Raw genomic sequence first — 72,089 nt, 5'->3', positions numbered from 1 at the left:
ATAAAGGCTGTCGTTTTTGTAATCTGCTTCTTCTTATTGATTACTGACGTACCCGCACACGCGTTTATATACGTGTACTACAATGTCTGCAAATATGTCCAATAATACCCAAATTGAAATAAACAACAATTACTCTGAATCACTGTCATTATACATTTCAACATTCATCTTACTAAGCAAGTTACTCCTTACACTTAAACTAAAGGAAGATTCGTCCCTCTATAACTTTTAGAATGCAGTTAACCAATTCATGTTTTTGTTGATGACCTATTTGTACCATCTCCCGATTTGATTTCACTAACTTTGGACCAGAATTCCTCTACATTAACATCAGGTGAGAGATCCAAATAATCGTAGTTAATATTCCTAAGGATTCGCCTCTCTTTATTAAGATCATTTAGCAGTTTTGGAGAAAGGATAAGAGGAAATGATCTGGCTAAAAGTGCAATAGATGGAACACATCTCTTCATTACAATACCAGGAGCTATACAATAAACCAAGTGTTTGAAAATGAGGAGCTTTCTTAAATGGTCAAAAATCTGATATAGATTTGATTTACACTCTCAATCAGGAAATCCAAACACCGTTACTGAAAGATACCTAAACTTTGTTGTGACAAACCCTTTGCTACGGCTACTTTGGCCCGAAAGTAAATCTTACGAAGAAGCATACAATTCCTGGGCTCTTTATACTTAATAAATTGTATAGGGTTTTTTTTTATATACACTTCCTTTATACAGCAATCTATAAGTGTCTTGCAAACGCTGGAGACCGATTCATATATTAAATGTATCTGTGGCCTTTCAGACTGCATAATTTTATTGTCATTAAAAAGCTTATTGACAGAATCTCTCAACTTCTCTAAAATGACCTCCGTTGCCTAAATTCTGTCGGATAATAGCATTAAGCTGCCCAGTCACTAGTGATTTGATTGAGAAATCAGATCGTAGTGGGCGGGGCTTTGAAATTGTATAGGTGAACACTCACACTGCGATCAGTTCTCCATAAACTTGTCATTTCAGTTCTCCATAAACATGTAATTTCAGTCTCAGCAGTAGAGCTGTTGACACCCATGGTGGAACCTCTCCATAATAACGAGCTTTATTTTATACCATTGCCTTTTTGACCAGTAAATATGAGACTTAAGAAAAAGTACAGAAACAAAAAGAGGTTTTGGGCTAAAACGATGGTTAGAGAAAATAACTTTTCTCTCATTCGAATTTACTGGAGGAGTTGAAATTGCGCCTCGATGACTGGTACAATTATCTGCGCATGAATATGGTCACTTATTATGAATATCTAAATAGAATAGCACCTTATATAAAGAAGCAAAACACGCTCATGAGGACGGCCATAACACCTCATGAAAGACTGTCTGCTATACTGCGATATGTAGGCAACAGGACGATCATATGAAGATCTCAAATTCAGTGTGGCAATATCTCCTCAACTCTTAGGTCAAATTATTCCAGAAACCTGTCAAGCCATATTGACTTCACTAAAGAGAGAATACATGAAGGTAAACAACTAAGTTTTTATCTTTATTAAAGAAACATAATAGCAATATTCTCTCCAATAACATGGTATGAATATTTAAAGTCAAACTTCACTGTACTGTTTTATATCAGTGTAAATAAAGGGAAGCTTTCATCCTATTTAATTAAGATACACAGTAACCCCAACATTATTTCCACAGCTTGAATAATTATTAACCTTACAAAATTGATATATGAAACATTAGATATTGCTAGGATATTCGAAATGAGGAGAAATTAGAAATTGGCAATTTCGATTTAATGTTCCCAACTCTGCCTCGAAAAGTACATCATTTATAAATTTTTGTGCCAATATTCTTGTATTATGGGGTGTATTTCTTAATTTGTTGGCTGTAGTTTTACTAGCAGATATGGCAATGATAGCGTTGAAGTGGTGGTAGTGTCATTGTCTGGTAACAGTATCTGTAGAATGTAATTAAACAAAATTGATGTATCATTGTGGAAAATCTAACTACTGCTAAAATGCTATTGATATATTTAGCTGTTATTGAATTGTCTTACGTTATTCAATTACTACATTGTTTAAATATTCAATTATAATTATGAAATGTATATCACAGTTTTGTATTTAACATACTGATGTGTGAATTATGGATTCAGGGAATGCCACTACCACCACCTAGTAGTAGTAGTAAGAGGACGAAGACGAGGAGGAGGAGGAGGATAATGTTATGGATTATTTTTTATGACAATATTTTTATTTCTACTTTTCTGATACACACCAAGAATGGATTGCGATTGCCGATTATTTCCGTGAGATGTGGCAATTCCCGAATTATTTAGTTGTTGACGGGAAACATGTAGTCATCACGCCACCAAAATGCAGGCTCCTATTTTTATGATTATGAAGGGTATCATAGCTTAGTATTGCTGGCAGTCGTTATTGCAAAAGGTAAATTTATGATGTGTGATTTTGGTGAAAAATTTGCCAAAGGCAGTCTTTCAATACCCTATGCTGGCCCTCCCATCCATCCATCGTCGAACCTTTACCTTTTGTGTTTATAGGAGATGAAGTTTTTTCAATGGAAGAAAAATGTTTCAAACCTTATGCTCAAAACCAGCTTAATGAATTATAGATTGTGCAGAACTCGCAGAGTAATCGAGACTGCATTCGGAAGTGCTTGCGAGCAGTTTTTCGAATATTTTCAGCTGTAATTAATTTGAAATTAGAAAACATAGAAAAGTTTAAAATGACGTGCTCTTTGTTGCACAATTATATACAGCGTCATGCTAAAATAACTGATATGTCAGAGGATTTCCCCTCTGATTATTATGCATCATTATTACGTGATGGAAATGGATACGACACTCGAGATGCAGAAAAAAAGTTCTAGAAATGTTTTCTGAACTATTTCATTGGGAAGGTGCAGCACACTGGCAATCAGAAATGGTTTGCAATATATTTTGTATCTGAACATAAGAAGGATTGTGGTTTTCTGGTTTATGAATATTAGATATTAAATATTTCAGATAACTGTGTATAATTATATTTCATATTGGTATCGTCTTATAACGGTTGGTTTTATTAATATATAAATTGTCATGATTTCAATTAACCGTTTTCTGTTTAATATTAAATATAGTAATGCAGTGTATATTAATTTCGCCCTTACCTGTTGACACATTAGGCACAGAAGGACGTGGTGTTTCTGAATCCTTTATAAATGATAGAAGACATAATAACCATAGAAACGGTTCATATATCTCATCAGTTCCTGTACCGTGGCATCATCATTTTAGGTCTTTGTACAAAGGACTTATTGAAGCGAGAGATGCCACAGTTACTTACAGCCATTATGGAATACATTTGAAGTCTGGAACAAATATTTCATGTTAGAATTGCATAATTCACTTTACAGAAATAAATAATTTCAGTAATGAAAAACTAGCAATGTGTTTACGAGTGAAGCAAATCAAATGAAAAGTATATGGTACCTATGGCAATACTGGAGATAACTAGGCTCTCCCAAGATTGTTATTGTTATGCAGATCTTACTACTCTAAGCACAGAATCTGAATAGGAGATTTATGAAGAAACTCCTTTGGTTCCACGTGGTACTCGAACCCATGCAGGTTAGAGTACAGTGAGGCTGCCTCAACCACCAATACCACAATACCTTAATTTACCTGGGTTCGAATCCAACAGACAAAGTAGGAGTTTGTTCATAGATTTCTCGTTGGGATAAAAGGCTCACGGAAGGAACAAACGCATTCAGCAGTGTGAGGAAATCGAGTTATCGATAAGTTCATTGTATAAATGTAATTAAACAGTTTTCAGAAGATTTTTAGGATCCTATGTTGTCCATTTTATCAAAGACCCCTTTGTTGATGAGAATGTTAGTTGTCATTACATTGCAGAGAGTATTATTATTAAGAAGTTTCAAGGGTGCATCAGGCAGATTTAGCCTTCAGTATTATCAAAATACCAAAAGGCAAGGCTTTCTTGACCTCAATCCCACCCATCATCTGGTTCATTGGACGACCTAAATACAAGTCACCTCTACATTGAGTAACGTTGGGAGTTAGAAGTGTCTTGCAATGCTAGAGGTTGCCCATGGCTCAAAACTAGTATGCCCACACTTACACTGCCACTATAACAACGAATTGCTTAAGCAGGCTTATGCTGACACGCAGAAGGTGGGCAGATATCCAGTTCTGTTAACAGAGGCATTAACTTACCATGCTAGAGGTTGCTTATAGGTAGAAACTGGTATACCGACACTGAAGCTGGCATGAAACCACCAAGTTGCTTAAGCAGGCTTGTGCCGGCACACAAAAGGTGGGCAGAAATACAGTTCCATCACAGAGGCATTAACTTACCTGTTAGAGGTTGCTTATAGGTCGAAACTAGTATATCCACACTGAAGCTGGCATAACAACACCAAATTGTTTAAGCAGGCTTATGCCGCCACAAAAAAGGTGGGCAGAAATCCAGTTCTGTTAACAGAGGCATTAACTTACCATTATAGAGGTTGTGTACAGGTCGAAACTGGTATACCCACACTGAGGCTCCCATAACAACACCAAATTGCTGAAGCAGGCTTATGGTGGCACACAAAACGGGGGCAGAAATCCAGTTCCGATAACAGAGGCATAAACTTACCATGCTAGAGGTTGCCTATAGGTCAAAACTTATACCCACACTGAGCCTGACATGTCAATACAGAATTGATTATGAAAGCTTATGTTGGCACACAAAAGGTTGACAGAAATCCAGTTTCGATAATGCAGACATTAACGTATCGTGTTAGAGGTTGCTTATAGGTCGAAACTGGTATACCCACACTGAGCCTGGCATGACAATACCGAATTGTTTATGAAAGCTTATGTCGGCACACAAAAGGTTGGCAGAAATCCAGTTCCAATAACAGAGGCATTAACTTACCATACTAGAGGTTGCCTATAGGGTGAGACTGTTATACCCACACTGATCCTAGTATAACAATACCGAATTGTTTAAGGAAGCTTATGCTGGCACACAAAAGGTGAGCAGAGGCATTATCTTACCATACTAGAGGTTGCCTATAGGTCAAAATTGGTATACCCACACTGAGGCTAGCATGACAATTCCGAATTGCTTAAGGAAGCTTATGCTGGCACACAAAAGGTGGGGAGAAATCCAGTTTCGATAACAGAGGCATTACATTAACTTAGCATGCTAAAGGTTGCCTATAGGTCCAAACTGGTATACCCACAGTGAGGGTGGGATATCAATACCAAAATGCTTAAGCAGGCTTATACCAGCATACGAAAGGTGAGCAGTATTCCAGTTCTGATAATGGGTTATTAACTTATCATGTTAGAGGTTGCCTATTGTTTAAAACTGATATACCCACACTAAGGCTCCTATGACAATACTGAATTGCTTATGCAGGATTATGCCAACAATCAAAAGATGGGCAGAAATCTAGTTTTGATAACAGAGGCATTAACTTACCATGCTATAGATTCCCTATATGTCGAAACTGGTATACTCACATTGAGGCTAGCATGACAATACCGAATTGCTTAAGCAGGCTTATGTTGGCACCCAAAAGATGGGCAGAAATCTAATTCCGATAACAGAGGCATTTACTTACCATGGGAGAATTTGCCTATGGCATGAAACTGGTATACCCACACTGAGGCTGGCATGACAATAACGAATTGCTTTAGCAGGATTATGCCGGGACTCAAAAGATGGGCACAAATATAGTTTTGATAACAGAGGCATTAATTTACCGTGTTAGAGGTTGCCTTTGGCCTCAAATTGGTATACCCACAGCGTATTTCCCAAGTCTGGAAGCGTATAGGGATAGGGGAAAATTAGGACCAATCAAAGCCTGTTGAGGTGATCCATGACGTCACAAGCCACCCTTTTATCTCCTCGGTCTCATATCCATTACTGCCAGTCACGATGGCGAAGAAAAACTTCCCATTTCACAGTTTACGTCTTGTATGACGTATACATTTTTGTCGGATAAATCTAAACATAATGCAATGCTAGTTTAATATTGATTTTTACTTCTCATACATTGTGTACTCATACATTGTGTACAAATAAATAGAAATTGATAATATAATTTTGTGCCGAACATTTTTAGCAAGCCCTTACGTGAGTTTTGTTTAAAATTCATTGTGTACAAAGAAAACACCGATTATTTAATTTATTTAATATTTTTAGCAAAAAGTAATCAATATATAATACCTGTAAAACCAAAAATTATTCAACTTGAATAACTACGATATAAATGTATTGAAAGATATCTAGTTTTTTCAGTGTTCATCTGTACCTATTAAACATTATATTAATATTTTCAGTATGGTCTTTCAAGAATTTAAATAATAATATTTTACAATACCTTGCTCGAAGTACTGCTCAAACGCCACCTTTTGTACATACTCTCAGCTGGTTAAGGCCTTCCACAACTTTAGTTGAGTGGTTGTGTAGCCTATGGATCTCCACAGAACATGGGAAATTCGCAGTGTGTTCATGAGACTTCTTGTGAACAATGTTGATGGAGACATCCATTTTGACCATGCATCTTTAAACAGGGGTATAAAATAAATTGTTAATTACTGGTAGGTTCGTTCAATTACTGCAAAGATACCTATTAAGTATGTAACTCCATTAGTAAATTTATATATCTCATTTCATTATTAATGGTGGGAAAAAAAGTCTATTCCTAATGCTTCAGTGAGTGTTAAAGGCGGTCATCCATATTTTTTAGCAGTTGTCTCAAATGTAAGTTATTGGAAATAGACTTGGGTATGGTTCAGTAATTATATACATATTTCCATAATTGCATTGCAATTTTCAGTTTTTTTTTTTTAATAACTTGCTTAACTTGCTGTTCTTTTTAGACATAACATAATTAAAAATATTTTAAGTAATTCACTAATATACACATTTTGATCGCATTGGCAGTGCATCTGAAAATTCATATTTTTTCCTTGCAAACATTCCATTTGTTAAAGCATTGTGATTTTTACAGTTATTTTTATATTCCCATAAGTCGTATACTTTTTATGTACGTAAGCTTCCAAGAATGTGCTAAATATCACATAATTATTTTGATATAATTTTTATTTTTCTTCTTTTCATACTATCACTTTCTACACACGTAAGTAGGTATCATAAGCATTAGCCAGTAAAATATCAAAGGAAACAAGCAAGTACTAAAGTAAATCCCCAAAAATATGGATGATCCTCCCTTTAACACAATGTGGAGACATCAGCAATGTGCTCAAACCCCAACATGATGCACATGCCTAGTATAGGACTGTCGTGAAAGTAAAGCGAGGCTCATATAAATATTATCAAATGGCACAGTTTCTTCTTGAATAAAATCAGTCATAAATTTTTGCCTCACGCACCATGACCAGATATTTAGGCCCATGGTTTTCCATTAGAATCCAAGTATACTTAAGAAGTCCTATACGCTGTAGCTATAAATGCTATATACCTAATACTAAATATATTATATTTACCCTGTTGCAATTTTCTTTCATTCTTTGTGCTTTACACCGTAATGGCACAGCAAACTTTGGTGGAAAAATTTATAAGAATTAAAACTGCTTATTTTTTTACGCAAAAAAATGTCTTTCCACTGCTTGAATTCTTCTCTGCACTTGACATTGGTTCCAAGTTTTACACAGTCTTGTTCATATTTAATGTCAACATTTTTAAAGTCGTCACTTTCAAAGTCCAAGATTAAATTCATCTTGATGGAATTCAAAGTGCCACGAAGCTCTTGGCCTACTTTCTGTAGTCTGTAGTGCTAATTACACATCATATACCATCATTTATACCTTATTGTATATATTGTTTAATTCATCCCGTGAGTTATCGCAACACTATAAATGTCATTAAACATGCATTTTCAGATATATAATTTAGCAGCTCGCAATGAAAATATTATTTATGCAGTAAATAACGACTTGGCAAGCAGGAATTAACAGACACTGATCACTATTACCAGGAGGAAGAAGCCAATAACGGATAATATATTTCACGGTGTATCTCAGTTGAATAATATATTGTTATTTAATTAATGTTGTAATATGTTTAAATATATCTGACTAAAATGTATAGGTAATACAAGCTGTAAATTGTGAAATGGGGAAGTTTTTCTTCAGCATTGTGACTGGCAGTAATGGCTTTGAGACTGAGTAGCTAAAAGGCATGGCTTGTGATGTCATCGATCAGCTCCAATGTGCTTTGATTGGTCATAATCAAATAAAATTAGGAACAAGTAGCATATAAAAAATAACCATCCGAAAAAGACTTCCATAGAGATATGCTAAAATAGAAATCTGTGATAAATCATTTAATAAGAAGGTAACAGATGCACAATTAAGGAGTGAATTTCTGTCACACCAGGAAAATCATAAACGGGACATTAGTATTTATGCAGATGGTTCCAAGTCGAAGGAGGTTGTAGGCTATGCTGGTTATGCTTAGTAAAAAAAAATACAAATAAAGGAAAAACTTCCAAAAAAAGTGCTCGATATTCACTGCAGAGATAAGTGCTATATTTGAGGCTATAAAAAATACCTTTATGGTGGGCAGTGCAAACAATACCTTTGTAATATACACGGATTCTTATAGTGCTTTAGAGGTGCTAAAACATACACAATTTCTCATCCTGTAATTGAAGAAATAAGGGAGTGGATAAATATTATGGTAAAACGGAAATCTATAAATATAAAACTATGTTGGGTCCCTTCCCATTTGGGCATAAAAGGTAATGCGGAGACGGATAATAAGGCTAAAAAGACAGTAAAAAGGGAATCTATCAATCTACCAAAAGATACAAATACCTTACAATGACATTAAAACAACTATAAATGAATAATGTTAATCAAAATGGGAAAAAGAATGGCTAGGATTAAATCATAAATTAAAGCATATAAAATGTTTTGTAAAATCTTGGAATAGACAACAATGTCAGGGAAGGGAGGATGTCATGTTAACAAGATTAAGAATGGGCATACATACTTTACATGGGCATACATACTTTACACTTAAATACTTGATGTTGCAAAGCGAGGAAAGACAAACCCCTTACTGTGACCATTGCCGTCATCTGCTAACGGAATGCCACGAATTCGAAAGTAAATGAAGATACAACAACATTTATAATATATACTACTTAAAGAACTATTGGGAGAAAAAGCCCCACTTCAGAATATAGTAAATTATCTCAAAGAAATAAACCTTTTTTTTATATGATGTAACACATCTTATAATTTCATAAAGTTATACAGTAAGCGCTAAATGGCCTTTGCTGCCTCCAGTGCTCGGTGTTACACCTAAACTTTATAAAACTAAACAATCATGCAATGTTTCCTTTTTATCTTCTTGACAGAGAAAACGCAAGCTTGCATTGAATGGCGTTATGGTGATCAAGTGAAACGGCTCTCTCTCTCAGTAGAGGTACTTGTACTATCAAAACACTGATGCCCTACATCTTTATGAAAAGGCACACTTGCGTCTTGTTACAGGCTTCATACCGTGATTATGACATGTTGATTAATGACATTTTCTATTCCCCCATTTTGCATTCTTGGCTTGCAAGTCACCTGCTGTGAAATTTTCCAGACGTCTTGATCAATCGATATTCGTCATCTCCATACTGCCCTCTCTTGTTAATGAGTGATGCTTGAGTCTAGATCAAATGTATCTAGTTTCTGGCACTGGATACTTAGTCCAGATCAGTATCCTGCTTTACTTTCTTTCTTGTTTTCTATTCCATTTTGATTCTGCACTGTTAATATAACAGTTAGCATGTATATTCCACCTGAAAAGACAGAATGAGATCATTATAATTATGAAGCCCTTCAGCGGGTCTCCACAAATAATTTACGCCAGCTCTGCTGATACATATCCTGCTCAAAATGGCTACCATAAGTGTTGTAAGGCATTGTAATGCATGCATAGAAAAGTCATCAGCATAAGAAGATACAGTGTAACATTTCATATTCTCTTTACTTCCTCAAACACACTCCCAGTGATCCAGTTTTGGACTACATTCTCCTTCAAGTTTGAACTACCCTCAAGGTCGTTTGAAACAATTAAAACGATGGCAACATAACATAATTTTTCTCACTTTTTATAGCCCTTACAATACATTTATAATGGTTGCCAAAAATGAACAAGCATATTCTAATGTAAATGAAAAATCTGGAAAATATGCTGGAATTTTTTTTGCGTTAACGAGGCTTGAAAGTCCAACCTGAAAGTAACATACACAGATTTTTTTCACGTCAGAAACTCGACTTATTCAAATTGTCACCAGTGTTGGTGTTGCCATTAGATCTCGGAATGTGATTCGTATTCCAAAGTCAATTATTGTGTTAACATTAACTAACATTCACATTTGTGAGAAGCCCTCAGTCTGTCTGACTCTTAAGATGCCTTAACTATTAGGTTCAAATGTGGAAGGTTTCAAAATCGTCCAAAGATGAGTCAAGTTTTCCTTGTGATGATTTATTTGGTATATGAAACTGGAACATATACTTGAATAAGTTGCTGTTTAGAGCTTGGTAAGATTCAAACGCCTGAAACCCTCAGTGAAATTTTGGTTTCTAATTTTTTTTTATTTCCATCAATATGAATCACGGTTAATCTAAGCAGAGAGCTTTTCGGAGCTGTACATGCTTGTTTTCCTAATAACTCGGTAAAGATAAATGACGAAGCACTGACAATTATAATTAATTTAATTATGAAAGGGAATTAATTAATTGCCTTCATGGGTAATTCTCATGTGGTACTGTTAGGCCCCTCCTCGTTCTTTTCGTTCTCCTAATTTGATTTCACCCCAGTTCCCCCAAAAATGTGGATGAAATATTGGTTGTCATATTAAAAAAATAAAGTTTTGAAATATAGCGTTAGTGGGGTTTCTGACCTTTTTATAGTGTCCTTTAATTTATTTAGATTTATTGTTCTCATTATTACCCTCGATCGTTTGCTTAATTTTTTTTTTCATTTTTTACTGCACACTAAATGGCTGCAATAGAATATGATTAATTCAGCGTTACAGGGTTGGGGTAGAAATGTGATACGATGATATTCGTTTATGGATTAAAAAAAAAAAAATTAAGTGCTTTATGTGATTTAAAAATGTTTCTTCGTTATTGTATCGTTTGTGATAGTTGCAAATAATTTAGTTTTTAAATTTTAATTTCTAGGTTGTCAATATCCTTTTTTATTTACATCAGTAGCATTCTGCTTATATTGTTAATTCATGTCTGCATGATTGGTTATAAAGAAAAATAATTTGTGTATAGAAGTTAAGAAAATATTCAATTTCTGCAGATATTAACTTGGAAAGTTTTCAAGCTTTATAAGATCACTAAGATATTACCAACTGTAATGCATTCCATACAGTTAAGCATTCTTTTAAAGATAAATGATTCGATTAAAAGTCAGAATTACTGGCTGTGAAAATAGAATACGGAATGTCCAGTATATTGCGAAAGACCTATACGTCGTTAGATCTATGGTCTGCGATCTGTTGTGGTAGGAAGTAGGAATTGACACGCCTTCTTGGCTATAGTAGATAGAAATCTCGGTAAACAGGAAGTTCGAACGCAGGTCACAAACTTTTACCTTGGTTGTTGTTCACTAAATAGTCGGGCACTTTCGTCTTTTTGAAATGATGTATTTGAACCTTATAACCTAAACTTTTGTTTACTTTTGAAAGCAGCTGCATGTTACCCCCTCGTATTAGGACCATCTTGACGTGGTAAGGGAGCTCTTGAACCCTAGGAATTTGTTCCCGAGTTCAAACCCAAGAGTCCCATACATTATATATATATATATATATATATATATATATATATATATATATATATATATATATATATATATATATATCTATATAGTATATATGAATGTTTACATATTTATTTAGTCATTTTTGTGGAATTTTCCACTTTTGTTGAAAAAATATTGGACCTATTAAACAGAAAAGACATCATAGCGGGGACTGGGTGTATATCTGAAGCTAAATAGTGGGAACTATGGCAGGACCATCAACTGCCCAATATATATATATATATATATATATATATATATATATATATATATATATATATATATACATACATACATACATACATACACACACACATATATATATATATATATATATATATATATATACATACTACTACATACATACACACACACACACACACATATATATATATATATATATATATATATATATATATATATATGTGTATGTATGTATGATATATATATATATATATATATATATATATACTTATATATATATGTATATGTATATACATGTATGTATGTATGTAATATATCTGGAATCATTTTTGTGCAATTTTCCACTTTTGTGGAAATTTATTGGACCTGTTGAGCAGAAAAAATATCATAGCTGACCTGGGTTTATATCTGAAGCTAAATAGTAGGAACTGTGGCAGGTCCATCAACTGCCCGATAATGTTCGGATCTTAGAGATATCAGGTGGAGCTATTTTGCAGGGCTAGACCACGGATTACAGGCGGGTGGGGGTCTACTTTTGTGGATAGGATTCTCGGCATTCTGTCCAGTTTTCCATAATGTGATTAGGGTGGGGATGATTGTATTCTTGTAATGCTCTCAGTCCTATCAAGCGTGTTTGGTTTACTTGTGCCATTAGTGGAAGAATAAACTGCATGAAAGGCTGATGATATCTTTTTAAGGTTTTCAGGTTTATTTATTTATCTTTTTTCCATTACTTCAATCTTTATGATAAATGCAAGTACTCCTGGGACCTTTGATGGTAGCAAATTAGCATAGTTGATGACTGCTGGAACATCCACTGACGACCTTTGTCTGGAAAAATCAATCAAACTTTGCAGTGCAATTACATTGAAACCCTATGCTCCAATACTGAGTAAAGGGAAATTGAGCAGAAATATAGTATCTAAAATAGGACCTGGAATATATGAAAACCCTTATGATAAATATTTGACTTTTATTCTGGAAAAATCTAGTTGCCATATTTTTAATGTATATAGAGATATTGTGAAGTGTTGTGGCCGAGAGCCTAAGATTTCTTCTGAGGGTCAAGGAAAGCTAACGGTGGAATCAGGCTCGGCAAAAGAAAGTGCGAAACTAAAAACATTATCTCACCTTGGAGGAGTTACAGTAGTGTGCAGTACATGTTTTTTGGAATTACTCCAAGGGATTGATATATGCACCCCCGCTTGTGACGTACTCAGAAGAAAAGCTTGTAGAAGAATTAAAAGATCAAGGTGTGATAAGAATTGAAAGAATGAAGAAGACAACAAATGGAGTCCTTGTCCCACTTCCCAATTTAATTATTACATTTAATTCTACTCGATTGCCTAGTATAGTGAAAGCAGCCTGGTTACTTTTCAAGGTTAAATAATATATCCCAAGACTGAGGAGATGTTTTCATTATCAAGAATTCGGACATATGTTAGGGTTTTGTAGACAGAAACTACAAGGCAAGCCTGCCACTTGTGTCAAATGCAGTGAACCAGAGCATGGCATATGTAATAAACAAGCCGGATGGTAAATTGTGGAGACAATCATTCATCATCTTCACTTAATTGTGATTTATACATCACGGAAAAAGAAATTCAAACATTAAGGGTAACCGAATGTATCATGTTTAGAGAGGCAAAAGAGAGAGAATTGAATCAGCACATTAAACCAGAATCCTTTTTCTGTGTTGGTGCCAACTGAAGAAGAAAGATAAATGTTACCAAGGATAATGTAAATAAAAAACGAGTGACGACTGTACTTGTGCGTCTTTGTAGGCGGCGCCAGTGATTGCTGGTGCTCCAGCCTCTTCGGAGGCTGCGCCAGTGATTTCTGGTGATCCTGTCTCTTCGGATGTGGTACCGGTTGATTCTGGCATTCTTTCCTCTTTGGAGGCGGTGCCAGTGATTTCTGGTACTCTTGCTTCTATGGAAGCAGAGCCAGTGATTTCTGGTACTTCTGCTTCTATGGAAGCAGAGCCAGTGATTTCTGTACCCCTGCCTCTGTGGAGGCTGTGCTGGGGGTACGTGGCACTCCCACCTCTCTAGAAGCTGTACCAGCTCTAAATGGTGCCTCTGATGCTTTGGAGGATGCACCAGTGTCCAATCCTCGCACCCCCCGGCTCATGTAGGAGTTGTTGGAAATGAAAGAGCGGATACTGCTGCTAAAACAGCCGTCAACCTGCCTCAACGGAATATTAATCTCCCCGTTAGAGATTACATAACTTTATTAAAAACATTTACAATGGAAAAGTGGCAAAGATTGTGGAGCAACGTATCTCAGAATAATAAATTAAGACAATTAAAGTCAACTGTTTCTCCATGGGAGTCATCTAATCAATACGACAAAAAAACTGAGGTAATATTGACTCGATTAAGAATTGGCCATACGAGATTGACCAATGGATTTTTAATGTGTACACCTCACGGCACCATTCCCATGTGCAGTGAGTGTGATACTTTTTTATCTATTAAACATATATTTTCGGTTTGTCGGGTTTTTAAGCGAGAAAGAGAGATATGTTTTGGACGGAAAACGTTTTCTGACATTTTAACTGAATCTAGTAGTTTTTCTGTTTTTAGAATTTTAACTTTTTTAAGGAATACACGTTTAATTGATAGAATTTAAGTTTTTACCTAAGATTTTTATTTTATTACTAATTCTTTTTAAATTACATAGATTTAATATATAGTTAATTCTTTTTATCGCTTAGATTTCATATATATATATATATATATATATATATATATATATATATATATATATATATTTATTTATTCATTCATGTTTTCACTTAGATTTAGTACTATATTTGAAGATAAATGGATATATATGTATATATATAATTTTTTATTTATTTATTTATTATTATTTTTTTAATTAAATTTGATAAATTTTCTAGAATTATTTATATCCCGATTTTTTCGGGCCAGCCCTGTGAGAGTCAAGTTTGACTCATTGGACTGGTAAAACTTCTTTCTTTAATAATCCTCAGGCAGCACCAGCTTTGTCTGGTGTTCCTGAGACTAATAACCCTCTAAAAAGGAAGGCAGCCTTAAACAATTGGTCTCCTTCCAGAAAAAAGGAGCAAGGTAGTAAGCTAAAAGTTCTTAAAAGGGGCTCTAATTTAACAGCCTCTAAAGGAAAGTAGAATTCGTGAATTTTCTCCAATGGAACTGTCAGGGATTAAGAGCTAAATGAGAAGAATTAAGGCTGTTTATATTAGAAGTGTCTCTTGTTTATATAGCTCTGCAGGAGACCATGATTGGTAATAATGTGTCCCAGCCTACGAGAGTATACAGCCTATCCCTCCACCTATAACTTAAATGTTGGAAGTCATAATGGTGTAGTTTTGTATGTTCAAAATACACCCCACAAAATCCTGTTAGTATCCAATCAGCATTGCAAGTGACAGGAGGGCAGATCCATGTGCAAAGAAAATATACATTATGGATACATTGAACATAATCTCTTGGAAAACTTTTGGTCTCAAGCGGAACGTTCCTCTCCTAAACTTGTTCTGCAAAAACTTCAAAGGCATCATTGCATTGTAAGAAAAGCTCATCTGGCCACATGACCTTGTCATCTTTGATTCAATACATGAAGACTTCAGAACCTTCTTGACTTCATTGAGGCAAGTTACAGATCAAATCATAGCCGGTCATCCAAAAGGGGGTCTTTCTTTCCTGTGGCACAAATTGTTAGACAATATGGTAGAGATGATGACCTACAGGAGTGACAGATTGCTGGGGCTTCGAGTGACAGCAGGGAACTCAAAAATCCTAATAGTTAATGTTTATATACCATGGGAAAATAACAATAATTTTGATCATTACTGCATGATCCTAGGGGAGTTACACAGTATTATTCACGATTCTCCTGCTGATCATATTTGTATAATTGGGGACCTTAATTCTCACCCCACAAAACAATTTTATAATGAACTTACTCGTTTCTGTCAAAATCGTGCTCCTCCCTCCCTCCTCCTATTCATATGTACATAATAGAGCAGACACAATTACAACCTCCTGGCTGGACCATTGCATCACATCTCCACAACTTCATGATTCTATTATGACCTGCAATATTAGCTAAGATCTTGCAACGGGCTACGATCACATCCCATTAAAGGTGTCATTCAGTACCCCATCCCTACCGTGAACCCCCTAACTGACCGCCCACCAGCGGTAAACTGGGATTGTAAAAACCAACTGAAAACCAGATACTTAGGGCGACCACAGAAACCAGATTGCGGTCAATAGTTCAACCTGCAGACGCCCTACTTTGTACTAACACAAATTGTAGAAATTACCATCACAGGAGGGATCTGAATGAATTCTATTCAAACATAATCTCCGCTATGCTTGCTTTGGCCATGGATGCCTATAGATTTCGTCAAGGTAATTCTCGTAATTTACCTGGATGGAATGACTTGGTTAAAGATCTGTGTACATACTTACGATAAATGTTTTTGCTGTGTAGGCAAAATGGTAGCCGGAGGGAAGGGCACACTGCATAACTAATGAGACAGGCGAGAGCGCAGTTCAAACTTGCTCTTAAGCACTGCAGGTTAAATGAAAAACAACTAAGAGCCGATGCAATGTCTAGAAACTTAGAATCTGGTGATTATCCTCGTCTTTGGAAAGATATCCAGTCCTTAAATCCCAAAACTAAAAAGCTATCACAGAGAGTAGGGGAAGCAGTCGGAGACAAGGCTATCACAGGTATGTGGGGCAATCATTTCAACAATATCCTTACTTGCATAAATGACCAAGATTCCCGAAGGGATGTAGATAACCTCCTTACTGACAACATTCAATTTCATTTTACAGATCGTATTACGCCAGGTAACATCAGCGATGCCATAAACAGCCTACTTAATAATAAATCGCCCGTCTGTGATGGTATTCCTGCAGAAGCTTTCAAATTCTGCCATCCAATAATTTACATTTTGCCAGCTGCCCTATTCAATGCGTGCATAATTTACAAGTTTCTTCCAGAGTCCCTACTCTTAGTTCACTTGATACCATTAATCAAAAACAAGCTTAAGGATGCAGCTGACCCTGGCTACTACTGGCCAATTGCAATCACAGCGATCGCAGCAAAGATACTTGGGTCGGTTCTTCTAGTGAGACTCCTCCCCTTTCTACACACCACTGACAACCAGTTTGGGTTTAAAGCAAACCACTCAACCGACACCTGCATCTACATACTGAAAGAATTGCTGAACTACTACCTATCATCAGCCTCTACTGTTTTCCTTTGTTTTGTGGATGTGAGAAAGCATTTGACAGAGTAAACTACCTGAAGCTCTTCCTGAAGCTGCATGAAAGAGGCACACCCCTATATCTAATTGGCATTTTACATTGCTGGGGTCTCCACACAGGAATTCTGTGTCAAATGGGGTAACGTATTATCGCACACCTTCAGCTCCCTAAACGGGCTTCAGCAAGGGGGCATTCTCTCTCCATACTTGTTTAATTCGTACACAGATGCCTTGAATGTCAAACTGAACTCACTTGCAATCGAATGTACTGTCAATGAAACAACTATAAACAACCTCTGTTGTGCCAGCGATATGGTTCTGATTTCCCCATCAGTGCAAGGTCTCCAACGACTCATCGACACTTGCTGCCAATATGCAGAGTAATTTGATATAATCTACAACGAAACCAAGACCCAGTGCATGTCGCTGCTCCCGAGATCGCTTAAGCATATTGCAGAACCACAAATTTTCCTCGGAAACCATCGGCTGGAATTTGTGCACGAATTTCCGTATTAGGGTCACATTATCACCGACGACCTAAAAGACATTGCACAGAGGCTTCGTAAACTATGTGCAACTGGTAACATGATTGCAAGGAGGTTTGCCTTCTGTCACCGAGACGTGAAACTGCTGCTTTTCCACTCGTTCTGCTACAGTATCTATGGGTGTTCCCTCTGGACGAACTATACCCGAGAGACCATGAGACATATCACTGTTGTGCACAATGACATTTTGAGACGCCTCACAAACACTCCCTACTACCACTCCGCCACACAGATGTTCATAGAAAACCACCTGGACAATTTAAAAATCATTGTAAGGCGAACAATATCCAGTCTGGTAACCCGATTGAGAAACAGCAGCAACTCGCTCATACAAAGCATCCTAAGGAGTGAAGCAAAAAGAAGATCTAAATTGTGGGAAAGATGGGAAAACGAGGCCTTTGTCCTATGAAGGACTTAAGCTCTGTATTGACAAGATGTCATCTGCAGATTCTGTCATTATTGTTATATTTATTGCTGATATTTTACATTTTCATTATTACTGTGAATACCATCAAGTTCAAGTTATTCACATTCAAGTTTTGTATTTAGCCCTCTTGACCTGACGACTGTAACCACCTAAGGTCTCTAGTTGTAATTTAAGTTATACAATCTGTGAACTAACTGTTATAACTCTTAGTGCATTTTTTTCTCACCAATATTATTACTGTTATTACCAGTATTATGAGTAGTATCTTTTATGCTACCTTAGCGGTTTTATGGATAAGTGCCAATTATTCATTTTTTTTATCATGTTGTCTCGTGTATCTAGATTGTGTATGTTACTGTCTGTATTTTTTATATTCCATGTATATGGCCCGGAGCTTAAAAGTAGCTTCTTGGCCCATGTTTCTGAGCATAGTAACTCGATTGCTGTATATGCAGATGGATCAAAATCAGCAAATGGAGTTGGATGTTCTGTCATCGTCGGTGAGAGAACAATAAAAAAAAACCTCCCTATTAAATTCTCAATTTTTAATGCAGAGATTTATGCTATTTTTAGCGTTTGGAAATTTATTTTAAGTACAGGTAGCACTGGGGACTCATATATTATTTATTGTGATTCCCAGAGTTCCCTAGCTGCACTCCAGAAGTTGATGCCTTCTAATCAACTCGTCCAAGAGGTGCAGGATTGGCTGGTCCTCCTGCATTCTCGAAAGCACATCGGTGTGAAGTTTTGTTGGGTTCCCTCGCATGTGGGAATTCGTGGTAATGAGCTGGCTGATACAGCCGCTAAGCAGGCAGCTTCCTCCCGGGCTTCCCACTATGTGAGGGTTCCCTGTGAAGATTTTAAACTTTTTATTAAATCATTTTGTAGGACCAAGTGGCAGAATCACTGGTCCAACTTGAATAGTAATTTAAAGCTGAAATCGATCAGACCTTCTCTTCATCCCTGGTCCCCTTCTGTTGGGATGGATAGAAGATCTAGTATAGTTTTAACGCGCCTGCGTATAGGGCATACGTTTGTAACTCACCGGTATCTTTTAACTAGTGAAGCAGAGAGGCAGGTTCCTCAATGCTCCAATTGTAATGATGGCATTACAGTGAGGCTTATATTTGTTGACTGTCCTCTTTATTTTAATCATAGACGTCGGTTTGGTTTCACCAACAAACCTTTGTCGGATATTTTAGGAGAGGGTGCTCCCGCAGAAGAGATTTTTAAATTTCTTAAGGAAATCCATTTGTTTTATGATATTTAATTGAGTATTTTAATATGAAGTTTATATTAATAATTTGGATTAATTATATGTGTACCTTTTTTAGTAAATATATCCTGTTGATATATATACGCTGAATGGCCTTTGGCTCCGGCGCGTGGCAAATGGCCACAAATTTTATAAATTCATTCATTCCATGTTGGGGTGGCTGGGAATGAGAAAGCTGACCAACTTGCAAAGTCGGCAGTCAACTCCCCAGAACCCACAAGATGTCTACTACCATATCGGGATTTATATACTCTGGTGGGTCAGAGAATTAAAGAATGTTGGCGGTCCTAGTGGGAGAATATTTTAACTAATCAAAAAATGCGCAGTATCATGTCATCAGTGTCTCCTTGGTCATATCCGTATATCCCAAGTAGACAAGAAATGATGTTGTGCAGAATGAGGATTGGACATACAAGACTCACACATGGGTTCTTGATGTCTCGTGCAAATCCTCCGTTTTGCGAGAATTGTACTGTGCCCTTGACTGTGAAACATTTGTTGATTGAATGTCCCAGATTCTTGAATTTGAGACATATGTTCCTGTCTTGGGGTCGGGACAGAGTAGGTAATTTTATCCTAGCTACAATTCTTGGAAAGGATATTAATATAGAGCAGTTATATAAATTTATAGGGGAGGCAAGCCTCCTCAATCAAATTTAAATTATACATAGATTGTCTATGTAAGAATTTTTATATATGAAGGAAATTTGTATATACATATATTTATAGATAGTTTTATATGAAATTTATTAAAAATTTTAAGTTTTTCTATTCAATTTATTTCGGTGTCAATTACCCTGATGTTGTAACGCCAGATTTAATACACAATCAATCAATCAATCCTTCTTGTTCCTCGTCATTATAGACACACTGACATCAGAATTAAAGAACAACGAAGAACTGTGGGAACTGATGTTTGCTAATGATTTAGTCATTATGGCAGACACAAAAGAAGAACTGAAAGAAAGGTTTTGGGCATCAAATGGAGCCCTAGAAATGAAAGGATTGAAAGTGAACATGTAAAGTCAAGAGCTAATGATTAGTAGTTGAGAAGGACATGAAGTAAGCATTCAATTACAAGATGGTACAGTGCTAAAGCAGAACAATGAGTTTAACTACTTGGGATCAACAATAACAGAGGAGAGATGTACTGAGAAAGTAGTGAGACAAAGTGAAAAAATATGGCAAAAATGGAGAGAAGCAACTGGAGTTGTTTTAGACAAGAAAAGGCCATTAAGGCTGAGTTAAGATTTATAGGACAGTTATTGGGCCCATAGTGTTATATGGAGAAGAAACTTTGGAACTTAAGTGGAAAAAGGAGGGACTGTTGGAAAGAACCGAGATGAGAATGGTGAGATGGATTGCTGGAATATTACTACTGGAATGGAAGGAGAGTCAAGATAAGAATGTGTGGTAAATGCAATGTAAAGGAGAAGGCTAGGGAAGCTCATCTGAGATGATATGGCCATGTTATAAAAAGAGGGGAAGTGGAAACAATGAATAGAGCTAAGAACACATGCCAGTGTTGAGGAGGAGGAGTTTGGGGCATCAGCAGATCAGATGGATGAACGTGGTGAGGTGGGGCTGGGAGGAGAAAATGCAAGGAATAGAAATAGATGGAGAAAGTTTCCTCGGGCAGCCAACCCTGCTATACAGTGGGACTAATCAGATCGAAAGATGACGATGATGATGTTTGGTAAGGAATGTCCATCTGGAGTATTGCTGAGATACCAGTACTTTCCCGTACTCCTGCATCTTTGGAGGCTGCACCAGATATGCCTGGCACTTCTGCCTCTCTGGAGGGTGCACCAGTTATATCTGATGTGTCCACTTCTTTGGAGGCTGCGCCTCCTGTCTCGTTGGAGGCTGTATTATCAGTAGCTGGTCCTTTTGTCTCCCTGAAGCCATTGGCATTTTGATGGATACAAATTGTATGTGACACTCCCATCTGAACTTCATATTCGCTAGACATAGATGATATCAGAGGTGTCCAATACTGATAATACTGGGAGGCTGTGTTATCTGCAAGGATTTTGATTTTCCAAATCAAAAACTGTCGCTGTTCTACAGTTCCACTGAAGTAAAATTTGTAGGAATGGCCTTTGATGAAAAGCTCACTCAGAGTAATCATATTGACCAGTTAAAAGTGAAAGTGAAGAAATCACTAAATATTTTAAAAGTAGTATCTAATTTTAATTGGGGTGCTGATAAGAAATCGTTGTTAAGTCTTTACAATGCAGTGTGTTTATCTAAGTTACACTATGGCTACCAAGTATATTCATCTGCTTCAAAGACTAAACTTAAGGAATTGGACACTGTGTATAATATGGGGCTAAGGATCTGCACTGGAGCTTTTAGAACTTCACCCATTGAATGTATCTATTAGACTCCCATCAGCTACCACTGGAGAGTCCTTCATCTGAAATCTTGAAACAGTTCACTGCTAAGGTTTAGAAGAGGCACTTTGGTTTTTTCACGAAACGTTACCCTCTTTGGGGATAGAACTTGTTTCTTGTAGTAAGACGATGTGGGAAAATCATTGAGTCCGGAGGTCCATAAAATTTCTTCTCAAACCTCCTTGCCATGAATAAGAAACTGAGGCCATAAGATCTTCTCAAACCCTCCCTTGCCACGAATAAGAAAACTGAAGGCAATTAGATCGGATTAGAATTTTTGGCAGTCTTCATTTCATAGAGATAGGAGGACTGAAATTGTCTTAACGAGACTCCGTATTGGTCATTCCCGATTGACAGACAGCCTTATACTGAAAGGAAGTGACGCTCCAGTCTGTGCTCGCTGTAACTGCCTGTTGACAGTTGAGAGAGCAATTTTCTGGTGTCTTGCCCAATGTGTGGTGCTTCCAGCAGGAAATTTGGTCTTTCAGGGAAGCAACTTTATTATATTTTAGATGATGTTCATGTCAATAACTTTGTAAAAGTCTTGAAAGATTGATACATATTATACAATTTGACTTGTTTTACTAATATCTAATTTTACATATCACCTAATGCATACAAGCGTATGCAGTTATACTTTTATTTGTATTTTAATATAAAAATAAATTAAATATTTTTGGAATTTTTATTTAAGAAAAAATTCTTGTAGTTTTTTAATGAAATAAGGTTTTTAAGTTTCATTCCCTTTAGAGTTTAGATGATCATCGCGTTCATTTACATTTCATTAATCATTAAGTTATTTATTTCATTCCACTACGGCACTGAATGACCAAAATAAGGCCCCAGTACTTGGGCTTGTCCCTAAATTTCACAATCCGTCCATCCATACATAATAATTCCTCGTATGTCAACTTACCTAATGTTGAAAACTACATACTTTCCTTAAATACACGAGCTCACATCCTTTTTGTATGCGAACGTGTACGTTCATATATTCACTTACAAATAGGAGGGAGGAGAGAGAATCCACTCTTAGTAGACAGCTCACGAGCATACGAGATTAGGAGGGAGGGATCGGAACTTTCAGTGTGTTTTCTTAGAATGAGAATGGTACACAACCCTATCTCATTTGCATACTACTTGGAAAGTTTTTTTTTAAGCTTAATAAAAAGCTGTAACGGGTGCTGGCGCACGCGCGCGCGCACTCCCACACACACACACACACGCATACACTATTGTGCTTGGACGTTGTATATGTCCATAATAACAAACCGATATAAAAAAAAATAAAGGATCAAGGAGGAGGTGTTACGCCCAGGTAGTAAAAGTCAATTTAGAAACCAAACATAAGTTTTTCTTGGTCCCATTATATACTCGGGACAGGTTGAGCGTAAACAATGTATTCCAGTGTCTTTTATATCTTTGTTCAATTGAGACAAAATAAAGAATATCTTGTGCCTGTTCATACACAATAATATCTCTGGCGCCTGCTTCTCTGCGCTGTCAATGCCGTTTCGTAAAGCTATCAGTTGTTCCCGTATTTTATCGTTCGTATTGATAGAGCAGAGGGCACGGTAGGTGATCTATAAATAGCGACGGCTCCCCGAGTGAATTCTGGTATTCATGGAAAGACTTAATGTAATCGGGTAAACAATCCAAACCTATTACGGTGACGCTCTAAACCTATGCATAGAAAAAACCGGCTGACAGTAGTAAATGTTAAAAAATGAGGAGCGGGTTTAAAGGGATGGGAAGATTGTTCTTGCAGTAGGACGAGGGAAAGAGAGAGCTGTTCTTCGAATATACATGTAATCCACATTAATGGAATTTCCCGTAAAATGGTAATAATGCAATCATTTTTATTCTGGAGCAAATGTGGTGAAATTAAAAAACGAGGAAAGGGATCGTCCGAAAGTTTTTTTTTTTTTTTTTTTTTTGTGTGTGTGTGTGAGAAACCATCCATTGTTGTTTTATAATGAAGGTTAATATTACACTTACGACTAGGGTCAAAATTATCCATTGCTGGCTTGAGTGAATTAGTAAATCACACCACACTTAATATTAAGAATTTTATTTTGCAACAAGCTGTAACTAACCCTAGTCCAAGAGACAGAGATAGGCGAGTTCATAATTTTTGCTAGTTCAGGTTTGTTGTGGGTTAGTATTTGTGACGTGAATGGGACAATGGTATGATATATAGTTAGAGGCCATAAGTCAGTTCTCTTATGTGCTTGAGTGTAGTTTGTATAAGCCTATGTTTGTTAGAAGATTTTGATACTTTTTCATGTGTAGATAGATACACTAGATCATATATGTAGTTTGTACGAATGCTTATGAATAAGAACCGTTTTATAGCTGAAACTGAATTTAAATGATCATGATGGGATTCGTTATATTATTAGAACGATGTAATGTCGGATGCTAGTAAGTAGTAGATTTTTTTTTATGTTAAAACATCGTTTGTATCGTTTTAATGTCGACCTCTGGTAGTAGTTAGAAAAGTATAAACACTATAAAACTTCCTGTTTGTTTAGATTTAGTGTTAGTGTGAAATAGGTCTTGAAAATCATGAAAGCTCACTAGAGAAATGTGTTAATTTTGTTCCTTACTATATTCCTATTGTCACGGTTACATGATAGGGATTCTTTTAGAATTAGATTTTCTGTTATATTTTTGGGGATAATAAAAAATTACACAAACACACACACACACACACACACACACACACACACACACACATATATATATATATAATATATATATATATATATATATATGTACATATATATATATATCTATATATATATATATATATATATATATGTATTTACATATATATATATATATATATATTAATATGTACAATATATTGATATATATATATATATATAGATATAATTATATATAATATACTTAAAAAAAGTGTAAACTGAGTCTTCAACTTAATAAACATTCAAATCACGTCAATTCCATTTCTTATATAAGAGTATTGCCCTAAGCTATTCAACACAATATGCTTCCTAAATTAGTTATTTGTTTATTTGTGTGTCAAGTTACCGGGTGTCAACGAAACCAGATCTCAGTTTACCGGGAGTGAAATTACAGAGACCAAAATTCTGGGAGTTGAAGCACACACACACACACACACACACACACACACACACACACACACACACACACACACACACATATATACACACACTATATATATTTCCATACTTATTTGTTCTTAGAGTAATCCTAATATTTTGCATAACCACAACAAAATTCATGCTCAATAAAATCTGTTCTTATTCTAATACTTTGGATTACCAATTTATATTGTGAGCTAGCAATGAAAATGTTCCTGATGTCCTGTGAGTTGAAGCACACACATATTTATTATAGTGTATATATATATATATATATATATATATATATATATATATATATATATATATATATATATATATTGCAATACTTATTATTTTTAGAGTAATCCTAATATTTTGCATAAATACAACAAAATTTACGCTTAATAAAATAATTTCTTATTCTAATACTTTGGATTAACAATTCATATTGTGAGCTAACAGTGAAAATGTTCTTGATGTCCTCATTTCCTGGAATAATGCTTGACTCGGTATTCAATATTGTGGGCACATTGGTTTGACATTTTTCTTACACCACATCTATGCTGTTCTATCTATGACTATGTTGTGCTCTGTCCTGTCATATCTCACATCAGATCATAAAGTTGGGCTTGACATTTTGGCTTTAACAGATCTTAAAGTTGCTTGACTTCTGCCAATTGATTGATCTGTGGCTATAAAAACTGGCATTAGAACATCTAGAAAGAGATGCTATCCAATTTACTATTACAGTTACATTGAGCACAAATCTAAACAGAGGATAATGCCAAGCTTGTTTACAGTATGACACCATATATTTTCCTCAGTACTAGAAAAATAGATCCACTCTACAAATTCCACTCTAAAAAAAAATCTTATTTCGTTTTAGCCGTGTTACATTTTATTTTGTTTCTATAATATCCAAAGAAATATCTCATATAATTAACAAATCTAAACTTGAAATACAGGATGCAACACTCAAAAAAAAGCAAGTCAAGTTTACATTGCACATTTATGGTAAAATAATTATCTCCAACGCTGTCATCCCATATATGCTTCATCCATAGGTTCAATGATCTGATACCTATTAGCCAATATTCACATATCTGTACTGTTGGTTGGGATGAGAAGTGAAAGCCCATCTTAGGTAAGTTCACAGTTAGGGTTTCCAGTTTGAGCCCGATTTTGGATCCTGGGTTTTCTGGACAATTAGAAAACAACCCTGGATTTCCCGGAAAATACAGTTATTTTTAAAATATATTTTCTTTGTTAACCATTCAAAGTAAATGTTTTATAAGGATTAATAGATAAAATCTTGATAAAAGGGATAATAAAACAGCATTAGTTTTGACTGGTATTTAATGATAAGAATATTAAGGAATATAACTTTCAATGAGCTATATTGGCAAATTTGGTGTCCTCTAACAAAATATCAACAACTGATTTGGATGTTTTAGTAGGCATGTATTTCTTGAGTGGCTTATTGGGGATGTACATCCTTAAGGGACAGTGGCCCCTAAATGAGATAAGCTGTTCATCCACTGTGAGAAGGGGCCCTGGGGAGTAATTCCTCTGGCAATTAGCCACCACAAGGTCGAAGACTTTCCGAATTGGGGCAAGGTGATATGTCCTTGCCCGCTTCGCTCTGGTGGCTGAATTGTAAAAACAAAGAACTCTCGTTAGCAGGGCAAAACGATGCTCATTCATATTACACCAGCACAAAGGAAAGCCCTATAGAAGGTCCCACATGTCACTCTTTTTGGTGAAATTGTCTGCCCTCACTGCCGACATTATTAGAATTTCAATGAATGCCTTCAGTTCCCTCAGGTCCATGTCCCTGAGGGCAACACTGTCATTATGATGATAATTACTTCTCAAAAGGACAAGTCGCTCATTGGAACGCAAAACAATCTCCGCAAGCATGTGGGCAGACAAAAAGAGCAAGAAAATGTCGCTCACTCTTACCACCCCAGCGGTGGCATGGGTGGGACCTCCAGGTTCAATCCTCGGAGTAAACATTCGGGAAAGGGAACTATTCAGGTCTCTATGCCACCACGTCCCATCACGACCCTCAACCACCTCAGCTCCTAATCTCAACCGACCGAGGTCTGCGCTTCCTCATCCTGAGAGGTTGACGGTCCAGGTGTAGGTGTGGTGGCGGTTGTTGTTGTTGTTGTTGTTGTTGTTGTTGTAACAGCAACGGGCACAGTCCCACTAACCCCTGATGACTCCCCCCCACATCAGCATCGTCCCCATCCCCCTGGGAGAGGTCGAGAGGTACACCCTCATCTTCCCTCTCTCCATCTCCCTCCGACAAGTCTTGTTCCGCATCCTGGTCGTGTACGTCCTCCTCCTCCACAAAGATGGCGGCTGCCTCCTCCTCCTCGCCTTCAGGCTCAACCTCCAGGTTGTCCTCAACGTCACTTCACCCAGAGGTCTCTTTTTCTTCAAGGCCATTGCTGATAACTGAAAAAAAGCAAAACATTAGAAATGAGCACTCGAAGGAAACTTGGACATATGACCATATATGGACGTCTCAGCCAATGCCCCGGGCAAGCTCGTGATAAACACCATCCTCCCACATACTCCAATAAAGCATTTGCCTCCAAGCAGCACCATATAACTATTTTTTTTTTATATTGAGAAAGCGTATGATACTGCTTGGAGGCATGGCATTCTTAAGACAATTCATACCTGTGGTCTACGAGGAAAATTGCCACTATTCATTAAAGCATTCTTGAAATGTAGATATTTTCAAGTTAAAGTGGGCAGCACATTATCAGATAGAAGATGCCAAAAAGAGGGTGTCCCACAAGGGAGTGTGCTTAGTATCACACTTTTTGCAATAGCAATAAATGGTGTCGCGTCTGTTATACCCAAGGATGTATTGAGTACCCTATTCGTAGATGATCTTTCAATATCTGTTGCTGCATCACGAATGTCAGTTGCAGAAAGGAAATTACAATTGACAATAAATAAGATAGTAAACTGGGCTGAACAACAGGAATTTAAAATATCAGCCAGTAAGACTACTGTTATGCATTTTTGCCACCTTCGGGGAGTACACCCCGACCCAGACCTTTACTTGTATGACCATAGAATACCCTGTGTTGAAGAGGTACGCTTCTTAGGCCTCATATTCGACAAAAAACTCAATTGGCTTCCCCATCTGAAACCTATTAAAACCAAGTGCCTTGAAGCTTTAAGTATTTTGAAAGTATTATCTAATACCAACTGGGGAGCAGACAGGCAGACTGAAATAAAAAGTGATTTGTGTAGTTTTATAACTAAGTTACTTTATGGATGTGAAATATATTCTTCTGCTTCATCTAATCGTCTTGCTATCTTAGATTCAGTACATCATACCGGTATACGCTTGGCAACGGGTGCCTTCCGATCTTCTCCCATCTTTATGAAAATCATCCAAGGTTTCCTAAGCCTTTTAGTTTTAGAGTGAAAAAGATCTTGGAAAAAATGAATATGTCAAGAAATTCTGTATGTCTAGTTAATTTACCAATTACCCTAGCATGGAAATTACCTGTAATTAAATTTTGTAAATATTTTAAAGGTATTAAAAGAGAAAAATCAGATACAGAAATCAGCGCATTATTTTTAGAACATACTGCAGAGCTACTGCAGAGCACTCAGGCTCTACATTTGTTTTTACTGATGGCTCCAAAACTGATGATGGAGTCGGATATCGAGTTTTTAGTGATGATTTTAGCCGCAGAGGAGCCCTACCCATCGTAGCATCGAACTTCACGGCGGAACTGTATGGAATTTTAACAGCATTGGAACATATTGCAACCCTCCAGAATTCCACTAATATCACCATCTTTTGTGATTCCAAAAGTGCATTACAGGCACTTGAAATTTTCAATACTGGCCATCCAATATAATACCAAGACCAATTGCTGTACCATGTAGAGACTTTTTTCCTCACATATCAAAGTTCATTGCAAGATTATGGGAACAGCAATGGAACGAAGTAGGACCAAATAAAATGAAAGAGTTTGCCACACGTACACACCCTTGGAAATATGAATCTATGCCTAGGAAATGGGAAGTAACGATATGCCGCCTCCGTATGGGACATACAAGATTGACACGGGTATCTCATGAGCGGTGAATACCAACCTTACTGTGATGACTGTCTCTTCCCGATGACTATTAAGCATTTGTTAGTTGAATGTCCTAGTCATCGGGAACCGAGAGAGCAGCACTTTAAAGACAAAAGAGATAGAGATGGCAATTACAGTTTGGTAAAGATATTGGGTGAAGAAGCGCAATATGATTTTGAGTGTGTTGTTGAATTTTTAAAAGAAGTTGGAGTTTTTAACGACATTTAGGCATTTCGCTTTTATGTATGTGAGTAGTTTTTAGCTTTGGTTTTTTAGAATGTATCTATGGAAACGTGAGTAAATGTATTTAGTGCCTGTTTGTGTTCTGGTATGAAAGCCTTTGCCTCTGTGCAGTTTTTTTTTTTTATTTAATCTTAATATATCATTTATTATCCTACATGACCTGTTTGGTCCCATTTCGTGGCCTTTGGCCTGGCCTGGACCTTGCATTTTATCTAATCCTTTGGGCCAGCTCTATGGGAGCTGAAGGTCGGCTCAGTGGTCTGGTTAAACTATTTTATAATAATAATAATAATTTAGCTTTGGTGGTGTTTACTGCGTAAGTAGCATCTTTGAGCTAGCTATAGTACAATAACGGATGCGGAATTTTGAGTTTTTATGATGTGTGTGTGGATTTTTCCCAAATTGGTTGTCCAAATGGCTTCATTCGGCGTCAATGATCCTGGTAGTCACGACGATAGATAATTATTAATTATTCTCTCTCTCTCTCTCTCTCTCTCTCTCTCTCTCTCTCTCTCTCTCTCTCTCTCTCTCTCTCCACAAATATAATAAGTTTATATTAATTTTATCAATATTTAAGAATAATGTGAAACATTGAATTTGAGAAGAAATATCAATGACGATGACGTCAACTAGAGAAGATGAAAAAGAAATTTGGACTGAAAAAGACCCGCCTACAGAAGTTAACGACGAACATCGGATTGACTTAACGTGCAAGGAAAGACAGGACTACAGAAGAGAGGGAAAATGGAGCTAAAAGGTAGGTATGGGTGAGGGGAAGAAGCGGATGGAGAACGAAATTGCTACGCTGCCTCCATAGGCCTCTTAGGGATGTATTAGGGTTGGTTCTGATGACATTTTAACAGCTCCCTGCACCGGAAAATGAAGGTGTAAGTTCGTAAGACCCATCAAAAGACAAGAAAACGAATTTTGACAGGTTCTCAACGGGCAAAAAACTTGGAGGTTAAGATTAGAGGGGAAATATCACTGTCGCACTGACTGAATCTTTCTCTCTCCCTCCGTGTGTGTGTGTGTGTGTTTTTATTTTTTTCTTAACATAAAATCGGAGTTTCGACACTTGATATATTTTTATTTTATACCCTTTTCGCATTTGTGAAGAGGGAAGAATGTAATAAATATTGTACAATAGCAACTACCCAGGGATGTAATTTATTAATATACGCGTATCAGAAACACCGACACGACGCTTTGTTAGCGGTCTAATCACGTACATATTTTGTATTGATGCATAATAATAAGCGTACGTAATGAATACTTAGAAATATCATCATCATTTATGCAAACTTGCTTGCCATGCTGAGTATTATTGTTGCTTGGGAAAATTTTATATTTAGCAGTACGAGATTGATTTTAATTTTTGGTATAAAAAACTTTGCATAACTCCAGAGAGTTTATTTAAATATTCGCAAACTGTATAGTTATATTTATTATAATACCTGTAGAAAAGACTCTTAAGAAGACCGCATTAAAACGACCAAGTTTAAAAAGTTTGGGAGACCAAATAACGTAGGTCAGAAATTGGACAGCCATTTATGAATTAGATAAAGTAAGTTTATTTGATTAACAAATTTAAGGGTCAAAATGGCTAGAACCTTAGTTTTCAATGATTAAGATCACGAGAGCACACTAATGCTGCGTCCACACGGTCGAGTAATGCCCGCGGACACAAACCACGAATTGCTAGTGTTCGCAGTTAAAGATGACACAAAAGTTGCCCGTTGTTTTGACTTGGAATATGGAACGACGACGCTGCCAGACAAAAAAGACGTCTTCAGGCTCGCTACTTTTCTGGCAAGTGAGTCTGAACTAGTCTAAAGATGATAACGGTATTCGTCATTACCTTGCAGTGTTTTGCTGCTGGTCAAGGACGACGTTTGTGTAATAAATAGAATACAGGTAGATTTTTTTCCCAGTTGGTGCCAGCAAACGTTGTTTCTATTCTTATTTGTTTTAATGTTAATTCCATTTTATATTTTAAAATAAATTTGAACTGGATGTCAGGAAATATTGTTTTCTGTTTTGTTACTAAATTGTAATTTTCCTGATAAGATTTATTTCACTATTGTTTATACAATAATGCAAACTTGTTTAACAAGTTCAACATAACTCTTCCCTAATGAGATACCATTCCACAAACACTATTCTCCTAAAAGCTACTGGATAGGTTTTGATGAAATTTACTCAGGTGGTGGCCTGAGGCCAATGATGAACCCATTGAATTTATATATGTGTATATATATATATATATATATATATATATATATATATATATATATAATATATATATATATATATATATATATATATATATATATATATATATATATAAGACGCCCAGTATCGTTATCGTACTACACTACCCTGACAGCTCGCTGTCGACTGACTACCTAATACCCGGTAATCCACCAGCAGCTCTGCCATTTGTAAGACAGTTATGGAGAAATATAATGGAATCATATTCCGTCTCAAAATTTATATAAGAACAACATTAACATTATCTCTTTGTTTACTGTACTTTACTAGCCAATAATTACATTATTATGAATAGAAATGATAATTGAAATTAAAAATAATGAAAAGTTATTTTGCTACCCAATAATCACCCTAGTGGAGAGAAATACACTTAGAAACCACTTTATTAAATAATATTTATATCATTGAAATGAAGAAGAAACTTAATGTGAAAGAGCTCTTTCATGTGAACTACTCAGAACAGAAATGAATTGTACTTCTGAGGTAGAAGGCTTGTCTTGCAAGTTAGATTTATTGTCAATCCCACTCCATACTACACAATAATTCAACGAGTTAATAATACTGACAAGGTATTTTCAGTATTATTGATGACCCTTCAAACATTACCTCAGACTAGCAATGTTATTGACAATAATGGGACTCGAACACCCAATACCACCCATCGACCTTGTAGACCAATGGGAGCTCTAGAATGGCTATTGGAAATCGATGATGGGTACTGTCCGGTTTTAGAGTCACTTAATGTTTGTATATAAAAGTCACATTGTTGTGATAATATATATATATATATATATATATATATATATATATATATATATATATATATATCACAACAATGTGACTTTTATATGCAAACATTGAGCTACACGTCGTTCAATATCCAATTCACTTGAAATTCTATATAAAAATGTACCATAGAATATAATATAAACTGATGCTTTGTTATCATACATAAATGTACAGAAGTCTTGAATATACTGGACAACCTGATATTAACACAATATTGACAGCTTATGGTAATATGCAAGGAATTTCTTTTGATAACTATTACATATATCCGCACCCATGTTGAGCTGCCTCATAAACGGAGTCCTGAGGGTATAGTTGAAAGTGAGAATAGGCAATGCTGAACTTAATTGACCTTTGTGTCTGTAGTCACTGTTATCAACTGACACACCAATACATCCACAAATGTAGAAATTATGCCATATGCCAGTTTTAACAGCAAAATAAAGGAATAAATTATCCGTATTTAAGGAGTTAATATATGCAATTGTGACAGTTTTATAAAACAATTCAAATCTGAAGAGATGTTTTGCCCCTATCATCGAATCATCTGGTGAGTTCCATGAAGTAGTTGATGTTTATTTGACTGAATTAGTACATTTCTTCACAGTTTTGTTTTATCATGTTTCCTCTGGGGTAATCCTCAATTTCAGATGAGTAACTTCCTTTCAAAGTGTAGATCAGCAACTATTCCATGGCTATTCAGGCATTGATCTGAAACTCCAGAGGGAATGAGACCCTCACCATGAAAATGGCTGTTATTTCGTTGTGTGCAGAAGTCATCAGAATTGGCTTTTGAAGGTTCCCTTATGCCGCAATCCTCTCTGCTCTTATATCTGACTTTGTTCGTCTCTCTACCTGGTTTGAGTTTCACTTAGAGGATCCATTTACTTCAAGGACCATGGCTTTTGGAGCTAAAATCACTTGACACACTATAGTGCACTATGGCTCATACAGTTTTGTCGGATCCTCAAACGTAATTAAGAATTCTCAGAATTTTGGGAGATTGGGGGGTTGTAGTTCATTGGCCCATTCTTTCCAGATATCACGTTATTTTTTTAGGAATAATTAATGAAAATCACAAATTAAACAAGATATCGGTGGAAGTCATAGTGTCATTGTAAACAACAACAACAGTAAAACTACCATTTATACCTAAATCAAGATGCAAAGGCAAGCGAGTTAATTATTATACTTAGAGTTTTAGAAAGGTTAAGCTTCATGCCCATGAGCCCACACAACTTAAGAATATGCGCTAGGTCTCTGATCAAGGATTCTGCAACCAGAGACTAAATGTGGGAGAAAGGACAGCAGCGAGAAGAGTAGCATCATGGGATATGCCATCATATCACTAATAGTATAGATGATAAATAAATGGCAAAGGAGCAAGAACACTACTCTGAGAAACACCTGTCATTAAATTATTAAGGGTACTATACTGGCTATCAACAAGACGTTTTGGGTTTGACATATAAAAAAATTCATTTACAATATTAAGAGATCCACCGGTTCCCATTAATCTCAAGTTGTCTTTTGCAAACACCGTCAAAGAAAGTCCAATCAACTATCAGAAAATAGTTCTCTTAGAAGCAATGGCACTGGTCTTTCAAAACTACCATTTGTACCTTAATCAAGATGCAAAAGCAAGAGGGTATAGTACCAAGGGAGGTGAAGGAGACGTCAGTTCTTCAAACAGGGGCTTTATTAATTAAAACTTACACGGGAGCAATACCAAAGCTCGAGTCTCAAAGACATTCTTCTATCCATTTAATTCCTGCCACATTTTTGGGTGCACCATTGTCAATAATCATCTCAGTTTCATTTATTTCATCCGTAAAGTAAATTTCAGGCATTTCTACTTCTCCTCTCTCATCTTCAACACTCACAAATCTGATGTTACTTAATTTATTCAGACAGCATTCATTTCTACACCTTTTCTCTCTCGATTCCGATCTGAGCCTCCTGCCGCCCTCCATCGGACGATTTTCCCGATTCCTTTCAAACTCTTCAGGATCTTCACTTCTCCTTTCCGAAGGTTTTTCCGTTTAAAGGAGTCTATTCTGTTTCGCTTTCTATCTCCTGATCGAGAGTAATATCTTCTACTCTGATATCTGCTTCCTGACTCTCTCATCATTTGGCTTCTGTCCCTCGAACGAGAGTATGGTCTCCTATTTCTTTGTATATCATTTGATCTAGATGTAGATCTTTGTCTATTTGTATAAAATACGTCCAATTCCTTTTCGGGTCTGTGGTTTTCTATCTTTAGTTCCTTGAACTCCTTTTTACATATTTCTATTGTCACTTTATCTTCTACATTTTTTAGTTGTTTCATAATTGAAATTTTTTCTGTTGTTTCTAATTTAGACTTATCTAAAAACAAAACTGTAGTCCATAACTTCCACTGTGATTCGAAGTGTTTCTTTATCTTTCTGTTCAAATTTTTGTATTTCAGAAACCAATTCAGACATTTTTTCCAAGATTTTTTTTTCAAACTTACCTTTTAACAAGTTTATCACGTCTTCAATGATAGTTACACTTTTAGTGTTTACTTTTTCTATAACGTCTCTTGACACAAATTCTGATAATCCTCCAATCTCTTTGTTTGTCTTTAAACTATCCACTAATTCGAAAAATTTTTGAATTGGAGGAATTAGAGCGGCAGCCCGGACCATTGAGATACAACGAACGAGATACCGACTGTAACCCCTACTGGTATTTAGGAGTAGACTTGTAAACTGTGAAACTGACCGTCTGCCGAAAATATATGGGTGGCTTACTTAACAAGCACCACTAATTGCTCGTTAGATTTTGGGTCTAGATACAATATATGAGATACCAGATGAAACTAATATATAATATATCTGCAGACTCTCCTGATTATAGAATGACCAGTGACAGACATTTTGAAGGGTGGGTTCCCCCTGACAGACGCACTGAAAAGGGGGGTTTAATTGGATCTAGATCCAACTTAGGAGATACCGAGTAAAATTTACACTACAATAGCACTGCACATCCTAGAATACTGTGGTGGTAATGACAGACGTTTTAGTGGGTACCCTGACAGACGCCCCACAACGAGTGGGGAGGGGGAAGCAGGATCTGCATCCAACATTGGAGATACCAAGTAAAATTTGTACTACAATTGCACTGCACATCCTAGAATGCTGTGATGGTAATGCCAGACATTTTAGTGGGTGGTTACCCCCTGACAGACACCCCACAACGAGTGGGGGAGGAAGGGGGAAGGGGAGGGGGAGACAGGATCTCCATCCAACATCATAGCACCAAGTAAAATTTGTACTACAATAGCACTGCACTTCCTAGAATACTGCAGTGGTAATGACAGATATTTTAGTGGGTTAGTTACCCCCTGAGAGGCACCCCACAAACGAAGTGGGGGGGGGGGGAGCCAGGAACTGCATCCAACATTGGAGATATCAAGTAAAATTTGTACTACAATAGCACTGCACATCTCAGAGTACTGCGGTGGTAATGACATATTTTAGTGGGTGGTTTCCCCCTGACAGACACCCCACACCGACTTGGGAGGGGGGGGGGGGAGGGGAGCCAGGATCTGCATCCAACATTGGAGGTACCAAGTATAATTTGTACTACAATAGCACTGCACATCCTAGAGTACTGTGGTGGTAATGACAGACATTTTGAGGGTGGTTACCCTCTGGCAGACACCCCACAACGAGTAGGGAGGGGGAGACAGGATCTGCATCCAACATTGGAGATATAAAGTAAAATTTGTACCACAATAGCACTTCATATCCTAGAATGCTGTGATGGTAATGCCAGACATTTTAGTTTGGTGGTTACCCCTTTTAACAGACATAACCTCGATTGGAAGGGAGAGGTGGGACACCTTGAAATATTTCAAAATCTATCATAGGCAATATTAATATTAGAAATATGGTAAGTATCTGAAAATCGTGAGCCTGATAAAATGTAAAAGGCAAAAAATTCAAGAAATATTGTGATGTTTCAGGATAAGAATTACTGCCGGAGTTATTTTTTAAAATTCCTACTAAAGTCTGGAATATTTCACTTCATTAATTCCATCACATCTATATAAATACTATGTGTGAGACTTACTAGACCTGGTCTACTTTCTATAGTTTCACACACACACACACACACACACATACATATATATATATATATATATATATATATATATATATATATATATATATATATATATAGTATATATATATATGTATATATGATATATATATATATATATATATATGTATATATAGTATGTATATATATATATATATATATATATATATATATATATAATATATATATATATATATATATATATATATATATACTATATATAATATTAGCACTATCCTTTGGTTTGGAGTTATTACTTCACACAAAGTATTTTATCTGAATGGGAGGGGGTCACAATTGGCAACAACTGCAAGTATGTGTGCTGACCCATTTTTGAATAATTAAACCAGTCATATGGTGCCACTCTCAGTTCCTCTAAAAAAAGAAATGTAAGATAAGTATTCTCGCTTTAATAGCGTCTTTGGTCATTTTCTTTTCTTGCCTATAGTTAGGACACTGCAGCCATGTCGAAGTTCGTAGCCCAACGTGTCTTACCGTAAATGAATTGTTCTTTAGTTGCTGTTGGTTCGTGTGGATGAAATGAAATTTTTATCGGATATGGGAATTCGATTGATATTAAGACCAAAGTCCCATCATAAAGAGCCGTTTTAACACCCGCACATTCACAAAGAGATGATGTATCACAACACAAATAATTACTGGAAACGGAAATGTGAATGAATTGTTCAGGATAAGCTAACTATAAAATAAAGATTAAAACATTTTCCCCCATTTTATTCCCCCTCCCGAAGTTGACGATCATACAAATTGGAGCTCCTGGCTCCCAAATTAAGTTGGCCTATAATATCATATTAGTTATCTAATAGTCCATTTATTTTCGGCGGCCTCACTCAAATTTATCTGTACACTATCACCAAGTATCAGGTACCATATATATTCAGGGAAGAAAATCTAAACTTAAATAAAAATGATACACAGTTTGATGTTCAAAGCCAGCCGAGTGCGTTTGTCTCTTAACTTCCCGCCGGCACGCACCACAGGTAGCCTATGTAATGTGTTTCAATACATTCTATCGATGCTGGCTTTGACGACCATTATTCGGCTAATTTTCTCCCTAGTAATATTTCTTTCTTTATTTGTTCATTATATCCAGTAGACAGGCACTAACATCATATTATATCCTCACGTTTGTTCAATGCATTTACCATTGTTAATATGATTTATAATGCGTCTCCAACAGTCATAAAAATTTGACAACCGAATGTGCAAATATGTCGGCTGTGTGCAAGGCATAGGGCGTCAATCACTGGAGTAGCGATCTCCCTGCCGAGAGTGACTTCTTTATTATTATTATTATTATTATTATTATTATTATTATTATTATTATTATTATTATTATTATTATTATTATTATTATTAATTATTATTATTATTCGACCCAATTTCACAGAGAAAAATTACCTTACGAAAACACACCTAACACTAAGAACTCCAACCATTGTGGTCAGGCCTAAGCATCTGCTCTTGGATCTAAGCAGTGTCAATCATAAATGGTTTCTGTGTAAATACAGAACTTTCTTTGCATATGGTAGCGAAGCACTAACTAAACAGTAATGTACAATCACTAACCACCAACACTCACAATGCACTTACTCAGTAAGCACTCAATACTTGCAATACATTCACTATACACACACACACTCACACACACACACACTTAACATACACTCCACACACACTCTCAATAACACTCGTGAATACCCACAACCACTCACTAGGCATTCACTATACACTAAATGCTCACTAAACACTTGAAATACTAAATTTACTAAATATTCATTATACCCCAAACACTCAGTAAACATTCACTAAACACTCACTTAATCCTAAACATTAATTAAACACTAAACCCCAAACACTCATTAAATACTAGCTTACCAAACCCTAAATACTTAATAAATAAATACTAAACAGTGAATGAACATCCACTCATTAAAAACTTAATAAACACTTACATACTAAAAATTTGCAAAACACTAACATTCACAAGACATTCATAAACGCCACTTAAAATTCGCAAAACTTTCACTAAAACCCTAAACACTCACTGAAGTACTTTACACACTAAATATTCACTAAACTACCATTCACAAGACGTTCACTAAACGTTCATTACATTCACAAAACATTTACTAAAACCCTTAAGACAAACATTCACCTGAATACTTACACAATAAACATTCAACAATAACAGTTCACAAAACATTCACTAAACCCTAAGGACTCAGTAAATATTCACTGAATACTGACACATTAAACAGTCACAACTAAACCTAAACATTCATCAAACACTTACTCATAAAACATTCACGAAACGCATACTCACTAAACCCTAACAATTTCGCTAAACACTGACTCATTAAACATTAACGATAGAAAAATTGACAATCGCACTAATTTTTCATTTCTCTTGTTTTTCTTTACATAATGCAAGGTGATTATTTTTTTTTCTAGTTTACTCTTGTATTTATTCATTATCTTCTTGAGAGAATGGAAATGTTCGAAATAACTTGGTGTGTAGAGATATTGTTTAAAAAACAGAGATCCTCTGTGTCCTTCCTCAGCCAGGTGTATTTGTCTGTGACGAATTTTACGCCAGCCGAAAAAAATCGACTATAGTAACAACAATATTCATTCATAAAACTGATAATACAAAAATGTATCCATGATTTCATTAGCATGAAAGTCGTTGAAACCAAAAGAAGGTAGTCCTGCTTCGATAAAACAAACCGAGTAGGCTGTAGCACAATTATTATGATCTGTACCTTGACTATAGTGTATATATTACATATGTATTACTATCTATCTAATTGGTGCGTAACCTCTATTTAACAAATGTTATGTACATAGACATTTTACAGCAATAACTCTAATAATGATAAGAACTTATATGCTACTTTATAGTGTCAGTCTTCCAACCACCGCTACATTAATTTTCATATCGTAAACAAAGCTAAAGCGAGTAGGGAGACCGGGGCTAGTTGGCACACTTTTTACAATTTTGTGGTCATTGCGAATATAAAACAACTTGTTGCAAAATTCTTACCACTATTGAAAAATATTAACATTCGTCTTTATCATAGAGCAAAATAATTTGTTGTTTGCTTTCAACATAAGATAACAATAAGCTTTAGAAAAAATAACTTTTCGTGCCACTTGCCCACGGGGGTAAGTTGGCACACATTATGGGGTCAGTTGGCACATTGATATTAAAAGAAATTACTACATTGCATTTAAATCAAATAGCAAAAATACCCTCTGAATTTCCAAAATACAAAATATAAGGCATTAGTATTACTTCAGATCATCATCTAGTTGTAATTGTGGCAGGTGTGAAATAAATCCTCGTCATAGTCTTCATGCTCCCACATGTTACATGCCCTGCACTAGACCTACACTTCTCCTGGCTTACCAAACACAGGCTCTCTTCAGATGAGCTTTCTTCTGGATCAACAAGAGCAGTTCTTAAACTCTGTATCACGCTGATGACTGATCTGAAGCCCATGTATCTTTTCGGACATCTCTCAATCTGTTACATAACCACCCGTAAAATCAAAATCTTGAAATAGTCTGTAATTCAGAGTTGAAATTCCATCAATCCTAAACCAATTGAAAACATCAGAATAAGTGACAGCTAGAGGTAAAGCCGAGGAAACTTTACCAGGAATGTCACAGATGGGCATACTTGATCCTGGATTACCAGTCATCCACGAATCACATGTCCTGTTAACACATTTTTTCAGATGTCTATAAACACTAAAATCCAGGGGCTGCAACTTGTGAGTACAATGTGGAGGAAATGATATGACACTAATCTCATTATCCTTCCAAAAATCCAGAAACAAAACGTAAATTATATAAGAAACAAAACGTAAATTATATAAATAAATAGGCTTACTATTGTTATCAAATAACGTGTGCCAACTTGCCCCATTTATTTTGAGCCAACTTGCCCATCCCTACCATTTGCTACAAAAACGATTACCAGTCCACACCAAGAAACCTTGAATTAATAATTTGAATGTTATAGAATCTTTAAACCATAAGGAAAACTATGCTATCATTGAAAACTAATCTTTATGAATGTATAGATGTTATAGCAAATAACAGAAAGATTAAAATATTTATTTACTACAATCAAATAAAGAATTGTCTCATAAATTCGAGCTCCTACGTTCTACTCCTATAGAATTTTGCTGGTAATTGAGGAACCACGTGGCAATTACACAGTATATGTATTGCAGTCATCCTATTGGTAAACTTTAAAGTCATGTTGAGTATGCCAACTTACCCCTGTAGCCAACTAGCCCCGGCTCCCCTATTATATATAATTGATTGTTATTGCTTGCTTGACAAAATAATAATATGACTGAATTTTTATGGGCCTACAGATACTGTTATTTATATGAAGCAAATAAATTATTTTTGTGTTTAGATCAGCCATCGTCAACCGGGGTTCCGTGAACGATCGCCAGGTGTTCCGTACGAATTCATGTTTTTATTTAATTATTTGTTATTTATAAGTATATATTTTTCGTTAAACATGGCGTGAAAATCGAAGTCCTATACTTTATTTTATCGTAACATATCGTGCGAGATTTTTTCCCTCTGTTTTACTAAAGGTAATTAATGCAAATGCTTACACACACACACACACACACACACACACACACACACACACACACACACACACACATATATATATATATATATAATATATATATATATATGTATATATAGTATATGTATATATATATATATATATATATATATATATATATATATATATATATATATATATATATAGGTGTGTGTGTGTATTAGGGTTCCTTGGGATGAGGAAAATTGTCTCAGGGGTTCCTCAAAGTGTCAAAGGTTGGGAAACACTGTGTTAGATAAATACAAAGGATATAGAAAGGATAAAAATATTTATTAAATATATCACGATAATGTATAATACGGGTCAATAGCAGCCCACTATACTAATCTAGACATTCATTATCAGGGTTTGCCCTTCCCCCTGCCCACCTGTTAGGGTGTGTCTGTCAGTGGGAAACCACCCACTAAAATGTTTGTCATTACCATCACAGCATTCTAGGATATGAAGTGCTATTGTAGTACAAATTTTACTTGGTATCTCCAATGTTGGATGCAGTTCCTGTCTCCCCCTCCCCTTCCCCCCTCCCCCCCACTCGTTGTGGGATGTCTCTCAGGGGGTAACCACCCACTAATATGTCTGGTATTACCATCACAGCATTCTAGGATGTGTAAGTGCTATTTTAGTATAAATTTTACTTGGTGTCTCCGATGTTGGATGGAGATCCTGTCTCCCCCTCCCCTTCCCCCCTCCCTCCACCCACTCGTTGTGGGGTGTCTCTCAGGGGGTAACTACCCACTAAAATGTCTGGTATTACCACCACAGTACTCTAGGATGTGCAGAACTATTGTAGTACAGATTTTACTCGGTATCTCCATGTTAGGTGCAGATCCTGTCTCCCCCTCCCCAGCCCCCTTCCTCCTCCCCCACTCGTTGTGGGGTGTCTGTCAGGGGGTAACCACCCACTAAAATGTCTGGCATTACCATCACAGCATTCTAGGATGTGCAGTGCAATTGTAGTACAAATTTTACTTGGTATCTCCAATGTTGGATGCAGATCCTGCTTCCCCCTCCCCACTCGTTGTGGGGCGTCTGTCAGGGGGTAACCACCCACTAAAACGTCTGTCATTACCACCACAGTATTCTAGGATGTGCAGTGCTATTGTAGTGTAAATTTTACTCGGTATCTCCTAAGTTAGATCTAGATCAAATTAAACCCCCCTTTTCAGTGCGTCTGTCAGGGGGAACCCACCCTTCAAAATGTCTGTCACTGGTCATTCTATAATCAGGAGAGTCTGCAGATATATTATATATTAGTTTCATCTGGTATCTCATATATTGGATCTAGACCCAAAATCTAACGAGCAATTGGTGATGCTTGTTAAGTAAGCCACCCAATATATTTTCGGCAGACGGTCAGTTTCACAGTTTACAAGTCTACTCCTAACTACCGGTAGGGGTTACAGTCGGTATCTCGTTCGTTGTATCTCAATGGTCCGGGCTGCCGGTCTAAATGGTTGTCTGTGCATCCCAAAGCCTTAGTTGATGACAATTAACTTTCAAAATCCTGTCCATTAGTCCAAATTGGAGCTTTCCGATTTTTAACTAAATTAACATTGTTATTTCCACTTCCAACTTGGTTTATCTCAAAATTCTTTTCAATGATTTTCAGTAATTTTTCTTGTCTTTCATCCATATCACTTTTTTCATACACTATCCTGTTTGTTTCTTTACCGAAATCCCACTTTTTGTGAAAGTTTTTCTGATGCGAAATATTGGTTGCTCTGTTTTTAAATAGTTTATTGCACTGTCCACAAATTCTATCCTCATACCTTTGATCTAACTGGTTTTTTTGCTGCCTCAAAAAGTTCATTTGTTTCTAGCCACCATTTTACCTGTTCCACTTCACCTAAATTCAACTCATTATTTTCACACTCGCTCGCATCTCCATTTTCTTTATGTCCCAATACCGGGCCTTTACACTTATGACAAAATTTGAAAATAAAATTTCCAGCATTGTCCATGGTTCCAAAGTTAGCCAGTCGGGTCAACTGGTTCATAAGCTCACTTTCATCTTCAATGTATCCTGGTAAGGAAACTGCAGAGTATTCTGAAGACGCCATCTTTCCTCGTGAGGGAAAAAAATATATATAAACAATTTCCGATTATAACTGTGTTTCACTTTATTGCAGACAGTAACATCAGGGTTCAAGGTTTATTCCAGAAGATCCCCAAGCACTCACAAACACTCAAAACAGCAAAAAGATTAAGCTACTGTGAAGACTCGTAATTACCACTCTTCGACTCACACAACTTCAGGCTCAGGTCGTCTGCCTCACCATGTATCAACAGTTCAGCATCATCACAGCAAATTTGTTTTCTTCATCTATCCATGATATCTGCTCCCCGAAGCACTCTGGTCGACAGAACCATACGCCCTTTCCAGTTCATAAGCCGAAATTCAATGGTTTTTCATCTCACAGACGGCTTCACATTTGCGGCAACTTACACACAGAACTTCCGGATTACTCCCCCTCCCGATGTTCGGGAACTTTTAGCTGTTCATCATTTTCTTTTATCTTACGTAGTAAAATTCAATCTCCAAGACGATCGCCGCAGTCCCTCAAACCACGCTCTGCTACCATATACTACCCTGGGAGGTGTAGGAGACGTCAGTTTTTCAAACAGGGGCTTTATTAATTAAAACATACATGGGAGCAATACCAAAGCTCGAGTCTCAAAGACATCAAGGTTACGAGGGAACAAGCAATAAGGATTGTTATCTCAAGACACCAAGGCTACGAGGGAACAAGCAATAAGGATTGTTATCTGTTAGAGGGTTAATTATTATACTTAGAGTTTTAGAAAGGTTAAGCTTCATGCCCATGAGCCTACACCACTTAAGAATATGCCATCATATCACTAATAGTATAGATGATAAATAAAGGCAAAGGTACAAGAACACTACTCTGAGAAACACCTGTCGTTAAATTACTAAGGGTACTATACTGGCCATCAACAAGACATTTTGGGTTTTAAATAAAAAAAATTCCTTTACAATATTAAGAGATCCACCAGTTCTCATTAATCTCAAGTTGTCTTTTGCAAACACTGTCAAAGAAAATCCAACTAACTATCAGAAAATAGTTCTCTTAGAAGCAATGACACTGGTCTTTCAAAAGAGTGGAAAAACCTATCATGGGGTATGTTGTTGTAACTGTCAAAGCCCAAAAGCAAAATTTTGACTTTTGATCAGGAGACCATTGAACACAATTTAGGCCCCGATAAGCATGATTGAGCCAACACCAACGACTCACCACATGGTTTGCTCATAAAGTTGTGAGCCAAAGTTCTCCCTTTTGTTAAGGGCAATAGTCAGCAGTTATATCAGTTCCTACAAGGGGATGCACATTAGAATAAACTCCAAAGAGTGATGACTTAAGGGTGTTATATCCCAATTGTACTTGGTGGAATAATCAGAGATAATACCGATGTCCTTAAATCTTCTTTATTTGTCTTCAACAGAAGTTACAGTAATCCTATTAATCCAATAGCTATATGCAGACTGGTGAGATAAGTATTTACGTAGCCAGAGGTAAATGTTAACTGCTCTTTGGTAAATGATCACCAACCCAATATAACAACATACTTATAAAACTGCTGTACTACTTTAAACAAGCACTTTGTTATATTACTAATAACAGCCAGTTATACTCTCTTGTTCTATCATAAATAAATATAAATGTAAGGTATATCATATTTCCGGGGGGGAATTTTTTTTTTTATTTATTTATTTATTTTTTTTTTTAAACAAATACTCTTGTATCATATAACATAGGTATGTATTTAAATTTTATCCAAAATCTGAATAGTGCTCTATTTAAAAAAAAACTATTTTCCCTCTATATAAAAACTTACTAAAGAATATTACAAATTAATATTCAAAAGCAAAGTCTGGTACTCAAACAGGCATAACATAAGATACTTCACAAAGACATGTTATGACATTATTACAAAATTTTGTACTGCACCAGACATCAGGCAAAACCAATTCTGAATAGCTAATGCAGGTATGATCTAAGCAGTAAAAGTGTTACTACTCCTTTCCCTGCTTTTCAGTCTTGTAATTAACATGATCTCTCCATCTTTGTATTTCACAGATTATCCTGTTACTTGCAAACTTAAATTTATTTTCCTGCATTTATCATTTCAAGACTCTTCATTCCATTTGCATTCTTTTGTTAGAACATCTGCAATCATGTCTTTCTGTCCATCCGGCCAATTGTAAGATTCATACAGCCCTCAGTCAAACATGTCCTTCATCTCCTGTATGCTGTTCCTGAGAAGCCTTTCCTCAACCTGCTTGGTACTCCCACAGATTCTAGCATGGGTATTGAATCTGTGAACAATTTGATTGGAATTTTCTTTCCATACTGACCAAATAATAACTGTTCAATCTGACTCGCAAAAAACTGACTGTTATCAATAATCTTAGTCATACTTCTGGTTTCAGCCTCCTTTGCAGAATGACATACCTTCTGGATAGTCTTTGACTTCCAGTAAATAGGGACCACACGTCCATTACTCTTACTTCCTAGTAAAATCAGATTGCCACTTATGCTTCTCTCATGTGTATTAAAGGAAGCATCTGTAAATCCATATATCTTCAAATATTCTTTTTTATCAAACTCTTGTAAATTTCTACTTTATTTGGTCTCTCATTTATCTTATCAATCACAAAATTTACCTTTTTAAGATCTTTCAATGTAGCCCTAACTATTTTTTTTCTTGGACATCTGCAATGCTGTGATAGAAAGTTCAGGTCTTGTATTGGCTGCTACCAGCTACTTTCCTACATACTTGCGAAATACTTTCAGTTCCTGACTAGTCAAAGTTCATAGCTTTTCCTTTCCTGATATCTTCCACTTTCTCAAGACTCCTCGCATAATCATCCATTGAGATTGTTATTCCAGTTTCTGTTTTGATTATATCTATCCCTGTGAACCGAAATTTATTCTTTTCTATCTTTGAAACTTGTAATTTTTCTTTACAAAAGTCTGTTACTTTCTTTACAAATCCTGTTGTGCCAGCTATCGAAAAATCATCTACATGAGTAAGTATCATACCAATCAGATTTCCTTCACTCTGCTGATAGTAGTATGCCTCATCTCCACTCACGGTCTTCAGACCTTCTTCCTTGAAAATCTGCTGAACTTTCAGCCAAAATTTTCTACTGGCATCATCCAATCCATATAATGGTTTTCTGAGTTTCGAAATAATGTTTTCTTTTTTTGTTAAATCCTTTGGAGTTCTACAAATACATTCCTGTTAAGTATGTTTGACTGTAAAAATGTTGCTTTGATGTCAATAGACTGAAGCTCAAAATTCTCATTTGCAGCCAAGGACAAGAAGACTTTCATGCTTTCACGCATAGCTGTTGGTGAATCAGCTTGGGGTTTTTTGGGGTTTTTCTTTTTCATGAAATCCCTTGGCGACAATTCTCCCTTTGTAATCAGTTTTTTGTCCGTCATGCTTCTCCATCTGCTGCCTATCTTTTCTTGCCCTACATCTTCCACTTCTTCAAAAGTGTCAATGTAACAAATTTCATATTCTTTCTTCTTTGCTTCTAACACTTCTGGCATCTTGTGATATTTAACAGGTAATTCCACTACATAACTTGTTATTTCCTCATAAAACACTTGTTTTTTTCTGAAGTCAACCCAGAATGCTCCAATGAAATCCTTCTCAGTCTCATCTTTATTATCTTGAGACTTGTCTTCATTCTTAGATTACTGGCTGGAGGATCCACTGATATTTTCTCTTCTCCTGCCATTTTTGGAGTAGAATCCACTGCTTTTGCTTCGTTGTTTACTTCTCTTGAAATTTCCGAAGGAATATTTCTTTGAGAGCAAAGTTGTACTTTGCAACTGGCTACTTTCTTTAAATCGCCATTCGCCCAAATGTAAACATCTCTTCCTCTGTGTGTGAAAACCTTTACTGGACCACACCAGGCTTTTTTCATTTTATCTTGGTAAAATACCATATCCCCCTCTTTGTAAATGATGTTATTAAATTTATTGTTTTGCTGTTGTGAAGCCCTTTTCAGCTTTGAAGAATATTCAGCTTCCCTGAATTGCTTGGTGATCATGTGATGTCTCTCGATCATTAACTTCACATTCTCACTGTCAAACATCGACTCAGTGGCGACATTTCCTGTAGAAATTCCAGGTATTGTTACAGCCTTTCCTGTCACCAACTGCATAGGATTATATCCTAAAATACTGGTGTTTGTATTATGAGTCCAAGCAGCCATCTCTACAGCCTTCTTTAGATCAATTTTCTTATCTGCCTCTCGAATTGTCTTCACCGTCATATCTGCAGAATAATGGTTATGTTCATTTATTCCATTGCTCCAGGGTGAGTAATTTGGACCAAATTTTACTTAAAAACCTAGTTTTGAAGCAAACTCTTTAACTTCATGGTTCTTAAACTCTGGTCCGTTATCTGCCCAGTATCCTTGAGAAGGGAACCCAAACCTCCAGTTCCATGCTGTGTTGAGAGATTCAACCACTGACTCGGCGGTTTTATCCTTCAAAACAGCTCCTTGAATAAATCTGGTGAAGGAACAGATCATCCATAATACATAAGTCTCTCCATATTGTTTTAAGTCCATGGTTACAATCTGATTAAAATCAGAAACTATTGGTAATGCAACTTTAGGAGTGCCCTGGGATCTCTTGCATTTTTTACATATATTGCAGTTTTCACATACTTCTTTTATTGTTTCTTGCATTTTCTCATTAAGTTTTCCTGCATTCCTATATGCATGAAGTAGTTGATTTTCATTCTTGTGGTTGGTTACTTCATGAATCTTCTTCACCTTCTCATAACTCTCTACATCTACTTCCTTCTTCAAGTAAAATACAGTGGCGTCTGTAGTCCAAAATGCTCTATCCTCATACAGCTGAAGAACCATATGACCTCCTGCAGTATACATTTTAGGGCTGTTGCCTTGTATAATAAGGCGCCCTATGAGGTAATGTTAGACTTGCGATAATCTTATGCTAAGTCAGTTGGTATTGCACTTCCATATTCAATGGAGTGTCTTGGGGTTTGTAGATCACTTACGAAGTTGGTATTATCTTCTTTGGTTATGACGACGATGTGTTAAACTCATGATGATTCGGTGAGGATCTAGTAGAAACCACGAAGTACAAAAATACTTATATTCTCTGAATTTACATGGTGAAGATCAAGTAGGATTGTACAAGTCTTCTAATGACGATAGCTTGATCGCTTCTGCCAATGATGATGGCTAATTCTATTCTCTCTACATGATAAAGCTTAGGTAAAGAGGTACAGGTCTTCTAATGACGATGGCTAACTCTATTCTGTTCTACTACCATCTCGGTTACCAGTCATAAAGGAACAAACAGTAGCTCGAACATATGAACATACATACAATGAGACACACTACAGATCACGTAGGCCGTTTGAATTATAGGTCGCGGTAGTTGTCTCAAGCAGGGAGCTTGTACTAAAGTTTATAAACAATTGAATGACCACAGATGACGGCATGTCAACTTAGCCTACATACTTTATTGTATACGTCATCTTTAGCGTCTCTAGTCTGATCACATTCCTGCAAGCAATCTGGTTGACCTCTTTAGTTTTAGTCTTTTATATATATGGACTAACATTCCATATTTTTATTATGTAAACACTTACATACATACTTTCGAACTCACGGGTTGTGTCGACGTTGATTGTCACTTTATCTCTATGCATACTTAGATCCATTTTCCATTTCTTCATAGTATTTCTACCACACAACAATGGCACATTTTCAGCATCCAGCACAAAAGCTTCAAGCAAATCCTTCTGAAAAGTATCAGATTTTTCAGATTCCTTTTATTGTATGTATTCTATAATTTCCTTACTTTCATATATTCTACTTGGACCAAATCTGAATTTTTGGAAACATCTCCTTTTATGCAAATTTTCTTTCTTAATACCATTCTTCTTCAGATATATTTCTAGCCAACTTTTTCCAACTAAGCTACTTGGACAACCAGTATCCAAAATCAGAGCTCCTACTTCGGTAACTTCTATAGCAAACATTACATCGCTTATATCTACATCAATGATCTCTGATACTTCTTCCATACTTACAAAATTCACATTCTTTCCTTTCTTCAACATTTCTTCAATCTTTTCCAAGATTTTTGCTACATTTTCTTCGACCATAATCACTCTTTCAGTCAAATTTTGCTGCTGTTTCCGATCATTTGACACAGGCCTACTATTAGAAGATGGTCTTCCATTTGAAAATGGCCTACCATTGGAGTATGGTCTAAAACTGGACGACTGCCTCGAAGATGATCCTGGTCTTGATGGTGTCCGCGAGGGAGCTTTCCTATATGTTCCAGACTGAGTCCTCCAAAATCCTGGATTAGAATCTGATCTACGAAATCTATGAAAATCAGGTCTTTGCTTAAAATTTTGCCATCTTTGCCATCTACTTCTATTTTCGCCATAGTGAACCGAAGACAAATTCTCAGATGATCCTGAAAATTTAGGTCTAATATTTCTATTATTTTCGATTTTTAACTTTCTGTATTCGATCTTTAGAAGATTAAAAACTTCATTGTCTTCTCGCGGTCTCCTATCAGTTCCATCATGTGTCTCCATAGCATCCATCATTCCTTCTTGTTTTCTCTTCTGCATTAATATTCCCCCGATCATATGCTTTTTCTACCATCATAACACCCAACAACTAATACAAATGTACAGTAACTTCCTCTCTCATACAATCACAGATCAAGACTTCAAACTTGTCTCAGTAAGTTTCATTAGTGTCCTCTTCCTTTACGGAAAATTCCAAGATTGACCTGAGAACATCAATACACTTCTCTGCTGTAGTTTTTGCATACTTTTGCTTAAGAATTTCCAAAACTGCTGCTACATTTTTGTTTAGAGCCTCAGATGTTTTATCCAATAACACAGAAACAACATAATCTTTGACATTATTTTTTCTTCAGGCTCTCTACTAAATCAGTATACTTCGTAAAATCATCATCCTTGTTCGAGGTATTCCACGCTTCTACTTCTTGAAAAAACTTTTCAAAAGTTTGACCAATCCAGATTGGAGGAGGTTTCGCTTTAGTAATCTGTGTTTGATCTTTTCGCTTCCAATCCTTTGGCAATTTCCCTTCACCAATAGTTTTTTTTTCCCATTTGTATGACTTGCCGAGTTTAAATCAATAAGGCACCTTCCTTTACCACACTTGTCGAAATATCTTTATGCATAATTTTGATATGCTGTTCCTTTTCCATCCTGTTCATGAAATTCTTTTTACATATATCACATTTAATAGCTGTTTTTCTTGTGTCCATACGTGCCACATTTACAGAAAACATTCCATGTGCAGATAAAGTATCTTCTATCATATCTACTTCATCCTGGGTCCATTTCCTATTTGGGTCACAATCCTTTTCATCCTTTATGTGGCCAAGCAAAGGTCCTCCCCAATTTTTACAGTGATGAAAGACAAAACTGCCATCGGTTTTCTGAATATGACCAAATTTTTCAAGTTCACAAATCTCTTTATTCAAGTCCATGCTTTCTCTGTACATAACATCCATTTTAATTTAATTTTTCTTAAACACCAAAGGGATTTTCAGGGTAACCTTCAGCTTAAATTTTCGAAATGTTTAAATTTGAAAAACATTAACTTAATTAATCTTTATAAAATTACAAGAAAAAAAAATACACGCATACTAGAGGTCTCGTAAATTTTCTTGGGTGTAAAACTTCTCACTCAGAATTTTCTTTGAAGCGTCAACCTATGTCAATCAGCGTCAACTTTTCAATAGAAGAAGTAATACTGGTAATATAAGTAATACCTCTTGTTGTCTTCTTCCTACACGAGGAACCTTACACTCCGCATATCATCTTAGGGGGAGCTTTTTGGCGGGAAAAGTTAAAGTTCTTTTGTTCTTCTAAACATAGCTGATGGTTGACCCCTCCACCCCCCTTGGTAAGGGTGTTTTACTCCATGTTTTCTGGCATTTTAGACTTTACAAAAATTTTTCACAAAACTTTCAGAACTTATTAATCACAAGAAAACACTCGATGTCGTCTCTGACTTGTATACCAGGTCCGAGATTCGATGACGTCTCTGCTACCATCTGTTATATCCCAATTGTACTTGGTGGAATAATCAGAGATAATACCGATGTCCTTAAATCTTCTTTATTTGTCTTCAACAGAAGTTACAGTAATCCTATTAATCCAATAGCTATATGCAGACTGGTGAGATAAGTATTTACATAGCCAGAGGTAAATGTTAACTGCTCTTTGGTAAATGATCACCAACCCAATATAACAACATACTTATAAAACTGCTGTACTACTTTAAACAAGCACTTTGTTATATTACTAATAACAGCCAGTTATACTCTCTTGTTCTATCATAAATAAATATAAATGTAAGGTATATCAGAGGGTCTACCACCACTTATGGTCATCACTACTGGAGAGGAAGATCTTCACAACCTTCTTATAAGCCCACTCAGCTTTCTCATAGACAACCTGTGCTTGATTTCTAAGCTCAGTGAAATTAGTCCATAATAAGGCTGATCAATGTATCCCTCACAAATGATAAGCCCTAGTTTGTCATGAAAATCAAGCTCACATGCAGCAATAAACTGGGGCTTATCATGAAGAATTCTTTGCATACTTATATCTGGACTTCTCTTAATATTGCTCGGTTGTCTCTAAATAACGCTCCAACCGAGCTCAACAAGTTTAGTGAATACTATCCTAATATGCTTGGGATTTCAAGTACCGTTCTTGTAAACCTAACATCAGGAACAACCTGTTTCATCTACTCTTTAACCTTAATTAAACTGTGATTACAGGAACCCACCAGCAAACATACTTCACAAGATTATCCCTGTAACATGTGTGAATAAAAGGTCAAGACGGTTGCCAGTTGCTGTGTGGGTTAATTTATTAATTGTTCCCATCAAAAAATAGAGGGAAATCTATAGCAGCAACACTATGAGTATCTGTGGCAGTAAGGAAATACAGCCATTCAGTTTGATGAGCATTACAATCACCTACAAAAATTAAACAAGATTTAGTAGTCTTCTGAAATACTGCTACATTGGTAAGTATGCAACCTTGAATAAAATCATCCAAAGCTGGGTCCTGTAACTAGCAAAAACATGAGGATCTGTTAGTTTTCTACAGAATTTATTCACCAGTGTTTCATGGTATCCGCACTCCTATAATGGCCTATGAGATATGAAAAAATTCTGTCATATGCAGAGCCGTTTATTTAGATTTATTGATCACCAGTTCCCACCTTCAATTCTCCGTATCTGTCTTCTGCAAACAAATGCATAATACACTGGGTTAAAATTTTTGCCGTTCATGTTTTTATGATTGTAAACGGTAATATTTTTTACATTATTGTATAGAAAATTTTCTCTCTCATCAGACTGGTATTTTCTGTAAAATGATGCTGAGTTTATTACACTCGTAAAATATTTTCAAAATGACTTAAGTCTTTATTTGAGAAATACCTCAATGGTGTTGAGTAAGGTATTTCAACCAAAATGGGCTGCGCCTAAGGTAGTAAAACAAGATCTTTATACTTCTCTGCCTTTTATGAATAATGACAGGTTTTTAACTACCCTGAGAATGTGGAAAAATACTTTCATTGTCTTAATCTTAGAGGGGTTTTTGAGAATGCAAGCACTATTGGATAACTTTTTGAATTCAACGACAGTGTCCAACCTTAAGCATTCTATGGTGTTTTATAAATATACTTGATCAGGGGGGACTTTATATCGGTTCCACCAAAAGAATGCTAAATGTGCGAATCGACTCACATCGTGGAGTAAGCCATTGAACAGGCTGTAATTTGAGTAAGAAGACTTAACAGTGTAAATCTTTTACTTTCCTTTTATTAAAGATTTTTGAAATCATAGAGCAAGCTGCTGATGAAGCCTCTCTTCATATTTTTGAGCCCTTAAGCATCAAACAAGTTCCGTCTTCCCATTTTCTCCTTTCAAAGTCAAACTATTCATTAATATAAACCTTGTAATTATATGGCTTATCAGTACATGGCTTATTTGACCAATTTTACAGATCAAGATAACATCTATTTAACAGTTAACGTAGTCCTTTTTTTTTTTTTTTTTTTTTTTTTTTTTTTTTTTTCTTTTTTTTTTTTTTTTTTTTTTTTTTTTTTTTTTTTTTTTCCACCGACCATCATAGAATTTGTAAGGTGTATTCAGTGAATTGTTGTTTTGGCATATCAGGGGAATTGCAAGATGTTCATAGCGTTTAGGAAACTGTTCTTGTTTTCTGTGTTTTTCTTGGTTTTAAGTAGGCTGTAATTCTGTTTGTTAAATACGTTTGTTAAGATGATTTATTTTTTGTTCAATAAATTCTTCATTACATATAAGTCTCAGAAATGATCCGAAATAATTCCTAATTTTGTAAATTTTGAATGGCGAGGAAAAGCGTGAATCAGAATGTGTTTCTTTTTTTGTAAACTATAAATTTCGGAAAACCAGTATCTGAACGGATTACAAGAGTCCAAGAAAGGTAATGCGTTTTCGTAACCCTCTCAAACTTAAATTTCATATAAAAATTAAGGCTGTTTAAAAATTGAAAGATGTAATCAATATCGAGGGAACACGGAACAACAGCAAAAGCATCATTTGGGAGTAAATGTACAGGACGCTTTCATAATGAGGGAAGAAGCATATCTCAGTATAGGCAAAGAAAGAAGAAAACCAATAATTATGCAAAAGATTCTAATGAGAAGAGGAGAGTTCACGGAAGTTAAATGAGAGGAAATAATGTTGATCCAACTCTTCATGAAAGTGAAGCGGATGTTAGTGTAAATGAGACAAAAGGTGATCTCTTTGTGTAGTTACATATTGAATTAAGAAGTTTTGAAAGGGTTGAAAGAAGTAAAGGTATGAAAAAGATGTAGCGTAAGGTTTAGCATAAGAAAAAAAGATGATTTAGTCGTGTTTAAAGGCGGTATAGTCGTGTGGAGAGAATGGAGGACGACAGACTGGCCGAAGATGTATATGGCGCCATAATTTGGATGGGAAGAGATATACCGAGAGATTGTTTGGCTGGATGGGAAGAGCTCTAGTATAGTGCACTGACAAAGAGGGAGTGCAAGCATAATGGAGGTTGTATCTATATGGGTGATGACGTGCAGCTAAAGAGTCTCATGCGTTCGAATGAAGTTACTTGTGTTGTAGTGTTTTTTCGAACGGGTATTCATCCTCGATTCAGCAGTTAAATATGACCGTGGTATATATATATATATATATATATATATATATATATATATATATATATATATATATATATGTATGTATGTATATGTATGTATGTATATATATATATATATATATATATATATATATGTGTGGTATATACATGTATATGTATGTATGTATGTATATATATATATATATATATACACACACACGCACGTATACATACATACATATTGTGAGTGTGTGCTCGTGCGTGTGCACGCGTCAGTGTGTTTGTAATCACTTTTGAAGCAGAATGAGGAAGTCTCCATGGAAGGGGAAAATAAGGCATAAAGTTGAGAAATAGTTGTCATTCCCAGTCACGGCGCCTCTGCAACGACGATCCGCAGGTATTCCGGTACCTCTGCCGCTATTTCTCCATCTTTTACGCCTATTCTAATTCCTCCTTTGGGGGATGTATCTTCCCCTCTCCGGTTATATCTCCTTATGGGCCATAAGTATATCCAGGGATTCTGTGAGAGAGGATTCCTGCCGCATCTATAATGCTTCGAGGATAAATCTCCATTAAAGTGTTCATCTAGGCTTCCGAAAATTAGGTAGAGCGACCAACATTTCTACCGTATGAGGGGTCATAAACCTCCTCAACCCCCCCCCCCCCCCCCCCCCTCCTCTCTCTCCTCTCTCTCTCGTCTTCTCTCTCTCTCTCTCTCTCTCTCTCTCTCTCTCTCTCCTTTCTGTGTTGTAGGTAGGCTTATGTGCTGCGAGATGGTAAAGACCTTTCCTTTAGTGCACCAATCTGAAGTATAAATTTTTTGGGCTTATACGTCTTCTCTGAAGGCCTGGCCACACTAGGAAACAGTGTTTGCAAACTGTTTGCAAACACTTTTACCGCATATTTGTTTCCCATCCAGAATGGAAAACATTTAGTGTTTGTGTGTGTATATGTATATATACACATGTATAATGCATGTATATGTTTATATATCTATATATATATATATATATATATATTATATATATAATATATATATATTCATTATATGTATATTTACATACGTACACTGTATGTATATGTATATATATATATATATATGTTATATATGTATATATAGTATGTATGTATAAATATATATATATATATATATATATATATATATATATATATACACATACGTGCGTATATGTATGTATACGTATATTATGTATATATTTATCTATTTTCAATTCCGCCAGAAGCAAGTCAGCATGACACGCCCCTTTTTCTAAAAACTTCCTCACCCATCTCTTTCCTTCTCTTATCCCTCTTCGAGTGCATTAAAATAGCCAAGTAGAATATAGAGGCTACTTGCACTGACAAGCATCCTGACGACAACTGAGGTCTAGACAGAAACATTGTTTGCATACTTTTTTGCAAACAATGTTTTCTAGTGTCGGTAGGCCTTTACATGTAATTGGACTCGTTATAGTAGTTCTAAATAAATGATGCATTAGAACTACTCTCTGTCATAATCTGGATTATTGACATTCCTCCTCATCCCTTTCTGTTAAGGTCAGTTTCCCAGGAAATACTATAAGCAAATTTTCACTCAGTCTTGCTAAGGCCCATGTTGTCTCGAACGTTGTTTCAGAATGGTCGATAATCCACGGTTACTTATTTTTCTCCCAAAATGTTGCAATCGTATTAAAAAAACTTAAATTTAATCTCTCATCTCTCCTCTCTCCATGCATCTTCTCTCTGTCTCTCTCTCCTCTTCTTCCTCTCTCTCCTCTCTCTCTCGTCTCTCTCTCTCTCTCTCCTCTCTCTCTCCTCTCTCTCTCTCTCCTCTCTCTCTCTGTCAGTTAAAGCGTTAAGCGGAGGTGGAATTGTTTGTATGAGGAAATGCGTATGATGACTGTCTTTTAATGATTGTAGATGATGAAATAAAAAAAAAACTATAGAAAAGAGGATGGAAAACGTGTTAAATGAAAGAAAAGGGAAAGGGTTGATTTTAAAAATAAAATGCGGGAAAGAAATGAGTTCTCATCGAATCCATAAACTAGAAAACCAACATTAATGTAAGTCAGTGTTGAGGATAGAACTGGTTTTTCATCAGTTGAAGAATGGTAGTTGGAAAGAGCTCGCCAAAATGTTGATATCAGAAACTTTCTTCGTCCGAAGCCTAAACGTGTACAATCAAATTACTGTGTGACTGTTCGTAGCCAAAGAAAGATTATCACTGATGTTTATGTTGTAGGCTGGAGCAAAGGCATTTGATCTAAACGTAACTGAAGAAAAATGAAAATATTGATAGGATTCTTGTAATGATTGAAAACGACAGCTCCGTTCGCTTATGAAAAGTACCTTCAAATAATATGGTTTTGTTTACGTGATGACAGTAATAACCTTGCTGAAAATGTAGCTTTCCCACTTGGGTTCGGTGGAGCTGTCTCTTTCTTTCTGTATTCCATTGCGAAAACCTCCTCGAAGAACGCCAGTTATGATGTCTCGCTCGTTGCTATCACATCGTCATTACTAAATGAATTGAAGGATGGTCCCTCATGTTTGTAGTGCATGTTCAGGCGGAAATAGAACCTAAATTAGTTGAAGTGAGTTAAAATTATGTGAGGTCATCAAAGGCTAGGTGCTTTATGCATTTATTTATCAATTTTCAAGAATAATTAACCACGTTGATATATTAGAATATTGCTAAATGTTGCAGGAGGCCTTCGCCCCAGATAATAAAATAAATTTTGTCTTTTGTTAAGATACTATTTAAAAATAGCTATTTATAACTGACTGTATTGTATTACATATATGTTATTATGCTAAGCCTTATGTTAATTAAGTTTCTGTTGTTTTTCGTCAGCTTGACTTATAGCATGTTGAATATTTGCTTGCCTTGGTTGAAATAGAATTCCACTATCTGGAAAATAATTCTTGGACACCCTTTCAGACGTAAATTTATATATATATTAGTGTAATGTGTTAGCATACATGTTTCTACATTGTTATTAGTTAGTTATGTTAATGCAGACATTATGTATTGAAAAGTGTTAATCAACTTGAGGCTTGCAGATATAAAGTAAGCTTTTGTGGCTTGTACGTTTAGCGTTAACACCTTCCATTAAACAGTTTGTTTTTGTATTCAACGTTCAGACCAAAAGTTTATATAAGTAAACTTAGTCTTTTTCTTCACGCAGTATGCGTTAGAATTAAAATTCGGCTTTTATTAAATTTTGAATGCAGTACCTGCTTTGCGACACTTGATAAAAACCTCAAATTGGAGAACAAATATATTCAAAATCTCATACAATTTTGGAGCGTCGTGCTCCCTCTTCAATGTATTTTTTTCCACGTTTCAAAGTGCGATGCTGTTCTTTTACCACCATACCTGCTTTTCATTGGGTTTAACTTCGTTATCAACACATATAGCATAATCTTATGGGAAGGTTTTGTTAGTGTGGACAACTTTTGCAATATAAAATTAGTGAGGCAGTTAAGAAAAATTTTAACTTACATGGAGGAGGATACTTAATCATTATGAATAACAGTCAGGTTTAAATTTTTCTTACGTTTTTAAAATGTAAAGAACGCAAAGCTTGGTATTCTTAATTCAAGTGCTTCATAAATAAAGACAAAGATCTTTCCTTGAATTTGTCAACTTCATGGTCTTATTGGAATACATTTGAATGTGATAATTTGCTCAAACCGTTGATTTCGTTGATCTATACAAGTATGTTACTAGTCTTGCTGGCTGCTGTTTGTTGCAGCATTTGATGAAATGTTCATTACATTAGTTTGTCTTTGCGTAGATTTAATTAGATAGTGCACAGATATCACTCTAAGTTCTTTTGTGTTGTTTGTATTATTTACTAGGTTTAATTGTTCTAATACCCGCCCTTGAAGAGATACTACTCCCACAGCGCTAGATGTGAGTCGTGAGGTTTAGTCCTTTGCCTTTCGTGAAAGGATTTGAGAGAGAGAGAGAGAGAGAGAGAGAGAGAGAGAGAAGAGAAAACGAGAGAGAAGAAAGGAACGAGAGAAAGTCGAGAGAGAGAGAGAGAGAGAGAAAGGAATCCTTCTGAATCTCTGAGAAAATTCTTCAGAGAGAGAGAGAGAGAGAGAGAGAGAGAGAGAGAGAGAAAGGAATCCTTCTGAATCTCTGAGAAAATTCTTCAACTCTTGGCATCTGAGAAACCATTGGGGGAAAATGTCGAGTGGGTTTTAAGCCTTTTCCCTTTTTTTTTTTTTTCTTTTATTAGCATTTTCATACTGAAATGTCCTTTTCCATAGACAAATTTAAGATAATTCAGTTATCAGTTAGTTTCCGTCGATTCAGATGTTTGCATTAGATATTCAGTGTTTTGGTAAACGGGAATACTCCTTTTATTATACGTTTTGGTTACTTAATTGATGGTGTCAAATTTTGATATACAGAAGAATTGGTAATTGAATATACACTATATTTGGTATTCCGTGATTTCATCTTTTCATATATTCTGCAAAACAACTCTTCTAGGAAATGTGATTAATTGTGATTGCCAGTCCGAAACACACACACACACGCACGCACACTTTCTCGATGCTTTTCGTTCACACCTGCCGTCCCTCTTCTCGATGTTCCTGGTTTCCCTCCACCTGCCACTTCCTGACCTACCCACCTGCCTCTTTATCCTTTCGAAGTATCTCTCTCTCTCTCTCTCTCTCTCTCTCTCTCTCTCTCTCTCTCTCTCTCTCTCTCTGTCTCTCTCTTTCTCTCTGTGTGTGCTGATGTTCGCGTCACTCACTTCCACTGTTCTTTACTCTGCCTCTTGGTTGTGACTTACGGGAGAAGTGAATCGTAATTTGGATCTCTCTCTCTCTCTCTCTCTCTCTCTCTCTCTCTCTCTCTCTCACACACACACACACACACACACAATGACGATTTATAATTATTACCGGTTGTAATATAGTAAAACATTCTCTCATTGGCCACCTTCTTCTGGCCATCGAATAGCCTGTTTAGTGTTTCATATCCTGTTAAAGAAAATAAAAAAAATTCACTGTTTGATTAATTGAAGTGTACACGTTTTCTGCCTTTTGTGGAAATGATGCCATTTTTTCCTTATGGTAATTTGAAAATGACCAAGTTGTCTTTTGTTTTCGTTTTCAGCACAGATAAGAAATAGAATCTTAAGGAACCCATTTCCAGTAGGATATATACCCCAAATATAGCTCAATCTTTTTACGTAACTTTATAATCCGCTTTCAATTTGCTTAATCTCAGTATAATTTTTAGATAAGTTGTACCTTGTTACCTATGTAGATAATTCCACATTTGAACAGCCTTCGCATATTCAGGCACCAGTTTCTAAATATATTTACGATTTTAATAAGATTTGTAGATTTACACTCTCATCATAGATGCATTTCTAATTGGGTAATATTTCAAACATCTCTTCGGCTCCAGTTGTCAGACTTTGCGATTAAGGTTTAATTTTGTCATTTTGACTTCCATAATCATGGATCATAATTAGATTCCTACACAATAAACACTTGAAAGAAGTTTAATGCGTGTACATGTGTTGTGTGACTTATGTTTCATATTCTTGTTTTAGGGCAGTAATTGAAAAGAGGTAAAATTATAATTTTCAATCTATTTATACTACGCGTCTTATACATTGACACCCGATGAATAAACCACATAACCCTTCTCCTGAATGCTCAGAATGTAAATTAATAATAGTTAAACATTTATTGTGTGAACGTCCGAAGTATTATAATCAGCAGCGAAAATAAAGTTATGGAAATAAATTGATAGTGAAATTTTATCAGAAACCTCAAAGTTTGAAATGAATCTCATTAAGTTTTTTAAAAATTTTAATTTGACAAAATATAAATAAAAACATATCGTTCGGGACAGCTCTGTGAGAGCTGATGATATGCTCAGTGGTCTGCTGAAACTATATATTTTTTAATATAATAATAATAGTGGAAAACTCATTTATATTGCTCAACATTTTACACAGCATTTGATTTCTTTATGCAGTTGCAGAAAAGCATATTTGGCTAAATAAATATTTGAATGTTTTTTGTTCCTACTTATGGCTATGGCATTAAATAAATATCTTAAGACAAATTGATTTTGAATGAGAGCGTTTTTCACTTCATCAACTCAGAGTGGACTCGCTCTTCGATTCGATTCCATAGAAGAATACAAGAAAATTTGATGCAACGTTTTGATGTTCCAACATTTATAATTTGTATTTTATATTATTGCCATTGCCTTAAAAAGCAATTGACTTATTCAACATGTTCTAGTAATGGAGGTATAAAACTGGGATTTTTAAATAAAAATCCTCTTGTTTACTCAAAGTTCCTCTGCATTACTGAGACATTTTTTCGGTATCATTAAAAGAAAAAGCCTTTAAACTCTACCCTCTCGAAAAACTTGTTACTTTGCTTTTGTGGTTTTGTTTATGACTTTGTAAAGTCTGCACGTTTCTACATTAAGGAGTGCTTTTGGTTAATCACTGACGTCATTCACCTCAAATTTACTGGGTTCTTTTTTTATTTTTTATTTTGAGTGCTTAGTTAGACGTAGTTGAAATTTGTTGTGTGAAAATGCACTTAATTGAATGTGCTAAAGCAAAAATGGCTGACCATTGTAAAGCACACCAAGAACTTGATTTTAGTGATTTAGAAGTGTATGTTTTAGGTTTCAATGTTTGGGATGAAATTATCTGCAAAATTTGCACTTAGGATTTAGTTTCCTGCTTTCAACAATCGCCCCCCTTGTGACCAGGAGCTTTGCTGTAGGGGATGGGGGGGGGGCCGCCCCCTTGTGTGGTGGAATGAAAAATTGAGCGATGGTGGTGGGGTGATTTCTTCACCCTGGTAGGTACTGCCATGCCACTAAGTTCAATTCAGAGCATCCTGACTAATCTTGGACCTTGTATCACCTCCTCCTATTTTCTTTATTTCTCTTCTTCCTCTGTCAGGGAGGATTTTGTTGACGACCTTAGCAGGAATTTAGACACTATTCTCTGGAGTTGAAGGAGGGTGGAGTGGGACGGCATGCCTCTCCACCCGTAGAACTGGAGTACCCAATGTGGTAGAGCGAGGGGAAACTTTCATGTCAAACCCTGCATTCAGCGCTGGGTCCGATCTCGACGAACTGATGACTCCTAAGGTACTGAATATGGGGTGTATATCTAGGTTGGACACACTAGGGTGCCCCAATAAGGGAATTGGATCATCTAAATGTTGCTCCAGTGTGGGCATGGGGAAAATCTAGACGAATCTGCTATTTATTGTTGTATGAGAAACTTTAAACCCCAAAATCCTGGTGACCAGTGCACGGAACCAGACGTGGGAAGGATTCTTCAATTGAGTGTGGTTACACTGGCACCATATAATTCCCATCATAATTACACAGGGATATTGTAAAATGCTGTAGGAGGGAACCTAAGATATTGCCACATGGTAGAAATAAACTTTTGATAGAGACTAGAAGAAAGTGAGAAATTGAAATCTCTGAGTTTACTGGGAGGAGTTCAAAGTGAATGTCAACCACATGATACCTTCAACCATACCAAAGGAATTATATATGTCCCTCATCTTATGATTTATGCTGAAGATAGATTGAAGATAGATGATGCTCTTGACTTTTTGAATACAATAATGTTCTCAGCTGGTCTTCAATCTATACCTAGGACTTCAGGCATATTTATCCGCCGACCATTTCCTTGGTGGACTCTTAAATGCCAGGAAACTCACAGAACTATGAGATCTACTTTCACCAGATACCGCATACGAAAATGTGAGTATTACCGTGTGGAATTTCGCGCATGGAAATCAAAAAAGCATGAAAAGAATCTTGGACAATATTCCTATCTTCACTAAATTCGAAAACTCCTCTGACTCTAGCAGGCAAGTTCACTCCTTATCCACCTCCAGTTATCAAGATGAATGGTTGCGAGGTAGCAGACCCCCAGTTAGTGGCAAATGAGTTTGCTAATCATTTTGCTAATGTTGCGAAGAAAAATGATGATAGACCCTATTCAGCTCAAAGACGGATAATGGAACAGGTCGAAATTGATTTTAATATCTTAAGACATGAGCAATACACTGCTCCTTTTACTATTAGAGAATTTGAATCAGCCTTGAATAAATGTAATGAATCAGCTCCTGGACTGGATGATTTAACATATTCAATGGATAAGCATACTACTGAAAATACCAGACTTTTCATATTAAGCCTTATTAACAGAATTTACCAAGAACATATCTTCCCCAAGCTTTGGGAGAAGTTAAAATTACTGCCATTCGTGAAACCTGGAAAAGATCCATTCAAGACAGAAAATTATCGCCCAATTGCATTGACATCTTGTTTGTGTAAGATCATGGAAAAAATGGTGAACACACGATTGATGTGATACTTGGAAAGAGGTAAATATCTGTCGCCTGCTCAGTGTAGTTTTCGGAGTATGCACTCCACAACTGATGTATTGGTATGAATGGAGTCTTCAATATGTGAAGCTTTTGCTGATAAGCAGCATCACATCACTGTTTTCTTTGATCTAGAGAAGGCTTATGATACAACATGGAGATATGGCATTTTGAGGGTCCTTTATGAATGTAACCTGAGAGGCAATTTGCCCCTCTTTATTAAGGCTTTTTTAAAAAATAGGATATTTCAGGTTCAGGTTGGAGCAACAATGTCGAATGTGTTCAATCAAGAAGAAGGAGTGCCACAAGGAAGTGTTTTAAGTGTAACCTTGTTCGCCTTGGTAATCAATGGGGTTTCTAAAATAATTCCCCCAGATATAACATATACCCTTTTTGTTGATGACCTGTCGATTTCCTTTGCAGCATCAAGGATGGCAGTGGCTGAACGCCGCCTTCAGCTCTGCATTGATAATATAGTAAAGTGGGATGAGGTTAATGGTTTTAGATTTTCTGCTAGTAAAATAGTAACTATGAACTTTTGTCGTATAAGGGGAATCCACCCTGATCCAGATCTGTTCATTCATAGGCAGAGAATTCCATGTGTTGGTGAAACAAGGTTTCTTGGTTTGATTTTTGATTGCAAGCTGACCTGGATTCCACATCTGAAATATATTAAGGCAAAATGCTTGAAAGCAATGAATTTGCTGAAAGTCGTGTCTCACACTTCGTAGGGTGCAGACCGAACTCAGATTTCGAGATTATATAAAGCCTTTGTCTTTTCAAAATTAAGTTATGGGTGTGAGGTGTACACTTCTGCGAAGCCAAATAGCCTTAAAATGCTTAACTCAATTCATCATGGAGGAATGCGGTTGTGTACAGGAGCATTCAAATCATCTCCCACCGAGAGCATGCTAGTAGATGCTGATGAGGTGCCACTGGATCTTCATTACAAGCGTCTGATGGTTCGGAGCTGGTATAGATTCCAGAGGCTACCTAAGTCTTTAACCAGCATTTGTATGAGAAAGGAAAGGCATTGGCAGTTTTATGAAAGTCACCCCAAGCAACCTCATCCATTCACTTTTAGAGTAAATTTTATTGTCCGTGAATTAAATATGCCAAGAATAGAGATTTTACCAGCAAAATATTCAGTTAGTCCCCCCTGGAACTTTCCAGAGGTAAAATTTTGTAGATATTTTAATTTTACCAAGACAGAATTGTCCAGTGAGGCGATGCGGTCAATATTTTTAGAACATTCCGTGCAACATGATGACTCCACTTCAGTTTTTACGGATGGCTCAAAGTCAGATGCTGGCATCGGTTTTGGTGTAGCCTTCCCTGATGTAGAGAGAAGTGGGAGGTTATCATATGTTGCATCGATTTTTACAGCAGAATTATATGGAATTTTAAAGGCCTTAAAGGAAGTTTTAATTCGGAATGAAAATAATTTTATTATATATTGTGACTCAAGAAGTGTTCTTCAGTCACTGGAATCTTTTAACCCTTTAAACCCTCTGATTTTAGATATATTGGAATGGCTGCTTTTACTAAAAAGAAGAGGCAAAGAAATAAAGTTCTGTTGGGTTCCTTCCCCTGTTGGGGTGGCTGGGAATGAGAAAGCTGACCAACTTGTAAAGTCTGCGGTCAACTCCCCAGAACCCACAAGATGCCTACTACCACATCAGGATATGTATCCTCTAGTAGGTCAGAGAGTTAAAAAATGTTGGCAGTCCCAGTGGGAGGATATTTTAACTAATCAAAAAATGCGTAGTATCACGTCATCAGTGTCTCCTTGGCCATATCCATATATGCCAAGGAGACAAGAAACGATGTTGTGCAGACTGAGGATTGGACATACAAGACTCACACATGGGTTCTTGATGTTCCGTGAAAATCCTCCGTTTTGCGAGAACTGCACTCTGCCCTTGACTGTGAAACATTTGTTGATTGAATGTCCCAGATTCGGGAATTTGAGACATAGGTTCCTGTCTTGGGGTCGTGACAGAGTAGGTAATTTTATCCTAGCTACAATTCTTGGAAAGGATATTAATATAGAGCAGTTATATATCTATATGAGGGAGGCGGGCTTCCTTAACCAAATTTAAATTATACATAGAATGTCTATGTAAGAACTTATATATATGAAGAAAATTTTTATAATATATTTATTGATATTTTTATATGAAATTTATTTAAAATTTAATTTTTCCTAGTTAATTTATTTCGGTGTCAATTACCCAGATGTTGTGACGCCAGATACAATACACAATCAATCAATCAATATTGCTGATATTTTATTTTTTCATTATTACTGTGATTACTATCAAGTTAAAGTTTTTTTTTTTCTACATTCAATTTTCGTATTTAGCCCTATGGACCTGACTACTGTAACCACCTAAGGTCTCTAGTTGAAATTTAAGTTGTATAATCTGTGCACTAACTATTATAACTCTCAATGCATTTTTTTTTCTCGCCAATATTATTACTGCTATTACCAGTATTATGATTACTATCTTTTATGCTACCTCAGCTATTTTGTGGATAAGTGCCGATTAGTCATTTTTCTTATCATGTTGTCTCATATATCTAGATTGTGTATGTTACTGTGTATTTTGTATATTCAATGTATATGGCCCTGAGCTGAAATAAAGGATATTATTATTATTATTATTATTATTATTATTATTTTATTTTATTATTATTATTATTATTATTATTAATTATTAATTATTAAGTAATTATTAATTATTAAATTTTAATTAATTGTTATGATTATTATAAGCCTTTTGAATGTCGAATAAGACTGCAACAGAAATTTTCTTTTGTACAAATCCTCTTTTGATCTGATCGTCTAGTGATGTTAATGAGTTTAAAGTTGAAGGATTTTTCCTACATCCAGATTGGGTTGGTGCCAGAACTTTATTTTTCTCTAAATACCATATAAGTCTATTATTTACCAATTTTTCCATGAGTTTACAAAAACAACTTGTTAGTGATATAGGTCTATAATAATTTACTGATGTTGGATCTTTGCCGGGTTTGGGTATAGGAATTACAATAGCATGTTTCTATGCTTTGGGAAGTAGTTTCTTTTTCCATGGGTGATAATGAAATTTTGATAAGTATTCTTTGGCTTTAATGTTCAGATGTATAAGGAGTTCAAAAGAGATATTATCCTTTCCTGGGGCAGAGTTACGACAAGTTTTTAATGCAGCATCAAATTCTTCTAATGTAAATGGGACATTGTAGTATAATTGTTGACTTGTTTCAAAATTAATTATATGTTTTTCTTCATTCCTTTTTCTAATGCGAAAATATTCATGTAAATTCAAGCTATGGCCTATTGACTCTAGGTGGTGACCTATTATATTTGATATTTCTTTTAAATTATGAACTCTTTTCCCATTATGTAATATTGGGGATCTAGGTGATCGACTATATTTGCCATTAGTTTTTCGAAATCTATCCCACATTTGTTTAACATTGTCACCTGAGAAGTCTGAGACGTAATTATCCCAAGATGATTTCCTATTGCTAATAACTTTTATCCTGAATTAAGCAGATATCTTACTCAATAAAGGTTTGATATAATCAATTTCCATAGCTATTAATACTAACACTTTCAATGTATATCTATTAATTTAATATTATTTGTTATATATTTGATTTAGTCTGTCTATTCGTCTACTCATTTTGTGCTTTAGTTTGATAATTTCTGAAAGTTGTCTAGACCACCCTGGAACAGGATTTATTTTTGGTTTATAAGTTGCCATTGGTATTGATTCATTTCCAGAACTAATTACGAAATCTGTAAATCTGAATTAATTTCATTGTGATCATTGTTACTTTGAAAAGGGGAAACATTTTTGGTAACTAAATTATACTTTTCTCCATCAGCTTTATTAAGATTAAATTTTGGTATAAATTGTTGATGATTATCTTCAAGACATGTGAATACGATTGGGTAGTGATCATTGGTATAAACATCATCCAAAGTATTCCATTCTAATCTCTCTACTAACGAAGTGGAACAAATTGACTGGTCTACAGATGTTAGGGTCCCATGAACTTTTGAAAAGTATGTTGGGATTTCATTTTCATTCAACAACAATAGCTATAATCATGTATTAGATTTTCTGTCTTTACCTGCTCTATCTGCGTCGATGGTACTGGCATCCCATAAAAGGTGGTGAGCATTAGAATCACCTAGAACTAAAATAGGCTCATTGAACTGTGAAAAATGTTTGATAATTGAGCCATATCATAATTTTCATTAGGTTGATTATATAGACTGCAGACTAAAATGCTAGATTTGCTTGTTATATGCAGGCAAATGAAGATATTTGAAATGAATTATTATTAACTGTAATTTTATCTTAGGTGACACGATTATGAACATATACTGCTGGTCCTAACTTGCCCTCTCCTGAAACGGAGGATGCCAGAAAGTAATTGCATATTGGTAAGGTGGAGAGAATTAAGATGCTTCTAGAAAAAGACAAGCAGTCTTTTTCGGCATACATTAGATTTTCCTCTCCCCAAGAAGCTAGTGAGGCACAAATGAAATTAAATGGCCACATTCTAAATGACTCTGTTTTAAGCACCAAGGTGTTTTTGGTGAGGAATTTGAATGATGAGCCATTCGATTTTGTTCCTAAGAACGAAGAATGTGGACCAGCAACATATACCAGGACGCTTCCTCCCCCTATATGGCATGTTGCCAGTTATAAAGAGAGAAGGGAAAATTTCATTAAAGCTGTAGAATGTATTGAGAACAAAGTGGGTTCTATTCCTATCGGTAATCTGAAACGATATGGAAAGAACTTACTCATAAAAGCAGGCAATGAGACGCAAGCTATTTTATTATCAAAGTTTAAACCCCCAAAAAGTGGAAATGTTGAGGCTATAACATCGCACAGATTCTTTAACACGCTGAAAGGGGTAGTTTATTCCAGAGACTTGCATGTTTTTAATGAGGAGGAGATTCTCCTAAGGTGCCCTCCTTGTGTATCTCATGTAAAAAAATTGGGAGGGGATGCAGCTATGCTTTTAACTTTCTCCTCCAATTACTTGCCTGATACCATCAATGTTGGCCATGAGAGGATGCAAGTCAAAAAATATAAAAGAAACCCTAAACAATGTCGCAAATGTTTCGAATATGGCCACATTCAAGACTCGTGTGGAAACGATAAGAGATGTTCTGTGTGCTCAGTCGAGCATGACAATTTAGACAAATGTGAAGCAGCCCGTTATTGTTTCCAGTGCAAGGCTGATCACTCTCCAAACAGTTGGAACATCTCAGCATCAGTGCAGCAAAGCATGTGGTAATGGGGGCTAACAAGAGTGCCAACTCTACCTATGCTTCTGTAATAAAGTTGATGAAGAGTTCTAGCAATGAGAGGCCACCAGTAATAGAATCTAACAGTTAGCATCGGAAACCTGTTTCTCCTTGCACAGGAATAATAATCGGAAACTTATGTTAGCAAGTGTTTTGAAGCCCAATACTAGAAATTGCTCTTCCAAAAGCATGGACAATTTATCCTCTCAAGCTGATACAAACGTAACGGTTGCAAATTCAGCCCCTAAGCAAAGTTTGCAAACGTCCACAAATAATTATATCACCAAGAAGCAACCAAAGGAGTGGTCCAAACTAGAGAGATCTAGCTCGGATCCATCAATTATCACAGTCGCTAAGAAACGTGATAAAACTAAAGCTGTGCCCACCAGGAAGCGTATAAGAAACACATCCATGAATAATGAAAGTTTTATCGTAAAAACTTCAAATGGGTACAGTGTTCTGGAAGAGATCTCTCCGACAAGGAAGATAGTTCCGAAAGCAGATCCAGTTCAAAGACATGCGAGTTCTCATCAGTCTTACCGCCCCAAGACTAATAGCAGTAGTGATGCACATAATCACAGTAAAAATCTTGAGCATCAGCCTCGAATTCAGAAAGCTGTTTGTCAGCCAATAAACCCTAATCTCTGATAGAGATGAAAAGGGATCAAGAAAACAATCTCTTAATAAGGAGAACTTTCCTCTCCACCCTAAGATCAGTACTTCCCCTCCAAAGAGTGGGAAGTAGTACATTACCACCTTAACATTCAAGTTCGATGTCCTTCAGTGGAACTGTAAGGGTCTCAGATTCCGTACAGAAGACTTTAAAGTTTTAATGCATGAATTCAATCCAGGGATTGTATGCCTGCAGGAGACTATGTTAGGTAACTCTCCTTATAATCCTGGACTTGATTATGCTATTTTTAAATCTTTTCCCCCAATTGGTGATCGTGCCCATGGAGGTGCTGCAATTATTGTTAATAAATTTCTGCAGCACTCCACAATACAATTAAATGCAAATTTACAAGCTGTTGCTGTCTCAGTCATATTAGACAAAAGGATAACAGTTTGTTCATTATACCTCCCACCAGACCTTTCTTTTAACATTGGAGATATTCAGTCCTTGATTAACCAACCTCCCACTTCTTTTCTCTTATTAGGAGATTTTAATGCCCACAACCCCCTTTGGGGAAGTCGGTGTTTAGACAGTAAAGGGAAAATAATCGAGGACCTTATTGACACGAATGATGTCGGCCTATATAATAATGGGTCAATGACCTTCCACAGCATTCATAATAATCATCTCTCTGCGCTGGACCTTCGTATTTCCTCAACAAATATCCACCTTGACTTTAACTGGTCTGTTAATGAAGATTTGAATAGAAGTGATCATTACCCGATCCATCGGAAATATGTTGTAAATGCTCCATCTGAAACATTACCTAAGTGGAAGGTAGAGGATGCTGACTGGGACAAGTTCAGTAAAGGAGTCAATCTATATAGGGAGTTTGAGTCATTTCATTCTCACTTTGATGCCTATGACTATTTCATTGAATCCACTGTGAAGAGTGCTGAGGGCTCGATTCCCAAGACAAAAGGTAAACCTCATAGACCTGCAGTTCCCTGATGGAATAAGACGTGGTATTCTGAGGAAAGTTACTAGGAAGTGCTACTGACGATACAAAACTAGTGGCTCCCCTCAGTCTAAATTAATCTATAATCATGCGTTAGCCAAGCAGTGGCCCTTTTACAAGAAAGCCAAAAGAGAAAGTTGGCTTTACTATATCAATGGAATCAAATCCAAAACTCCATTGAGAGTGGTGTGGCGCAAAATCAGGAAACTAAGTGGAAAATTTGTTGTGTCACCATTACCCTCATTAAAAGTCAATAACACTCTGATCACAGAGCCCACTGAAGTTGCCAATGAGCTGGGAAAACACTTTTCTCAAGTATCCAGCCCTGACAATTATTCTCTAGAATTTCAAAGAATTCGGAATAACAAAATGACTGAAATTTGAATATGGAAAATCTGAACCATACAATCACAAATTTTCCTTAGGAGAATTTCGGGAGGCACTCTCTTCAACTGAATCAACAGCTCCAGGGGGTGATTCAGTTTTATATGAAATGCTTAAACACCTCCCAGATGATGCCAAAAAGTATCTACTCAAGATTATAAACCAAATATGGGAAACTGGAATTTTACCCAAGGACTGGAAAATATCCATAATTTTAATTGTTCCCATAAAAAAGTCTAATAAAGACGCTTCCCAAGCCACCAGCTATAGACCAATAGTTCTTACCAGCTGTGTGTGCAAGCTGATGGAAAAAATGATAAACACCAGATTAGTTTGGCATCTGGAAGCAAAAGGACTAATATCTCCATTTCAATTTGGTTTCAGGAAAAATCATTCCACCCTTGATCCCTTGCTAAGGCTGACCAAGCAAATCCAGCAAGGATTTGCCAAATGATGTCAGGCTATCGGCGTATTATTCGACCTTGGGAAAGCATATCAGACTACTTGGAGAATTGGCATCATAAAACAATTGCACAAGATGGGCATATGTGGAAGAATGATTAAATTTGTATATTCCATTTTAACAGAGAGATTTTTTAAGGTTAGAGTGGGCAACACTCTCCCAACCTTTTGTGCAGGAGGAGGGTGTTTCACAAGGAAGCGTTTTAAGTGTAACACTTTTTTTAGTGGCAATAAACAGTATAGTCCAACAAATATCATCACCTGTTAAATGCTCACTTTTTGTTTATGACCTTGCAATATACTGCACAGGATATGATGCATTGTCAGTATGTAAACATCTGCAAAGGTCTGTTAATGCCATTACAAAGTGGGCTGATGAGAATGGTTTTAAATTCTCCTCCTCTAAAACAGTTTCTGTAAGATTTACTAGGTGCCAGCGTGTGGAAGAGGTTCCCACATTTAGTTTAAAAGGATCTATCATTCCTCATGAAAATGAAGTGAAATTTTTGGGAATGACCATTGACCAGAAATTGACATGGGCCAGCCACATAAGTGCCTTAAAGATTAAGGTTAAACAATCTCTGAATATTTTAAAGGTTGTTTCTGAATTTAGTTGGGGAGCTGATAAAAAATCCCTCCTGAAACTGTATGACTCGTTGTGTAGATCCAAGCTAGACTATGGCTGTCAGATTTATTCCTCAGCTTGTCAAACCAGGCTGAAGGAACTAGACGGTGTACACAATATGGGGCTGAGAATATGCTCAGGGTCTTTTAGAACTTCGCTTGTTGAAAGCATATATGTTGATACTAACCAACTTCCCCTTGATCTGAGAAGGCAAGAACTAGGATTAAGATACATGGCTAGAATTAAAAGTGCTCCCAAAAATCCCACCTTCCAGGTGCTGAGGGAAGCAGACTCACGGGTCGTTTCTGGTATAAGAGCCTCTAGACCATTCCAAGTTAGACTAAATGAAGATGTTATGGGTAATCATCTTAAATCCCAGAAAGTCATGGAAGTAAAACATCCTGTGTATCCTCCATGGCTTATTCCAGAAGCATCCGTGTGCAAAAAAGCATATAACAAAAAAGACTGTCCTGAGGAAGAGATTAGTGGAAAATTCTTGGAGCACGAAACTGTCCATACTAATGTAACAAAAATATATACGAATGGATCAAAGTCAAGTAGTGGTGTTGGCTGTGCAGTTATCCTTGGTGATACAGCATATACAGCTAAATTACCTGACTTTGCATCCATATTCACAGCAGAATCAACAGCCATAGTCTCTGCCCTGGA

This window comes from Macrobrachium nipponense, chromosome 9, assembly GCF_015104395.2.
Source record: "Macrobrachium nipponense isolate FS-2020 chromosome 9, ASM1510439v2, whole genome shotgun sequence".
Lineage (NCBI taxonomy): Eukaryota > Metazoa > Arthropoda > Malacostraca > Decapoda > Palaemonidae > Macrobrachium > Macrobrachium nipponense.
Note: the sequence above shows the minus strand (reverse complement) of the source record.